Genomic DNA, 66,898 nt, shown 5'->3' with positions numbered 1-66,898 from the left:
AGCTTGACTAACTCAAGCAGGAAATAAGATGCATAGTTTTAACAGTGAGGGTAAGTAACGCTTAGAACAGTTTACAAAGCACTGCGGTGGATTCTCTATCCCCTGAAATCTTTAAATCAAGACTGAATTTGTCCATAGAAGATAAGCTTTAGTTCAATCACAAGTTATTGGCCTTGATGCCAGAATCGCTGGGTGATATTCAATGGCCTGTGTTATGCAGAGGTCAGACTAGATGAGCACAGTGGTCCCTTCAGGCCTTATAGTCTGTGTATACACACATACACACACACAAATAAAAATAACAAAGCCATCCAGATGCATACTTGATTTTTTCAGAGAGCTTGGTGTTCTCATTGTGACTGTTGCCATTCACCTCCACTTCTTCCCTCTGCCCTTTTGTCTGTTTGTGACTCACGGGTTGTGACATGTCAGTTTTAGATAGTCCTTGCCTGGAAGAAGTGACTACAGCCCGAATCTCTTTTCTGACCAATCTCTGCTCAGGAGCAAGGGAGGCAAAGATACCATTTTTATGCTTTTCCTATTCTGGGGCCATTTGGGAGAAGTTTCAGCCCCTGCTACAAATTAGATAGTTGCAGGGGTGACTATCAGACCCCAGTGTGCTATTGTCAGTGGATTTGAGATGGGGACTTCGGAGCTTCATTCTTTGGCTGCCATGAGCTGAGGGCATGGCAGAGGCACTGTGCTCAACACCTAAGAGAGAGGGAATGCTCGGCATTGTATTTAGTGTCCCTCTGGCTAATTTAGGAATAGCCTTGACTATCTGTAGACTGGCAGGCATTCAGGACTGGCTCAGGCAATGTAGCTAGATCGGCAGACACAGGAATCCCCAAGTCAGGGGATCACCAGTGCTAATGTGACATTTACTGCTCATGCTCCAGTGTTGCCTGGGGACACAGAGCTCTGTGGTGCAATTGGCCAGCCGAGTTCTGTAGAATCTGAGTGCTTCTTGAGAGCAAAAACAACAGTGAAACCTCTCTTTCTTCCCTGCAACTAGGCAATGTTATTTTTTTTATAAATACAAAAGTATGAGATTGGGGGTATGTCTACATAGCAAAAAAGTAAAAATAAAAAAGGCAGCAGAGGGTCTCAGAGCCCGGGTCAGCTGACTCAGGCTCGGAGGGCTCATGCTACGGGTGATAACGGTACAGACATCACTCATGCTGGAGTCCGAGCTCTGAAACTCCACAACGGGGGAGGGTTTCAGAGCCCTGGCTCCAGCCCCCGCAGGAGCATCGATACTGCTATTTTTAGCCACCTAGTCAGTGTCCACAAGTCTGAGTCAGTTGGCCCAGACTCAGACTCCCTGCACAAGGCTTTTCTTGCTATGTAGATGTACCCTGAGGGGGCGAATGCAGGAAGGCTGGGTCAAAAGGTGGGCCCAGTTCCGGATGCAGGGCTGCTAGTGGTCATTCTTATTTCAGCTGTCAGTGAGTTCCGTAGCCTGGGTCCCATTTGAGGAAGAGGAAGGTTCTATCTTCTGGAGACACAACTTTCACTCTATTGGCTACATCTTCAAATTGGACCCACAGTTTCAGCAAGCACATTGCGATGCCAAATTCCACTCGGCCCATTGTGATGGGGAAAGAACTGACTGCTTTGGAGGGATCCACTGGGACAGACTAATATTATTAATCCTTTGCTGTCACAAGCACTAAATACAATGCCTGCAAGCCCTGCTTTAAAACCTACTAAAACACAATACACCTTAAGATGTTTACTGTGTGAGTGTTTCAGTCACCTGGTACAAATGTATCATGTTATTTTTAATCTGCACGTGCCCACACACACACATACTCACTCACTGTTTTAGGTGCTGATACTAGGTCCTGATCCTACCTCAGGATCTGTTAGTGCAACCTCCTATGCTATTGACTCTGCATGGGCCCTGGAGTCCAAGCTAGCAGATGTCAATGCAAGATCAGGGCCCTAACTGGCTGCCAAAATATGAAATTTTTTAACTGGTACTACTTCTTAGCTTAGCAGGGGGTCCTGGTTGACAATTAGGGCTCCTAGGCCCTATGGCAACACAAAGAATAAATGATAAATCAAGACTATCCTATCCTTAGAATCTCTATACCTCTGCATCCGATGAAGTGAGCTGTAGCTCACGAAAGCTTATGCTCAAATAAATTGGTTAGTCTCTAAGGTGCCACAAGTCCTCCTTTTCTTTATATCTCTCATGTTCAAAGTCAGTTTGAACCATGAGTAAACTAGACCATTGAAAACTTTTTTGAACCAAGAAGCTATTTCCCCTGCCATTTTGGATGCCAGGAACTGGACCAAAGTAGCAAACAGATGGAGTGCCTCCGTGTTTTATACCACAGGTCTGACCCTGTAGCCCTTGCTCACATGAGCATGCCCAGGTGTGCTACAAAGCGTTCAGCCTCCTTCCACAGCGGATACTGTTCTACATCAGCACTTCACATACAGGCACCTCTCTGGGTGCCCAGCTAGTCATCCTATCAAATGGACACCGCCGTTAGTGCTGTACCTCCACAGCCCTACAGTTGTCAAATAAATCACCAAACCAGGCCTTCCACTCACTCATCCCCGAGGCGCCATTCCATTGGTTGTTTTGTTTCCTACTGATTGTGAAATGGAAAGAGTGCTGAAGTGGAAACTTTCCAGCCTTTGACAAAGTTTAGCAGAGAACCAGTAGCTTGCTTACAGTAATGGAGCTTCATGGCAACGGAGAAACGGTTGATGCATTTGTCAGATGATGGTACAGTGCTTCTGTGCCCTGAGCAATTGCAGGCAATCTCTTTGCTTTGGCTAACATATGCAACATCTTATGACCTTACTTTCTAGCAGGCTTTGAACACCATGTTATTGACCACTATTGTTTTTGTCCTTTCATTTGCCTTAGTTCTAAGGGATATGCATAATTTGTCTTTTGGGCTGTGCTGCCTTGGTTCCTTTATGGCTACTCAGTTTCTCTCCTGCTGCCATTGTTCTTCTAGGGAGTCACAACATTGTAGTCTGTATTCTCAGATTACATATATTTTGACAGTCCAAGTAGTCTTCTTAAATGGGTTGGCCAGGTGCCTGCTGCAACATAGCTTGTGTTGGCGGCCACAAATGCTTACAGACTCAGGGCCTTCCCTTTGCCACTATGCAGCTAATCTTAATTTGGTACACAAGTGTCAACTGGTGTCGTCAAGGAATGACGGGATGAGGGGATATTGGTACAGCTGGAGGAAGTATTTATAGTTGCTTTTTTAAAACAGTATAGATCCCATCTCTGTGAGTGTGTGTAACACAATCAGGGACCCTAGCTTTTCACGATTCCATGGCTGCAGGATTTCCTGTGGAATTCTCTGCTGACCATAAAAGAAGCTAAAAATAAATGCATTAAAAATGATACCCACACGCAATCATACATACCAGTCTGCCTCAGCCCTGGCCAATGAATTATTTAATGGCTAGAGGATTGTGAAAGGTGTGGGCTCCTGGAAAATGGCAACTAATAATTTTGGGGGGCATAAATCTCCAGCTAGCTTCACGTCTGAACGTTTGTAGTCTTGCTGCAGAGATCATCTTGAGCTTCAGGAGCCCTGAGCAAAATACACATTAGTAGTTATGAAGATCCTGTGAATGAGAGTCTGGGCCTTAGCACCAGGATTCGGGTTCTGCCTTCCAGCCAGGAATCAGCCCAACAAGATGCAAAAAAGCTACAGGAAGCCTTTAAAGAGAGGGGCTACCCCTGGCATTTGCTGCTAAAGTTACAGGGGAGATTTTCAAAGGCAGAAATGGAAATGAGCAAGAAAGCCAGGGGCCTAGCTGCTTTTTGTGCCTTTAAAAATCTCACCCTAGAGACAATCCACCCAACCACAACAGAGTAGATCTGATTCAGAGCTCATTTACACTGGTGTGACTTCACTGACCAGAATGGAGCTACTTCTGGTTTACACCAGAGTCACTGAAAGCAGAATAAGGCTCAAAGCCTCCAAATCTGAAAGTAAACATGTCAGGCCCAATTCACCATTGCCCTGCATTTTGTCATTTACACCTGTGCAAAGTGGGTGTAAAAATCTACAATTCCTGATCCATTTCACACCCGTGGCACTGGTGGAAGTGACAACACAGATACCAGGCAATGGAGAATCAGCCCCAAACTGTGTAATGCTTTCTTGCTATGGGCTCCTAAAGTACATGAAGGCACAATCTGCACAAGCCAGGGGATGGACTTGGTGATCTAAGTGGACTTCTGTCTCTCTACCTTCTGGGAGTCTCTAGCATGTTCTGGCCTGTCTTGCAAGAGTGAATAGTGGAAGGAGGGAACAGTGCCAGGAGTCTTTCCACCTTTGTGCTGCTGTAACAGGGGCCATCAGAATCCCATTCCTTGCATTCCCTGAGACCGAAGCAGATGGGTTATAGCACCACCGCTGGCATGAGACACTCAGGAGGGGTGGCACCACCCCTCCAGTGCTCCAGCAAAGGGCCTAAGGTGAATGCAAGCTGTACCTATTTAAAGGCATAGCAGTTACTGCTATGCATGTTCTCCATTAAAGGATTCAGGCATGAGGTTTCCAGCCACTGCAAAATCAGTGGTACTTCGCCATACATACACACACTCTTTAATGCAGCCGTGGCTTCTAAAGTGACCCAGACCTGCATTAGCTGAGTAGTACCAGCTGTTAACAGGACATTATTAAATAGGACCACACCAGGACAATGTTAGAATTGTAATAATTTCTCTGGGAAGGAAGAGAGGGAGAGATTTGTGGCAGCTGGAGCTGTAAACCCCTCTAATTATCCCAGGATGTTGCAGTGAAGTCATTACTTGTAGCAAACATCCTATTGACAGGAGAGTGAAGAAAGGTGGCTCTTGTTCTGAGGACTAATTCTATATTTTTCAAAGCTTCTCTGATTGCCTTGGGCCAGAGGACCTGTTATTATTTCACACAATGCTCCTTTTCGGTATGGAAGCTTCATCGCGGAAGATCATTTCCTAGACGATTTGCATAAAACAGGTCATTGGCTATCATATGTGATTCATTGTTTCAAAACTAGTCTTTGGATTTCTGTAGCGCCCAGAGACTCCAACTGAGATCAGCACCCCATCGTGCCAGGTGCTGTACAAACACGTAGTAAGTGATAGTCCTTGACCCAAACTGCTTACAGTCTAATAGACAAGATAGGCAAAGCATGGGAGAAAAGAATTTGATAAATGGGGAACTGAGGCAAAGACATTCAGGCCTGGTTTACACTTAAAAGTCTTACCAGTATAACTATTTGGTTAGGGTGTGATTATTTACCAAAATAGTTACCCTGGTACGATCCATAGTGTGGACCCAGTTATAGTAGCATCTCAGTCGTATTCCCTTTCCCACATAGAAATAAACTCCACTGGTAGAAGCACTTTTATGTGCAGACAAGCCCTAGATGACTTGCTCGAGGTCACAGAGGGAGTCAGGGGCAGAGTTGGAAAGCGAACCCCACTCCCCCGAGTTCCAGCTCATGGCCTGGAGCCAGCAACCCAGCCTTCCTTTCTTTCCAAAAGCAGTTTTCAAGAAGTTCAAGCTACAGCTCACACTGGTCTGCTCTGGAGTCATTACTTGTTATTTGTATAACACTAGAGCCTAGAGGGACTCCCTGAGATCACAGGCTCATTGCACTAGATGCTCCCCATACTCATAGGAAGAGACAGTCCCAGAAGAGCTTACAATCTAAATAGACAAGACCAGAAAAAGGGGAAAGAAAAGGAGTATTATCCCCATGTCACACATGAGCAGGGATCCTAGTTTTCCATGATAACCCCCCCCCCCAAATTCTCCAATAAAATCCCCCCAAACCTGTGTTTTTCCGTGATTAAAATGAAACACTGAACTTTAGTTTCTCTAGCCACAGTATATATAGGTGTCAGTTGAACACAATGTTTTACTGGTACACAAGTAGAACCCCGTTTATCTGAGCCTCCATTACTCAGCTCTCCGTATTAACCGAACCACCAGCTGCCCAGGGCTGACAGCAACTGGAGTGGGGCTGACTGCCCAAGCCCCTGTCGCGCAGGGCTGACAGCTTGAGCCCCTCACCCCCAGCTAAAAATTTGCCAGTTCTCCTGATTATCCAAATGTTTGATTATCCGATCTGGCTGCAGTCCTAATTAGATCAGATAAACGGGGTTCCACTGTAAATTTAAAGCACATCAAAAAAATCAACCACAAGAGGGGGAGGTTGCATGCATTGAATAAGTGACACTGGTAATTTCAGCAAAATTTAGTTAATAGTTAATATGCATTTTTATTTTTTCACAAAATGTAAAAACTAAAAAGTCTCTGTAAAAATGCAAATTCCACATTTTTCCATGGCAAAAGGATTTCTAGGATCGCTACACATAAGGATCTAAGGCACAGAGAGACTAAGGTGGGATTTGCAAAAATGGTCAGTATTGGCCTATCCGCTCTCACTGAAATCTTGCATCTGCAGCATTCTTTATTGAAAAGAGCTGATGGAAAGCCATGTGCCTCACAGCTAGGCTTGGAAGGATTCGATTTTTGTCAGTAAATGTCGATAAACATCAATTTCACTGTACACACACAAACCGATGAAAAAAATATTTCCATTGATGATGATAGAAATTAACAGATAGGCAAAGTAAGAAAAATGCTGCTTGAGAACATGCTAGAGTTTGATTTAAAGCTATTTACTTTGTGTATTTTGACGTGATGTTGACAACTGGAGTTTTAACGGTTATAAAGCTTTCACTCTTTGAATCTCAACATCCTTGGTCATTAAATAATTATCTGACTCTCCATAATTTTCCACAACTACAAACATTTAAATTGATAAAAATAAAAAATAAAATTAAACCCCCATGATTTTGTGCCACTGTGAAAATTAAAATCAATACAAATAAGAAATGCTTCAAAATAAATATTGATACTATCAAAATTATAAAAAAAATAAAAATCCAGTTCTGTCAAGCCTACTCATAGCTGTACTGCCTTCTCGCATACAGGCTGGTTCAAGTTCTCCAAGCTCCTGTGTCACTGTAATGCAGCATTTCTAATTGCATCAGTCACCTTACATAAGGACAAGCAGTGAGCATCAAATGCTCCGGAGACACTTCTAAGCATCGTGAACAATGGGGGCGGAGGGGGGTGGGTGGGGAGGAGGATACGTCAGTGTGTGGGCTGCACATGGAACAAAAAGGGTTATCTTAAATTCACACTGAAAATAATCTTACCAGTGTTTTGACCCAGAGGCAGTCATTTGCAGAACGAGCTAGAAATAGCATGGCAGCACCCTCTTTTTAGAGTGAATGTAAAGCAGTGCTGCCAGGTGAAACGTGACCCTTCTTTGCTTTTGATGGATAAAGAAGGCCTGAAAAGGTTTTGTCCAAAAAACTATTTTATCTGCTTGTTTTTTATATTCAGAAATTCAGGACTTGTCTATCCTCGTGTTTCTGGGCGACACTATGGACAGCTGGAGAAATAGCAGGATTATGTCATCCGTTACAGCTAGAACACTTGTTCAGACCCTCATCATCTTCCATCCTGTCTACTGCAACCTTCTCATCTCTGGCTTTGACACATCCCATTTTGCTCCCCTCATACCCATTTAAAATATGGCTGCAAAGACAATTTTCCTGGCTCAGCACTTTGACCACATGACCCTCTTCTTTGCATCCCTCCGCTACATCATACTATTTGTCTTCACATTTAAGACCACCTTTCAAAACCTATCCCCACCCTATCTGTCATCTCTTGTATGCTATTGAGATCTTGACTCCCACCTCCACTTTACCAGCCGGATCTGTCTTGATCACCCATTTGTCAAATTTTCCAGCAAGCACCTCCACACTCTCTTCTATGCTGCCCTCTATACCTAGTAGGAGCATCCTGTGAAATTCTACAAAGCCACATCATTGTCCTCCTTCAACTCTCTCCTTAAAACCTTTCCTCTGCATGGTGCAGATAAAACACTCTACTATGGCTAGGCAGCTGATAAGCAGTGGTCACAGCCTTCTCTTGATGATCACAAGCTCATTGTTAACATGTGCTCCCCTGGTCTGCCTGTTGCATCCACCTCACATCTCCGTCGCTTAGATTTTAAGGTCATTGCTGCAGGTGTCAGATCAGGAAAAATAGGTGGTGATACTCGCTAAAGCCCTAGCCACTGATGAAGTCCTGTCCACCACCGAGGGGCCACCCTTTGCAGAAAACAGACAATGTGATTCTTTCACCCAACACCAATTAACTGTGCTGCTCCCCACAACACAGACCACTGAATTCTGCCCTCCAACTACAAAACATAAGCTAGACAGAATTTAATTCTGCCTCCCGCAGTCGATACATAACACCCATCCACACACCATACATGTACCTCCCAACGACACAGATCTCCACACAGTGCAAATCCTCACCACAGTTGATACAGACCCTGGCATGCACAGGAGCACACACACAATTGACATAGACCCTTCAACAGTATGCATCCGATGAAGTGAGCTGTAGCTCACGAAAGCTCATGCTCAAATAAATTGGTTAGTCTCTAAGGTGCCACAAGTCCTCCTTTTCTTTTTGCGGATACAGACTAACACGGCTGTTACTCTGAAACCTTCAACATCTGAGACTCAACACACATTATAGACCCCTGAACAGTGCCCCTCAAAATTGATACAGAACCTTCCCCACCACAGCCTCCCACAATTGACAGTCAACATGGCAGAGTCCCCCAATTGATACAGAACCCCCCCACAACCCAAAATTTATAAACTCCCTTCATCATCCCTCCTCAACCAGCCCTCCACCCCCACTTGATATTCCTCCTATAGGCCTTGGGAGATCTTCATTCCCCTCCCAGGCCTGTGGGAGATACCACCACTGGTGGACCTTTAACTCCCAGACTAGGTGGGGCGTGAAGGGGATAGGAGCTGCTGCTTTTCATCCTGCTCCGAGGTTGCAAGCTCCTGCCTTGTGCTTTGAGAGGGCGGGAGACGGAGCACTAGCTGCTCCACGTTCTGGGAAATACGCTGTCCATCAGCAGACAGAGCAGTTCTGATTTGGCCAAGGGAGCTGATGGTGGTGGGACAAGATGGTGACAAGTTCACAGAAGTCCTAGTATGACAAATGGACACATACTGGCCATTTCCAAGGCCTGGTTGTGTGTTAGTATGGCACCAAGGACAATTGCTGCTCAGGCCTCTGGGCACGACCACCACATAAATAAAAATAATACTAATGGGAGTGAAATCTGATCAACTGAGTGGGGAAGTAACCTTTATTCAGGGAGCCTTAACTCATTGGGCTGGAGCCTCAGCAAGTGTAGTAAATCAGGGAAACTCCGTTGACTTCAGCTGATCCCACTGGAGTTATTTTGATTTACACCAGCTGAGGAGTTGGCTCATCTGCTTTTGTTAGCACCTATTTAACTCAAATGTCAGACACACCATTGGATGAAAAACTCTTCTGGCAAAGATTCACGCCTCCACTTCTTCAGTGAAGGGCTGAGAGCTCACCTGACTCCTCCTTCTAGCTCCTCCAAGGAAAAACGCCACAAAATGTGGTGAAAAGATGGCCGATAATGGACAGACTCAGGCCAACCATTGCACGAGGAGCTTCGCACACCTGTTGCACAGGGCAGGAGAGAATCCTGGTGGGAAGCAGAGCCCTGGCTCCCTCCTGGCATCCCTGCTGAGATCCATGGTGCCTAGGGCAGGGAAGAGCAGGGTGAATAATGTTCCCCTTCTCCCACACACTGACCAGCAAAGCTGCACCCCCTTTCAATAGTAGTATAGTGAGCATAGTGGTGTGGGTTTCCTGGGAGCGCCCAGAAGGATGTGTGGCTGAGCCACAGACTTTTACTGGGGGATGCTGGCTTGCTGCTCCAGAATGCCTGACAGCACCTTTGCCAAGTGCTGGACAATCCAAAGAGAGCTATCCTCTCTGATTCTGTGGGGATAGATTAGTATATCCATGCAGAGACTTGTCCTAGATACAGAATCAGCCCAACCATCCCTTTTTCAGGGGGGACAGCCCCTGTTTTTGTAAACAACATATATTGGCCTTTTTCCCAAAGCCCTCTGTGACCAGTACATTTAAATGTAGTTAAAAGCTGCAGCCTATTTGTCTGCTGAGCCATCCTTATCTCTCATAGGCTAGCATGTCCCTCCCAGATAACAACCACCCAGGCAGAGACACAGATAAAGCCAGCAGAGATGCCTTCATGGGGAATTCCAGTTGAATTTTCCATTGGTTTGTATTGATTGCAGTTAGCAACTGGATTTTAGTACAGAACGAGGAGTATTGTTTTTCAGATGGCTTTTTACCTTGTTCAAAGCAGAATATCAAGCCTTGTGTTCCCTGTTTTTGCTGGAGGTCCCCTCGGAGGATTGAGGGGAAGTCTATCCTGCAAAAATCCCCTGTTGTAGTGATTCTCAGACCATGGGTCAACTGCCTTGAGCTTATGCTGTGGGGCCACAAGTAGCAAGGAAGATGTTCCTGCTCAGGCTCGAGTCCAGGCTTTGAGACCCACTCCTCTCACTGGATTTTAGATCCCGGGCTCCAGCCTGAGTGGGAACAGCTACACTGCTATTTTTAGCCCCATAGCGTAAGTCCTGCAATCCTGAGTCAGTTGACCTGGGCTCTGAGATTCACTGCTGTAGGGTTTGGGTTTTGGTTTTTTTTTGCAGTGTAGACATACCCTGCGAAGTGGATTGGGAGCTCTCAAGGCTTGCTTTGAGGGGCATAATGTTAAACCTTTAAGAGAGGGATATTCTAGTCTGACCTTTTCTATCCTAGGCTTTTTGGCTCAAGATTTCTCACTCGATCTAGCATTGTTTACCTCTGCTGGTGGTAGCAAGGATGGGCATGCTCATCTAGACAGGGCTCCAGCAATCTGCTGGCATTGTAAAGCATTGTGCCATGTAGACTCTCCCTGAGCACGGAGACGCAATGGTGCATAAAATGTAATGACTGGCAGATGGCCTGTCGGCATTAGTACTCTCATTGTTTATATCATCACTGGAGCTGAATTGAGGGTATAGCAAAGTGATGACTCACTGGCATGGCACCTCCTGCTGGTCATCTTGGGAATTAGCTGCTGTCCAGCCTGAAGTGCCCTCTGCAGGCCAGTGTCTCACCTGCCTTAGGCCCCGTGTCCCTCCCAGACCCCAGTGCCCCATACCTTGGGGTGCTGCCCCACCACAGTACCCCCACATGCTCGGTCTACCCTACCAGAGGAACCCTCTACCCCGACCTTGCCTCAGTGGCTACTGCCAGTCATCATCAAGCCCCCCTCACTGGGGCAAACTGCAGTCTGTAAAGGCCACTCATCATTGGCAAGGGCATCAGACCAGCTGCCTCTGCCTAACCCCAGGCTGCACCTCTGCAACCCCAGTACCTGCTTTGGCCCTGAGCAAGGCCTGGGGATTTGCCAGGCTGGAGGTCCCCAGCCCCTCTTGCCTTTTCCCAGCCTTGCTCTACCTCAGGTACTCTGAGCTCCCAAGCAGCCAGGTCCCTGGCACTCCAAAGCCCTTTTATAGGGCCAGCTGTGGCCTGATTGAGGCGTGGCCCCAGCGGTGGCTGCTTCCCCAATCAGCCTAGCCTTTTTCTAGGAGCGGGGTAACTGCCCCGCTACAGGGGGTAGCAAAAGATTGGAAATATGGGGTAAAAAAAGCTTAGTGTAGATACTCCATTTCTCACATTTGAGTTAACCAGATGTTAAACAGACCCTCCCCTTCCCTCCCCTCCCCCCAAGTGTTAATAAAGTCTGAATAAAATCCAGTCAGGCAGGTGACACTTCACTGGTGGCTGTGAGATCACAAGCCCACTAGTTCTCTAGTCATATATAGAGTCTGCCCAGAAAATCAGGGCCACATCTGAATTTGTAATGTAAACAACAGGCAGAAAATTGAGGAAAACTTTAACAAAAAAAAACCAAAAAAACACCCAGCAACCCTTTCAGGCCTCCTTTATCCATTGTAAAGAAGTGAGAGAGGGCACAAGGCCCACATTTTCCTCCCTCCAGAAGTCACTCTTGAACATGTAACCCTTCTGCCCGTCAGAGTTGGCAGCAACAAGGGCCGGGTTCAATATCTAGGGGATCCATTCCAATAACACAATGCAAACCGGCTCGAGCTCCCACCCAGTGACCTGGGACAAATATATACCACCCCCGCTGGGTGCCTCCAAGAGGCAATACTTCCCCTCTCGCAAGCACATAGTCTGAGTGTAGCAAAAGCCTTTTAATAACAGAGAGAAACAATGTGGCATTATGTTTGGGAAACACCACCAACAGGATTCATAACAAAACCCATGAGCAAAAACCCACCCCAAGCAAATTGGGGCATGCCCTTTTCCCTTTGGTTCTTGTGTCCAGCAACCCCAAATCACCCAAAGTCCCATGCCCCAAAAGTCTCTGTCCCTGGTCAGGGCAGCCCCAGAGTTCGAAAGTTTATCTGCGGAGCTTTACCTCCCAACCTGGGTGGAAATGGGACAGGGGTAAGAGGCACCTTACATGACCTGAAGCTGACCGCCCCACGAACTCCTTCGCTCAGCTGCGCTCCACTCCGCCAGCAGCCCCACGAACTCCTTCGCTCAGCTCCACGGCCCACAAGCAGCTCCTGCCATCCACAAACTGCTCCACCAGCCGGCCCGCCAACTGCTCCACAATATATCTTCCAGCTCCTCCACTACTTAACACAACACTCAGTGATTTCAGCTCTTAGGTGAATTCAGCTTGTAGTAGGGGAGCCCCAGTGCTGGTGCACTGTCAGCCCAAAATGAGCTCAGCAGCCTATAACTAGACTTCTAATGAAATCAAAATTAACTCTGATATTCCACAGTGGAGAGAGGAGGAAGTGCAACTAGCATGTAAAGCCCTCACCAAGGGGGCCCATGCCACCAAGTATTAGTACTTGTCCCCAGCCTCTCTCCATTCACAGTTTTGGAACCCATGACCCTTGCCTAGCGAGTGCTACTTAGTTGATGGTGAATCCCTCCATCATAACAAAAGGCCACGTACAGTTCCAAGCACAGTTCCCATAATCAGGGTAATAACAATTTATTCTTCCTGCCCCAATAACAGAGACACTGGGGATCCCACAGCAGCCAAAGTGACCATTTGGGCAGCTATGATCTCATTCTAGGCGTGGTGGGTGTGCCTATGCAAATGAGATCGGCCCCTGAAGTTCTTTTCCACAACTTGCCACACCTCACCACCAGATGTCAGGGTGGAGCTCATCCTGACACTGCTTACAAACACACAAGAGGTTTATGAAAACGTCTCCTCTTTGTAACAAGAAAACAATCAATACCCCACCCCTTGCTAGGAGTGTGAAGAATCAAACTAACTAAAGCACCAACGCCATGACTTTCTGTGAGCTTCACGGAAAGTTCCAAAGCAATAATTCATACTTGGTTCTCACAGGGGCACCACATAAAGGTGTACAGCAGCCACTCAGCTCAAACACAAACAACAATTTCTGCCATGTTTGGTAAAATATGTAGGTAGAGAGCCACATTTAATCTGTTAAAGTAACACTGGTTAATTACTGCCTAGCTTGTAGTTCATTTTGTATTGCTGTTCTTTATATTACCATAAGGATATCCAGTGTGGGTGTAATATATACACAGTATGATGAAGAAGCTGGTGTATATGGGAACCGCTGCCTTCTCCTGAACTGAATAAGAACTGCTTAGCTTTGCATCATAAGCCTTCTTTTGCCAGAAAGAGTGCTCGGAGTAAATTCAAGCAAGTTTCTGGAACTGGAGGATGTCAGTTTAATCCCTCATCTTGCCGTTGAGTTACCATGTTGTGCAGCATTTTGATAACCAGGAAGTTCCTACATGCCATTAATTTATTACACACCTGGCTACAGTGAGATGTGAAGTCCTGTGAACCCCTGAAGTTTCAGGATGAGATTTGTTAAACCAAGGGTATCAAATGATGTAGCATGTGCATGAGCGAGATACATTGTCCTTTATTGACTGGAATTCAGAACTGGTCAGCTGTGTGTCAGGCTTTTTACTGCTAACAGCTAATGGTGATTCTTCTTTAGCTGCCGGGGTAGGAGCTGATGTTTTGAAGCAGGATGTTCTACATTCTATTGCTGTTGTCATCACCTCTAAATTCTGAGCAATAGCCGTGGTGTGCAGCATTCACCGCCATGAAGCTGTTTCTGGAATTCCATTGCAGGGAGTATTTAACATAGTACTTTGTAAAATACTTGGAGGTGCCTTATGAAAGACATCAACTAAAATCAAATGCTCTTCCAGCCAATTCCATTAATAAACCATCAGTTGTATTTGGGATTAAAATATTTGATAAAAATCAGCACATCTGAGCTTCTTACCTGAGGTCAGCCTTTTGCCAAGAGTGATATTGACAATGCTGTTTGTGTGCCCAACTTTGTCATCAATTCTCTATCTTCATTTCAGGCTGGCTTAGCAGAGACTTGCTATTGAATATTCAAAAAAAGACAGCTACTTTTTCCGGAACTGGTGTTCTTCAAGATGTGTTGCTCCACAATAGGTGTACGTGCTCGCCACATGCACCGATGCCGGGATGTTTTCCTCTAGCAGTACCAGTAGCGGGAACACCCCAGCGACCCCTGGAGTGGCGCCTCCATGGCACGGTATAAGGGGAGCTGCGCGCTCCCCCCACCCCCAGTTCCTTCTTGCCAGACTACTCTGACAGAGGGGAAGGAGGGTGGGATGTGGAATAGACATAAGCAACACATCTCGAAAAACACCAGTTACGGAAAAGGTAACTGTCTTTTCTTCTTCGAGTGATTGCTCACGTGTATTCCACAATAGGTGATTCCAAGCTATATCTGTTGGAGGTGGGAGGAGTTCACAGATCCCTGGGATGCAGTACAGCTCTGCCAAACCTGGCATCATCCCTGGTTTGGGAGACAATTGCATAGTGCGAGGTAAATGTGTGAACCGAAGATCAAGTGGCAGCCCTACAAATATCCTGGATAGGGACATGGGCCACAAAGGCAGCCGACGAGGCCTGGGCCCGAGTCAAGTGTGCCTTTACAGTTGGTGGCGGGGGAACACCCACCAGATTATAACAGGTGCGAATGCACAAGGTGATCCAGTGGGAGAAGCACTGGGTGGAAATCGACCTACCTCGCATGCGTTCAGCTGAGGCAACAAACAGTTGAGAGGACTTCCTGAATGGCTTAGTCCATTCCAGGTAGAAGGCCAGTGCCTTACGCACGTCGAGCGTGTGGAGGTGGCGTTCCTCACTGGATGCGTGTGGCTTGGGGCAGAGGACAGGCTGGAAAATGCCATCCGAGCTCCGAGACCCGCCTGGCCGACGTGATAGCAACCAGGAAGGCCACCTTCCATGAGAGGTGAGACCAGGAGCACATGGCCAGAGGTTCAAACGGGGGCCCTGTGAGACGGGATAACACCAAGTTCAGGTCCCACGGCGGGACGGGGGCCTAGCATATGGGAAAAGACAGTCCAATCCCTTAAGGAATGGTCCAGTAATAGCTTGGGAGAACACCATGTGTCCCTACACTGGGGGATGGAAGGCCGATATGGCCACCAGGTGCACCCTGACCGACAAGGGCGCCAGGCCCTGGGCTCTAAGGTGAAGGAGGTAGTCCAGGATAAGCTGGATCGGGGTGGCCACCAGGGAAACACCCTGCTTGGCAGCCCATCTGGAGAACCGGGACCACTTTGCCAAGTAGGAACGGCGTGTGGAGGGCCGCCCACTTTCCAGAAGGACATGCTGGACCCCCTCCGAACACGTCCGTTCCTCCCCGCCTAGCCATTGAGCAGCCACAATGTGAGGTGGAGACCTGCTAGGTTGGGATGGAGCAGGCGGCCCTGGTCCTGGGAGAGCAGGTCCGGGCAGAGTGGCAACAGCTGTGGAAGAGCCACTGCCAGGTCCATGAGGGTCCCGTACCAATGCTGCCGGGGCAATCAGGAGAACCTGTGCCTTGTCCATTTTTACTTTCTCCAGGACCCTGCTGATGAGAGGGAACGGGGGGGAAGGCATAGAGAAACTGGTCCGACCAGGACAGGAGGAAGGCATTGGAGATAGCGCCCTTTCCCAGACCTGCCCTGGAGCAGAACCGGGGGCAGCGCCGGTTCTGTGTCATCGCGAACAGGTCCACCTGGGGAGTTCCCCACACTTGGAAGAGCTGGTGAACCACTTCCAGGTGGAGAGACCACTCGTGCTGGGAGGAGAAGTCCCTGCTCAAGCGATCTGACCACGTGTTGCGGATACCCAGCAGGTGGAAGGCCCTCGGAGAGATGTCGTGGGCGATGCAGAAGTCCCACAGTCTGAGGGCTTCATGGCAGAGGGCAGATGATCGGGTCCCGCCTTCCCTGTTGATATAGAACATCAAGGCCGTATTGTCCGTGAGGACCCTGACCACCTTGCCCTGTAAGTGCAAGTGGAAGGCCACGCACGCCAGACGCACCACCCTGAGTTCCTTGACACTTATGTGTAGGAATAGCTCTGGGGCCAACCACAGCCCTTGGGTCTGAATAGGCCCCACATGGGCCCCCCAATCCAGGTCCAACGCATTGGACACCAGCTCCAACGACGGGGCCCTGTCTCGAAAAGGGACCCCTTGGAGCATGTTGCTCGGGGTGGACCACCACTGAAGGGAGGCAATCACTGGGTCGGGCACAGTGAGGACCCTGTCCATCCTATCCCGGGCCTGGGAGAACTCCAAGGCCAGCCAAAGCTCATTCAGAGCCTGGTGTGGCGGACCACATACGTGCATGCCGACATGTGACCCAGGAGCTGGAGGCACGCTCTGGCTGTTGTCACAGGGAACTTTGTGACCGTGTCGCTGAGCCCTTTTAGGGTCTCGAATCTGTCAGGTGGGAGGAAAGCCATGACTGATGAGGCGTCCAGGAGTGCCCCGATAAACTCTATGCGCTGGACCGGGACTAACGTGGATTTGGTGCTGTTTACTGACAGGCCCAACACAGCACACATGGACAGTAGAAGCATCACGTGATCCCGCACCTGCGATCGGGAGCTGCCATTGACCAGCCAATCGTCCAAGTAGGGAAAGATCTGGACCCCCCAGTGCCTGAGGTAGGCCGCTACCCCGACATACATTTTGTGAACACCCTTGGGGCAGTGGATAGGCCAAACAGGAGGACCATAAATTGGTAGTGATTCTGTCCTACCAGGAAACGGAGGAAGCATTTGTGCCCCTCGAATATGTGGATGTGGAAATACGTGTCCTGCAGATCCAGGGCGGCGTACCAATCCCCTAGATCCAGGGAGGGGATGATGGAGGCCAGGGAGACCATGCAGAACTTGAGTTTGACCATAAACCGGTTCAGATCCTGCAGGTCCAGGATGGGCCTGAGTCCCCCTTTGGCCTTCATAGACAGTCTGCGTGTGGATCACTCCTTGGCATAGAACGCCCACAAGTGTTGCACGCCTTCAAACCTGGGGCGTGGGGCATGCCCTGGCCTGGGTACTCTAACTAAATGAACTAACTGTAACAGCTAACTAACTACAGGTACTAGCCCTGAACGAACAAAAAATTCTGGGGACGAGCTACAGCAAAGCTGGAGCAGAGCAGTTCCGAATGCACCTTCACGGGCGGCAAGAAGGAACTGAGGGTGGGGGGAGCGCGGAGCTCCCTTTATACCGCGCCATGGAGGCGCCACTCCAGGGGTCGCTGGGGTGCTCCCCCTACAGGTACTGCTAGGGGAAAATCTTCCGGCACCTGTGCACTTGGTGAGCACGCACACCTATTGTGGAATACGCATGAGCAATCACTCGAAGAAGGTGTAGTTTCTCAGTTACTTCTCTAACCGTTAAAGCACTATGAAAGCAGCAGAATGGAATCTGGTTTAGAAGTTCTGACACTGGGTTCAAAAAAGAATTAGGGTAATCAAAGGTTATTAGCCAAGATGGTCAGGGACGCCACCTCATGCTCTGCGTGTGTCTAAACTGCCAGAACCTGGGGTTGGACAACAGGGGATGGATCACTTGATAATTGCCCTGTCCTGTTCATTCCCTTTGAACTATCTGACACTGGACACTATCAGAAGACAGGATACTGGGCTAGATGGACCATTGGTCTGACCCAGTATGGCCGTTCTTATGACACCAGACTTTCATATCTTTATGGGCTGAATACTGCTCCCTTTACTCACAAGATTAGCTTAATTGGGAGTAATGGGACTAATAGCATGAATAAGACAAGCAGGATTTCACCCTGTTTCATTCTCCAACACCAGCCGCAGGCTCAGAAACAGCTAATTTCACTCCTGGGCCCTGATCCTTCAAGAGCCTCCTGAGTGGGTACAAGCGCCTCTAACTCCCATCAGCCTCAAAGGGAGTGGAGAGCACCCAGCACCCCTCAGGACAGGACCACTGTGCATAGTGTACAATATGTCCAGACTAAAGCAGTGGTTTCTGTAGGGTTTGTATGTTGCTTCCCTTCAAGGACAAAAATAACTCCCCCCCTGAAATCACTGGGCCAAAATTCAACCCTTCTTGGAACTCCACTGGAGATACATCAGGGATGGATCTGGTCCATTGTCAGCCAAGAGTCTTTCTATGCTTGTGGGGAGCTCTCTTTCCTTGGGCTGTCACCTTAAATATTCATAGTTCATCAGCCTGTCTACGCAGGTATACTGCACTCAGCATCGTGCTCGCTCAGTTAAGAGCTGAATGCATTTACAGTGAAATAATGATCCCCACACTCAGAAATCAACATAAGGGCAGGACAGTTAATTATTTTTCTACAGACAAGCAGGCTGAGAGACTGACTATATTTTGGAAGCAAACATTTGCTTTCTCTTAGGCTCCCCCTCCAGCCTCATGTATCCCTCACGTTAATTAATATGTAGTGCAGTAGTTCTTCTGGGAGTTTAATTATAGCTAGGAGAAATATTCTGAATGTAAGTGAAGTCTAAACCTTTGCCATCAGACTGCAGAGCTGTTCTTAACAAGTTGCCTGTGCGTGGGCCGGGGAGCCTTGTGTGAGTGTCTTGAACACTGTGCCATTTTCCCTGCTGTGCATTTCTCTTTTTGTTACACTGCAGCTTTTCTGGCAGGGGCTGCTACTTTGTGTTTTCTCTTTAGGATTGTGCATTCAATTTCTTTTGATCACTCAAACAGTAAAGGGGCATTTAGTAACTTAACATTATCTGCTGTTACCTCTGTTCTGTAGATAAACGGGATGGCTTCTTTTCTAAAGAGACTAACCAATTTATTTGAGCATAAGCTTTCATGAGATACAGCTCTAGCTCACAAAAGCTTATGCTCAAATAAATTGGTTAGTCTCTAAGGTGCCACAAGTACTCCTTTTCTTTTTGCGAATACAGACTAACACGGCTGTTACTCTGAAACCTTTCTAAAGAGAGAGAGTTTTGCATTGCACAGTACTAGAGACAGGCAAGGTGTTTGAGCAGCACATTCCGTTCCTGTGATTTTAATTGCTCTATTTTCATTCTTCTCCTATTCTTTGGGGTCCCCCCCACACCCTCTCCCACGCCATTTCATTGTATTATTTGTCAGTCATTAGCTTTACTCTCTTTAAAAAGAAAAAAAAAACCAAAACAAAGAAAGCTTGATGTGCACTTAAATAGGCTCGGCATTTAAAGCCATGGATCCAATTCTGGAAAACAACAAAATCCACCTAAGAGCACCAGTTGGTTGAAAGGGAGGTAAATCAACTAAAGTTTTTGCATAAGCGTGTGTTTCATTTCCACGGTGCTCACACAGTGTTGTGGAATTCTGAAGCTACAGTCAGGAAATGTACATGACAAGGCATAAAACCGCGGGATCCAGTCCCTCAGACCTACCGCCTATGGCTACCCTCCAGAGCTCGCAGCTGCACTGCTATAGCGCTACTAGTGCGGATGCTCTAAGGCAGTGGGAGAGAGCTCGCCTGTCGACGTACACCCCTCAGCGCCATAACTTATACCCACTTAAGCTGTAGTGTGTACATTACCTTAGGCAAGAAATTTTATTCATATGAGTCACACAATTGAAATTAACAGGATGATTTGTACATGAGTAACTTTACTCAGACATGTTTTCAGGATGGGATCTTCAAAATGACAGTGAATTTATTTTGTGCACAGATTTTGTAATTGCTCTTGTGAGTGTGGCTCCCACATACAGTTAATATACTTTGATATAGTGCCCAGAAGTGTCCCACAAAGTAAAGACAGTTCCTGCCCCAAAGAACATACTCATGGATTTTAAGGCCAGAAGGGACCATTATGATCATACACTCTGACCTCCTGCATAACACAGGCCAGAGAATTTCACTCAGTAACTTCTGCATTGAGTCTAACAGCCTGTGACTGGATGTCGTTCTAAAACACATGCTCTTGTTCAATCTTGATTTAAAGACTTCCCATGATGGAGAATTCACCACGTCCCTTGGTAAGTTGTTCCAGTGGTCAGTTACCCTCACTGTTAAGAAACCAGGCTTTATTTGCAGCCTGAATTTGTCCAGGTTCAACTTCCAGCCATTGCTATGCTTTGTCAGCTAGAATGAAGACCCCTCTACTCTTAGCCCTGGTTTACACTACGAGTTGAGGTCGAATTTAGAAGCGTTAAATCAATTTAACCCTGCACCCGTCCACATGACGAAGCCCTTTTTTTCGACTTAAAGGGCTCTTAAAATTGATTTCCTTACTCCACCCCCCAACAAGGGGATTAGCACTGAAATCGGCCTTGCCGGGTCGAATTTGGGGTACTGTGGATGCAATTAGACGGTATTGGCCTCCGGGAGCTATCCCAGAGTGCTCCATTGTGACTGCTCTGGACAGGACTCTCAACTCAGATGCACTGGCCAGGTAGACAGGAAAAGGCCTGCAAACTTTTGAATTTCAATTTCCTGTTTGGCCAGCATGGCAAGCTGCAGGTGACCATGCAGAGCTCATCAGCACAGGTGACCATGATGGAGTCCCAGAATCGCAAAAGAGCTCCAGCATGGACTGAACGGGAGGTACGGGATCTGATTGCTGTTTGGGCAGAGGAATCCGTGCTATCAGAACTCTGTTCCAGTTTTCGAAATGCCAAAACATTTGTCAAAATCTCCCAGGGCATGAAGGACAGAGGCCATAACAGGGACCCGAAGCAGTGCCGCGTGAAACTGAAGGAGCTGAGGCAAGCCTACAAGAAAACTAGAGAGGCGAATGGCCGCTCCGGGTCCGATCCCCAAACATGCCACTTCTATGATGAGCTGCATGCCATTTTAGGGGGTTCAGCCACCACTACCCCAGCCATGTTGTTTGACTCCTTCAATAGAGATGGAGGCAACAAGGAAGCAGGTTTTGGTGATGATGATGATGAGGTTGTAGATAGCTCACTGCAAGCAAGCGGAGAAACCATTTTTCCCGACAGCCAGGAACTGTTTCTCACCCTGGACCTGGAGCCAATACCCCCCGAACCCACCCAAGGCTGCCTCCCGGACCCGCCAGGCGGAGAAGGGACCTCTGGTGAGTGTACCTTTTAAAATACTATACATGGTTTAAAAGCAAGCATGTTTAATGATTAATTTGCCCTGGCATTTGCAGCTCTCCTGGATGTACTCCCAAAGCCTTTGCAAAAGGTTTCTGGGGAGGGCAGCCTTATTGCGTCCTTCATGGTAGGACACTTTACCACTCCAGGCCAGTAGCACATACTCGGGAATCATTGTAGAACAAAGCATTGCAATGTATGTTTGCTGGCGTTCAAACAACATCCGTTCTTTATCTCTCTGTTTTATCCTCAGGAGAGTGATATCATTCATGGTCACCTGGTTGAAATGGGTGCTTTTCTTAAGGGGACACTCAGAGGTGCCTGTTCCTACTGGGCTGTTTGCCTATGGCTGAACAGAAATGTTCCCTGCTGTTAGCCGGGGGTTGGGTGGCGGGGTGGAGGGGCTAGCCACGTGCTGGGGGGAGGCAAAATGTGACCTTGTAATGAAAGCACATGTGCTATGTATGTAATATTAACAGCAAGGTTTACTATGAAAGAGTGTACCATTGTTCTATAAAATGTGTCTTTTTAAATACCACTGTCCCTTTTTTTTTCTCCACCAGCTGCATGCGTTTCAAGGATCACAGGATCTTCTCCTTCCCAGAGGCTAGTGAAGATTAGAAGGTGAAAAAAACGCACTCGTGATGAAATGTTCTCCGAGCTCATACTGTCCTCCCACACCGACAGAGCACAGACGCATGTGTGGAGGCTGACAATGTCAGAGTGCAGGAAAGCACAAAATGACCGGGAGGAGAGGTGGTGGGCTGAAGAGAGGGCTGAAGCTGAAAGGTGGCGGCAGCGTGATGAGAGGAGGCAGGATTCAATGCTGAGGCTGCTGGAGGATCAAACCAATATGCTCCAGTGTATGGTTGAGCTGCAGCAAAGGCAGCTGCAGCACAGACAGCCACTACAGCCCCTGTGTAACCAACCGCCCTCCTCCCCAAGTTCCATAGCCTCCACACCCAGACGCCCAACAACGCGGTGGGGAGGCTTCTGGCCACCCAGCCACTCCACCCCAGAGGACTGCCCTAGCAACAGAAGGCTGTCATTCAATAAGTTTTAAAGTTTAAAACTTTTAAAGTACTGTGTGGCCTTGTCCTTCCCTCCTCCACCACCCCTCCTGGGCTACCTTGGTAGTTATCCCCCTATTTGTGTGACGAATGAATAAAGAATGCATGAATGTGAAGCAACAATGACTTTATTGCCTCTGCAAGCGGTGATCGAAGGGAGGAGGGGAGGGTGGTTAGCTTACAGGGAAGTAGAGTGAACCAAGGGGCGGGGGGTTTCATCAAGGAGAAACAAACAGAACTTTCACACCGTAGCCTGTCCAGTCATGAAACTGGTTTTCAAAGCTTCTCTGATGCGCACCGCATCCTCCTGTGCTCTTCTAACCGCCCTAGTGTCTGGCTGTGTGTAACCAGCAGCCAGACAATTTGCCTCAACCTCCCACCCCGCCATAAACGTCTCCCCCTTACTCTCACAGATATTGTGGAGCGCACAGCAAGCAGTAATAACAGTGGGAATATTGGTTTCGCTGAGGTCTAACCAAGTCAGTAAACTGCGCCAGTGCGCTTTTAAATGTCCAAATGCACATTCTACCACCATTCTGCACTTGCTCAACCTGTAGTTGAACAGCTCCTGACTACTGTCCAGGCTGCCTGTGTACGGCTTCATGAGCCATGGCAGTAAGGGGTAGGCTGGGTCCCCAAGGATAACTACTGGCATTTCAACATCCCCAAAGGTTATTTTCTGGTCTGGGAATAAAGTCCCTTCCTGCAGCTTCTGAAACAGGGTTTAGCAGGCCGTTGATTTCACAGAGGGAGGAGAATGAATACAAAACAAATCTGGTCTATTTCTTGTTTTGAGCCACTTCATCTATCTTTATACATCTTGCTGGCAGCAGACTGTGCAGTATGACTGCTAGCCATCGTCAACACCTGGGTGCTCGGCAGAAGACTGTGTAGTATGACTACTGGCCGTCATCTTCTGCTGGCTGCAGATTAAAAGACAGTGCGGGACTGAATCGCCATGAAACGAAACAGGGGAAATGACCTGGCTGAGTCACTCCCATGTTTGCCCAGCACCCGGTTAAAAGAGCACCCAGGACTACATCGATGACGGCTACCAGTCATACTGCCCTGTCTGCTGCCAAAAGGCAATAAACTGCTGCTGTGTAGCAATGCAGTACCATGTCTGCCAGCACCCAGGAGACACACGGTGACAGTGAGCTAAGCGGGCTCCTTGCTTGTCGTGGTATGGCGTCTGCCCAGGTAACTCAAGAAAAAAGGTGCAAAACGATTGTCTGCCCTTGCTTTCACGGAGGGAGGGAGGGAACAGGGGCCTGACGATATGTAGCCAGAACCACCCGTGACAATGTTTTAGCCCCATCAGGCACTGGGATTTCTACCCAGAATTCAAATGGGCGGCGGAGACTGCAGGAACTGTGGGATAGCCACCCACAGTGCAACGCTCCGGAAGTCGACGGTTGCCTCGACGCACTCCGCCGACTACATGCACTTAGAGCATTTGTGTGGGGACACACACAATCAACTGTATAGAAACGCTTTCTACAAAACCGACTTCTATAAATTTGACCTAATTTCGTAGTGTAGACATACCCTTAGAGACCCCATAGGTACCGACAGACCATTATCAAGTCACCCCTTAACTTTCTGTGACACAACAAGGAAGGGTCATAAAAAGGGAGGAAGGATAAAGACAGAAAGATCTCAAGGATACTTTGTGAGCCATGTGCCCTCTTGAGGGTTCAATTAATTTTTTGTCTTTTTGATATTGCATTCTTTGCCTATGGCCTGGCAATTTTGGGGAGGTAATTGAATGAGGCTAGAAGACCTCAGTCCTTTGTCTGCAGGTCAAGATGAAGTGAGCTGTAGCTCACGAAAGCTTATGCTCTAATAAATTTGTTAGTCTCTAAAGTGTCACAAGTACTCCTTTTCTTTTTACGGATACAGACTAACACGGCTGCTACTCTGAAAATGATCTTCCTGTTAACTGTCTAAGCAAAATTTTAGCTAAATGTTCATACCGAGTCTTAATTTTCATGCAGAATGGCTCCTAATTAACAAAAAATGCATCTGGTTTTCTGTTGTGGGATTTTTTTAACATAACCTCTCATCATAGACACTATGAATGTTTAACAATTCCTCAGTTACTGGAACTGGTTGCTTTTTGCATATAGGAACTTCCCAGAGTGCCTAATCAGGTCCATTCCTCTTTCATATGCTAGAAGGGGAGGGGTATACAATTCCCTATTTTAAATGCTGAATGCAAGTTTCTTGAGTTCTACAGTTCCATTCTCTTAACTTATGGGACACAGTCACATCATAGTCCTCTGATGTGTATGTTGAATCTTGACCTGCAGACAAAGGACTGTTAGTCTCTAAGGTGTCACAAGTATGCTGCAGCTTACGAAAGCTTATGCTCTAATAAATGTATTAGTCGCTAAGGTGTCACAAGTACTCCTTTTCTTTTTTAGGAAGATTATTGTCAGCATTATGTCTACAGATATGCCCCCTTGTGGTTGTTCAGCAGTTGAGCACTATATGAATTCAATCTGACAGGATTTGTTCTTTTCTATGCTGTTATTTGCTCTCTATAGTATATTTCAGTGGGTGGGTCGGGGGGGAAGAGTTCAGGACCTCTGCCTTGCAGTGGGGTACGGAGTTCAGCCCAGTGGGGTGCACCTGCTGGGGCTTAGAAGCCCTGTGCCCTGGCAGGTGTGCCTTGGCTCTTGAACTTCTGAAGATTGTCGCATGTGGCTCAGAAGCTCAGTAAATTTGGCCACCCCTAGTATATTTGCATGAATTTATCCCCATTTTATAGATGGAAAACCAAGGTGCAGATGAGTGAAATGACTTCCCACAGGCACAAAGACAGACTCGGAAAACAAGAACTAGAAGTCACAGCTCCTAAACCTCAGTCATATGCATCTTTGCGTTCTGGTTTCTGAGCCTTTACCGTTACAGTAGTGTCGCGCTCTCAAGTTTTTCTCTGCACTCAGGAGGACTAGAGATTAGCTTTTTGTTTAAAATGAAAGCTGAGATTCTCACATAATCACCTGACTCCAGGAGCTAGGACTAAGAAAAAACCCACCAAATATCACAAGACTCATGATTTTAAAAACAAAAACCAAACCAACCATGAGAATTAGCACCATTGTTTTCCTAATGAGGCACCACAGCTCCCGATTACAAGTCAACAAGACTTCTCAAAACCAGCAGCTCCCAGTCACTTTGACACCAAAGCCTCCCTCATGATGAGTGAATACCTCCTCTTTTGAGTCCCCCCTCGCCCCTCCACAAAGAACTCTCCCCTCCACTACTAAGAGTAAAACTAAGAGTACATAACACATGTAACCCACTCTTCCATGCGTTGCATGTCTCCCTCTGTGTCCCATCCACTGTGGAGGAGAGTCTGCTACAGCTTCCACTTACATGAAATAGTTTCTCAGCTCAAGCTGTAGAGACTCATGCTTTCAAGTCTGGAGGGCCGAGGGTCAATCCCCAGTGATTATCTACATGACAGTATGACACACGTATACAAGTTGTGCATAGAAAAGGAATTGCACGGGCAAACAATTTTCAACTGAAAAGTGTCTGCATAACTGTAAATATTAGTCCATAACTTTAGTCATTGTTTTGACAACTTTTTCAGACTAGCCACAAATTGACACCAAATTGCCTTAACTTGCCTTTGGGATTCAGGGTCCTTCCAGCTGGGAGGAGTTGTGAGAACCTAAGTTTTAGGTAACAGGGCACTTTAATCATGCCTCACTACCTTTATGAAGGTCTGTCTCCTTACCTCTTCGTTGTAGCAGCTCCATGTAGCAGCAGAGAGCACTATCACCAGAGATTCCCATTAAGAGCATGGTAGCTCAGCTTTCCTCTTGCTTGGAGAGGTGGACCGTTCTTCCTCTCTTATTAATGCCCTGCCCTGGCCAGAAGATGTTGCTTTTGAGGAACACAAAGCTCAGCTTGTGTTTAAGAACTAAGAAAACAAGCCAAACATAGGTGCCCACATAGGTGCTAACAGGTCTTCTGGCACTCTTAGTATTTACGTACTAATGTGCTTTTTTTTTTTTTTAATACCACTGCCACCATTAAGCCCAGGATGCCCAAAGTTTGCCCATCTCAGAGCAACACTGACAGCTTGCCAAAAGCCTGAACACCGCACCTAATTGCTCTCATCTTTGATGCGGGTAGCGGGGATTACAGGTATCAGCATGCTATATTCCAGTCTTAAGCTGAGATGCTATAACACTGGGCTCAAGTTACAATACTGCCGGCTGGGACATGGCCACAATCCCCTCCCCTAACCGGCCCTCCATACAATTTCCAAAACCCAATGCAGGCCTCAAGCCAAAAAGTTTGCCTGCCCCTGTCCTAGGCCCTTCCCAAGCCCTGGGCTGTTCCTGGCTAAGACAAGGGCAGCTCCTTGTGTAGTAGGTACTGCTGCCAGCCTGTAGTCACCTGACCCTAGTCCAGTGAGCTTTCCTGACCACATGATCCCTCAGATCAGGCGCTTCACCTGAAGGCTCCTCAGCCCCAATTCAGGAGAAAACCAGATGCAGGTTGAATTGGGCCCAAACTCCCTTCCAGGGCCAGCTCAGCCAGTGACACCCTGTTCTCACTCCAACCCCTATCCACACTCCACCCTCTGACCACCACCCCGAACTCCCCTGCCCTCTATCCAACCCCCCTTACCACGCTGCCTGGAGCACCAGCACCAGCCACGCCGCCGCCACCACCTCGCAGCACAGAGCACTGGGTCAGGCTGGGCGCTGCAGCTGCGCTCTCCCAGGAGCTCACAGCCCTGCCACCCAGAGCATTGCGCCAGCGGCGAGGTGAGGCTGCGGGGGAGGAGGGACAATGGGGGAGGGGCCAGGGACTAGCCTCCCCGGCCAGGAGCTCAGGGGCCGGGCAGGAGGGTCCCGCGGGCCGGATGTGGCCAGCAGGCCATAGTTTGCCCACCTCTGGTCTATCTTTTCTCTAGCTAATTACATTGCTTGGTCTCTGTTGTCAGTTATTTCTGTGACCAACCGGTCAGATTCTGATCTCACTTATGCAGGTGTAAAGCAGGAGTAATCCTGCCAGTCAGTGGACTTACCTTAGCATAAGCAAGATCAGCATCCAGCTCAGTGATTCAGTGAGCTCCCTCCCCATGTTTATTTTAGTTACTGTAGAGAATATACATCAATTAGCTTTGCTTGTTTCTGTCAGTGTTTTAATGTTATTCTTTCCCTTTTCTGGATGCTTGGTTCCAGTTAATATCATCCCTGTTAGGTGTATGCTCCCCGAAACAACACAGCAGCTGGAAACCTCCAGCACTTACAACTAAATGGACTATAAAGGAGCTCTTGATAGTGGACACCTGTTAGGGTCCAGTCTGCTTCTTTTTAAACAAAGGTTTCCTCTTTACTTTGGACTACTCCAGATTTACTTGCCAGTTAAGAGGGAATTTCAGTGCTGTCTTGAGCCCGGCACAGTCAGGGCCTGATTCTTATCTCAAGGATCTCACTTTTACACCACTGACTCAATATTGCTAACTTTCATGATTTTATCACAAGTCTCGTGATATTTGGTGTTTTTCTTAAAGCCTCATCTTCTGGGTTCAAGTGATTACACAAGAATTTCAGCTTTCATTTAAAAAAAAAAGTGTCTAGCCCTCTGGGTTGCATAGAAAAGCTGGAAAATGCAAACCCTAAAGGATCAAAGATGGAAAAGCAAATAAGAGTCTAAAATGTATGTCTTTAAAATCTCATGATTTTTAATCAAGTCTCTTGATTTTCCATGACTTTGACTCAAGATTTTTGACTGTTTGGGGTTGATAACAGTGCTGACTCCAAATTAGGTACTCCTGATTTATACTGGTGTAAGAGAGACCAGAGGCTGCTTCACAACATAGATATTGGAGACACTGCAAACTTCCACCCACGGATCTGTATTGCCCTTCCATTTTGACCCACAACACTGCCTGCTATTCCACTCCTAGGTTTCTCTTGATGGTTTAGACTATCAATTGTGTATAATTGTACCAAACTGTGGGGTGGTTTTATATTGTACACAAATGGCTGAGATCGCCACACTGATTTTCAGGAGTGACCAAGAATTTGAATGTTTACACATGCTAAGGCTGGAGACAAAAGACTTCGTAAAATTATATTCCTCACCATCACAGATTTGAGCTACAAGCCCAAGTCTCTATTTAATTTTTTTTAAATAAATTAGCTATCCAAGTAACAATTGAAAAACCTGCAACTTTGTTCATAAGTATGTCTCTTACACATCATAGACATATAATTCCCCCTGAAATAAAATGCATGCAGTACTATCATGTAGTACAATACCTGCTTTCTCCTGAGTTTCTTTTGGAGGCCAGATTCTGATCTCAGAATCCAGAGTAGCTCAACTGGTTTCAGGGGAGTTAGTCTGGATTTCCACTAGTAAATCAAAATATGGCCAAATATGTGCAACACCATCTTAAATCTCACATGGGGGGTTCCCTTTGATTTACATTTTAATTATTCATTATTCCTACTGCAGCAGTGCCAAGAAGCCTGAGTCATAGCCCAGGACCCCATTGTGCATTACCTTCTCCTCTCTCCTGCAGGAAAAATATTGTGTATAAAATACAACAGAAAATTCTCTCCCTTCGCACCAATCTAGTTTCTACCTTCTCTGCTTCCACAGTATACCTATCACTGGGGTCATGAGGTGGTGTTAGAAACATGAAAGAATCATTTTTGCAGTACATGATGGGCTGTCTAGTAAGGTTCATAAGAATGGTCTCCAGGCTTCACAGAAACTCGCAACAGAGCTTGTTGCCATGGTTAAGTTATTTAACAGCATCAATATCTGAAGATGAGACACCAAACAGACCCTAACTTTGAAGCACTTGTAGGCAGAGGAATCCTTGCCAACCTTCACAGAAGAGAGTTGCTTATTTATTGTTTTTTTCTGGGTCACAAACATCAATGTGCCTCTGTGATTCATGGCCAGAAAGGGTTAAACATCCTGCAAAATAAATGACTCAAATTCAACCTTTAAAGACATGTGGGGAGATGTTTGTGTTTTTGTGTATTTATATATATATAAATAGGGTCAACAATGTAATCAACTGTCCCTGTCTATGCTGTATTCTGTTAATTCAAAGATCAAAAGAACATCCTAGCATTTAAATGAAGTGTAAACACGGGATATATCTGTATTCATCTCTCTTTGAAATTTATAGCAAATGATCAGTGAATGGTGGAGGAACAGGGGATTGTCTTGTGTTAATTCATACAGCTAAAATACCGGTGATGGACCCCCTTGCAACTCGCCCTAATTACCTATTGTTCCCCGAGGGACTCCAACTTCTTAAAGAAGACCTGAAATTGTATAAAAGATCCTTGGATCCTGATTCTTTTTATCTCAGTTCTGCTTAAGCTTCATCAGGCGCAGTTTGAGTCGCAAGATGAGATCCCAGTCAAGCTGGTACACCCTGGATCTGATATTGGACATTTGACTATAACCTATGAACTAAATTCTAAAAGAACTCTTTGCAACTACAAAGTTCACCATCTCTGCTATGAATCTGAACCTCAAGAAGTGAACTCATGTCTGTATGTATATTGATCTTTTAACCGTACTCTCTCTCTTTAGTTTAGTTAGTAAGAGTTGGCTGTATGTATGTATTTGGGTAAGATCTGGAATATTCAATAACCTGGGAGACAATGTATATGATTCTTTGGGATTGGTAGAACCTTTTCTTTTATATGATGAAAAGATTTTCAAAATCTTCATCATGTTTGACTTGGATACCTGGATGGAGGCCGGAGGCTGGGTTACTTTAAGGGAATTGTGTTGTTGGTTTCCGGACAACCAGTGAGGTAATAAAGAAGCTGTTTTATGCTGGTTTGGTAAATCTAAGTATGGAAAATATCCACCAGCTTTGGAGATTATCTGCCCCATTCTTTGCAGTTTACCCTAATTGAGTGGCCCCCAGTGGGACCCCAGTCACAGCCTCTCACAAACATCAATAAAATAATTCTTGCACCACCCCAGGATGGAGGAGTTGTTATCCTTATTTTACAGATAGGAATGCTGAGGAACAAAGAAGTTAACTGAGATATTTTCAAAATTGGCTAATGATTTTGTGAGCCTCAGTTTTTGGGTTCCCAACCTGGGACACTGAAGGCCTGATTTTCAGAGACTCTAAGGATCTGCAACTCACCCTGACTTCAAAGGGAGCTTCAGCTGATCTCTTGGGCTGATCCTCATCTGCTGTAACTCAGAGCAGCTCCACAAAAGCCTTGGAGCTACAACTGATTTACACCAGCTGGGATACTGGCCCCTTGTGTGAGCATGATTCTCCTCTCTCAGACTGGCTATTCCTGTTTTATGGTAGTGTGAACTAGAGGAGAATCAGGCCCACTGAGTGCAAACATATTCATGGCCAGCTCTTTAGCACCAAAACAATTTCTCATCTAGCTCTGGATGGGAGTAGAGAAGCTGATGCCTCCCAGCTCCCACTTGCATGGGCTGCAAGGGGCACTGTATATAGAGAAAACAATGACAGCACAATCAGACTGTACTCCTGAAAACACTTGAACTTTAAGCATGCAGGTAATCCTATTGACTTGAGTAAGACTAACCACAGACTGACAAACGTGTGAGCAAACGTTTGCTGGATCAAGGCCTTAAGGGGCATTGTTTTCACACAGCCTCTCCTTTGATTGTTTTTCCTTCTGGAGTTTCTGCTCATTATCTTCATAGTCTAGCCTTGTCACTTGGTACAACTGTACCCAGTTCTTTCTGAGTAATTAGTTTGAGAACAAAACACCTGCTGCAATTTTGGCGTCTAAGTGGCAAATGGAATACTTTTATTCTATCTGTCCTTTGAAATCAAGTTACTTTGGGGGCACATTACTGTGTGACAGCCATAAAGAGAGAGTGCAGCTTTGGTATGGAATCACTTTACTGATTGATTCTCATTCATGACTCCTTCTCAACATCAAGGGTAAAAACTTGCTTTGTACTGGAGTATTCCAGGGGTATTTTATCTACTCAGCTGTAAGAGGAGAATAATAACAAACCAAATGTCAACCAAATGATAACAAAGTACTTCACAAACTCCCCCTGGAGAATTTCCTCACAAAGGGCAGCCAACTCTGCAATGTGCAGGGCCCAGGACACCGTGGCCCATTACATCCAATGGTGGGAGCATCTGCACTTTGGACATTACTTTCTTATGAAAAGACCTGGGATCTTAAAGGGGAGGAATGATAGTCTTGCTCTTAAGGCACAGTGCTAGGAGACAGGAATTCCATCCCTGGTTCCGCCATACGCTTCTTGTGTGACTTAGGGCAGTGGTTCTCAAAGCCGGTCCACCGCTTGTTCAGGGAAAGCCCCTGGTGGGCTGGACTAGTTTGTTTATCTGCTGCGTCCGCAGGTTAGGCGTCCCGCAGCCCCCATTGGCCTGGAGCGGTGAATCGTGGCCAGTGAGAGGCACGATCAGCTGAACCTGCAGACATGGCAGGTAAACAAACAGGTCCGGCCTGCCAGGGGCTTTCCTTGAACAAGCAGCGGATTGGCTTTGAGAACCACTGACTCAGGGCAAGGTGGCTAACTAATTTGGGCTTCAGTTCCCCATCTGTAAAACAGAGATAACAATACCTACCTACCTCCCAAGGGCTATGTTTGGAAAGCACATGGAGATCCTTGGATGGAAGGAACTGTAGAGGTGAGTATTATTAATTACTATTACTATTATACAGTGCAAATGAAGAAGACAGGCTCTACATTTGTCAGGTCTCTTGTGAAAGACGCCCTGCAGTAAACTGCATGACAGTCTGTTCAGAAGAGGATGGGCTGAGATGACCTCTAGAGACGTCTCAGGTTTTGGCTATATGTTGGCACATGAAATCAGCACTAATACAGAGACTAAGTTACAAAGAACTTGATACTTATGCTTTAAATACCTAATATAATAATTTCACTGTCACCTTGTCCTTGTCCCTGCTTACATATGTCCACCTGTTGTCTCATCCTAGATGTAGATTAAGAGCTTTGGGGCAAGGCCTGTCTCTTCATGTGATGTGTGTGTACCATACCTAGCAAAATGGAGTCCTGATCCCTTTTTGGGGCCTCTGGGCACTCAGTAATAACAACACTACTTTGTTGTCCTTATTAATATTAAACAACAGAAATGATTTCAAGCCCCAGCACAAACTTGTCAGTCTTTTTCAGCTGTTCACGCTGCTATCACACAGTACCAGGCAAACCTGTCTCCTGAGAAACTCCCTGTCTTGTTGGATGACAAGGGGGCCACTGATGGAAGTTGTCAAGGTGAATTAAAGTTCCAGACTGCAGGAAGATGTTCAAGATTTATAAAGCCAAGATTAATGGATGTGGGAGCTGCAGAAAGACCTGTCCACCAGCAAAATGAAAGCATTCATCCTGGGTATTAAATCAGAGGGACTATGCTGGCTCAGAAATGAAGGAAATCATTGCACAGCCAGTATTTCCTTTCCAGTTGTCAGAAGTTTCTTTGAAGCTTTGGGCCCATACAGCATCTAAATGCTGAGTTGTCTTTTGAAGATTTATTCATTAGTTTATTATGCAGTAGTGATAAATTTCAAAGACTTGAGGAATCTTTTAAATCTCAGATTTCCACCTTCCCTAAAGATACAAGAACAAAGTGACAGGTTTCAGAGTAACAGCCGTGTTAGTCTGTATTCGCAAAAGGAAAAGGAGTACTTGTGGCACCTTAGAGACTAACCAATTTATTTGAGCATGAGCTTTCGTGAGCTACAGCTCACTTCATCGGATGCATACCGTGGAAACTGCAGCAGACTTTATATATACACAGAGAATATGAAACAATACCTCCTCCCACCCCACTGTCCTGCTGGTAATAGCTTATCTAAAGTGATCATCAGGTTGGGCCATTTCCAGCACAAATCCAGGTTTTCTCACCTTCTACCCCCCCACACAAATTCACTCTCCTGCTGGTGATAGCCCATCCAAAGTGACAACTCTTTACACAATGTGCATGATAATCAAGTTGGGCCATTTCCTGCACAAATCCAGGTTCTCTCACCCCCTCACCCCCCTCCCAAAAACCACACACACAAACTCACTATCCTGCTGGTAATAGCTCATCCAAAGTGACCATTCTCCCTACAATGTGCATGATAATTAAGGTGGGCCATTTCCAGCACAAATCCAGGTTTTCTCACATCCCCCCCACCCCCATACACACACAACAAAGAACAAAGTGGCAGCTCAAATCAATAGGGAGGTGGCATTGGCCCCCAGATCATTCTATGAGATAGACTCGGGGATGGAAACACCAGTGCCTACATGAAAAGATGCATCCGTGTCACTTATTGGGGGCCAGGAAATAAGAGGACAGGATAACTTGACTGTAAATCAGTTGTACCCCATTTTTGTAAAGATTTAATGAGTCTAATCCAGTTAAGAGTGATTCGGAAGATGACAAGGACTTCAGTATTCAAAGAAAACAAAAATACGACAGCTGAATATTTATCACATCACAGGGCTCTGACAAACAACAGGTAAACTTGCTTCAAACAGAAACCTCCTCATGAAGTCCTAGTGCCAGATCCTCAATATAGCTTCACTGCTTTCTGTGAAACCACGTCAAATTATGGCTATTGAGAATCTGGACCCTCCAAGAGCAACAGATTCCTCGGGGACCCACAAGCAGAGGGGATCCTCTGCATAGGGCTCTCACCCTTCTTGTGCAGATAGACGTAGCACCTACGTTTTCAGCCCCGCACCCTGGTGAAGGACCCAGCGTGAGTCTGAGGCTCAGTTCATCATTCTATCCACAGCAGAAAATCCACTAAGAAAGTAATACAGACTGAGGGTGCTCTAGCTTTTGTATAGACTCCTCCTGCAATGTTGGGGTAGAGGTGCAGTGGCAGGGAAGCCCTGGTTTCATTGCTCCATTGAGGCCATACTGCCAGTGAGCTGGAAGAACTGTGTAGAAGGCACAATGGCTCCTGCACCGCCAGCAGGTCTCCGAGATCCACAAGGGTTTGGACCCTGAACATTGCCTGTTTTGGTGGACAATGAAGCTGAACCCGCCATCCTGGTGAGACGATCGGTGGGAAACTGCAAGGTTCTTATCTTCCCCACCAATGTCCCATCCAGAGAGTTTGTCACAGGAAGAAGTGACCCCATCACTCCCAACGTGTACAACTCCTATGTAAAACAATTACGGACTGCACGAGGGATCTCCTGTGGCTTGACACTTTTGTGGCTAGGGATTAATTATCACTGATTTCTTTGTTTTATTATGTATTATGTTTGGTCCCAGTCTTGCTCTCTGACATGAAATGTATATGGTATAGTGGTATGCTGGATGTTGGGCGGGACGCTCTGGCTTATTCTAGTGCTCAGGCAGCGCAAAATGGGCAGAGACTGCCCTCCTTTCCCCAGTGGACATTGCCAGCTCCTATCCCCAGCTGGCTCTGGCTATCTCCAGTTGGCATATGGTCCCTTTGGGAATCATGGCCAGCCAGCATAGATTACAGCAGTCTACACAGTGGCAGAGACAGAGACCTGCAGAAGTAATCAGCTCCACAACAGCTCCTCTGCCACTGCAACAAGAGGCCTGTATTGTCTATGAATTTTGATTTTCCAAACTGCATTCCAGCCAGGCAGAGAGAATCCCTATTGTGAAATGCTCATTAATGTGATAACAGATAGTGCTCTGAGAGAGAGAGAGCACGTGCTCACGCATAGAAGAAGTGGCACTCTTTGAAAGGATCAATGGAAGTTAAGCTACCTTTTCTAGGCTATTTAGTGAGATTGCCTGCACAAGATTTGTATATCTTACTTAAAAGACTCAATCCTTAATGGACAAAAGGTCTATAAAAAATGAGGAAATACTGAGACAAATGAGCAGAAGGGCTGAACAGTGGTTTGCTTGGCGAATAATAAATCTGAACCTAATCAGATATGTTGTAATTTAGCAATATAGTTGTCTTGTGTATTGCTGTCATTCCAGTACAATGATCTGTGGTTAAAGATGAAATAATCCCACCTTCTTTCCTTCCTGTATTCATCATTTCAGTTTTACTTTCTATCTACTTTTCTCTTCGCTTTCCCTCCTAAACCAGTATAGAGTGACTGCCTCGTATCTTTGCAGGGCAGAAGACTGGAGGGGAAGGAGATGATTGTGCTGCAGGGAGATGGTCAGCCACGTAACAGGCTGAGTGGGCAGAGAGAATAAACAAGAGGTGGATTTTCAAGCTCTTCTAGTCAAGTACCTTCTCCAGCAAGCAAAGGGCCACAAGAGGTTGGGAGGGATATGTCCTGCTTCTGAAGCACAGAGGGCAATGAGTTCAGCTGTTTTCCACTACCATCCACTACCATTTTAAGCGCATAAACTTAGGATCTCTTGCATAATATAAACTTGAACATAGTAGGTTGACTGCCAGCACCTTTGTAGTTGCAACTGCAGAATTGACTGTGGAGTTGTACTCAATCTCTTTTTTTTTCTTTAACAAAGGAAGTTTTTACCCCTTATGGCAGGGGTGGGGAACCTTTTTTCTATCACGGGTCATTGACCCACATTAAAAATCAATCGCGGGCCACACACAAGTAAAAAGCAACTTAATTTAAGCTTTTTTTGAGAGAGAAATATAAAACGTTCAACTCACCCGCTTTTTTAGTGTGATGGTGGAGGTTGCAAATTAAGTCAGATAGCAGTTTTTCACACAACTCTTGCAACCCAACCACCACCATAGGCATGCACACGTGCGCGGCTTGGGGATGCTACTGGCTGCTCCGCACTAGAGCGCTGGAAGCACGCACGGGCTGAGGAACACGCTGCCGGGCTCCAGGGCCAGCCGTTGTGAGGTCATAACACACGAGAGTGGCTGGAGGCTCTGCCTTGCCCCAGTGTTGCAGTTACAGCCACTGCCTGCCGCTCACCTCCCTCCTCATCTCCTCCGCTGTCTCCACCCACCATAGGCTACTGTCATAGGTCTGTGTTTTTAGAAATACTTACTGTGGGCCGGATGAAATTAAGCAACAGGCCGGATCTGGCCTGGGGGCCGTAGGTTCCCCACCCCTGCCTTATGGTTATAAAGACAACCTTGCAAACCAATGTAAACTTGTTCATCTGAGTCCATGAACAACCTGAAACAATGGTTCCGACAGGTCTGAGCTGCCCCAGTCATTGCATGCAATGCTCTGTGATTGTGCAGCTATTTGACATTTTTCTGAAATACCAACATTTATCCTATTTGCTACTGCATATCTTTGAATATGATCCATAGTTGTGTGCTCATTGGAATGAAGGATATTTCATGGAATTCCAACAAATTACCATAGCCATTACCATTACATAGTTTCTGTGCTAGGATGAATGAAACCACTTAAATGCTTAACAGACGATAGTAGGGATTGATACCTCAGAGGGAAGATGCTTGTGTGTATGCATGTACATCTGAAATTGGGAGAGTGGTATTCTGGGGCATGAGCCTTGGTGGGGAGACAGGGTGTCTCAAATTTGGAATTACTCCAGGTGGAGATGACCAAGGAGTCTCAAATGCAGGGGGAGATAGTTTTTCATACTGAACTAGATCTTATCTCAAAATCAGGGAAGATCTAGAATTGAGGGCATCCCTACAAATCTGAGCCACACATTATATTAATTTAAACCCATGGAACAATAATTTGAGAAGTCAGCTTGACCTAGAGATAAAGAGAAAGCTGCTCTGCGTTCAAGGTCAAGAATCAACACAGACCATGCCAAGCACACACACAAACCGCTTTCAGCCTCAGCTGGCTGTGAAAAATATAGACAGAGGCAAAACAAAGGCAAAACAAGTTGCAGGACTGAGATTACATTTGCAAAGGTTGGCCACCCAGTGAGACCCAACAGTCTGCCTTTGCGACCCTGGAGCTGGTGTGGTTTGGGGATGCTGAAGAAGCCACTGGCAGCCAGCCTGGACTGGAATACCAAGCAAAGGTCTCTGAAAGGGACACCCCAAGAGACCCCAGGGCGTAAAAAATCCCTCCCAAGAGCGGAAGCAAGTTGGAGATTTTTGCAGTGTATCTCTGGACAACCTGTCCATAGGATAACCTCCCGTCCACCTCTCTCTCTGTCTCTCCTACCCCCGGGCCTGGCCAGCCCGGGTAGCATGTTTGTGAGTACGAAAGTGGGTCACGGTTTGAGCACTAATGCTTCTTCCTTCCTTTGAGTGACGTGAAAGCAGTTCCCGCACTCACCACTGTTTTTTATTATTTTATTAATGAAGCTTTAAAATTTAGTGATATGGTGTGTTCTCTTCATCTCCACCCCTATGATCCTGCGGTCTTAGCCTGATCAACTGAGGCACAAGTAGATTGGTAACGGAAATCTGTCACAGTTTTGGTGGAGAATTGTGCGTGGGGGGGGGGGAGGAGTGCCACAGCGTGCACACCAGCTCTCTGTTTTGCCCTTGACATTTCACGTTAGTTCGCCTAGCACGGGTGGTATTTTATGTTGAGGGTTGCATAATTAAAGGTGAGCCCCACTCTCAGTCGTAGTATGCTTGAGAACCAGAGAGAGGTTCAGCATTCCTCTCTCCACCCTGGTCTACGGGGAAAGGGTGCAGGTGGGTCTACTCCCGGTCGTAGCAGGACTGGGCAATAAGAGGAGCTGGGGAAAAGGGAAGAGATGTGTACCTGACAGCTAGGAAAAATTGAACAGTTAAAACACCAATTGGCTGTGCATTCTGTCCAGGTGGCAAGCCTTACGGGGGAGGACTCGGGTAGCCCTTGTGAGTGAGAATGTTTAAGGAGAGAGACCAGGAGGGGTGCGGGCTGGTTGAGGAGCCCACCCACCTTGCTAAATTGGTAGTGGAACAAAGCCTGTGCCCAGGGAAAGGGATGGTGCAGCAAGGAAAAAAGGATCGGGCCCAGACAAGCAGACAGGCAGGCAGAGGAAAAAAAAAAATGGAAAACTGGTTGGAAGCCCTGAGGGGCATGGTGGAAGGACTAAGGGAAAGCAGTAAATATAGGCATGGGAAATTTAAACCCCTACAACAATAATTTGAATGGTAAAAATCTGAGTTGATAGAGTATCGTTTTGGGAGAATAAGCAAGTGATTAAAGGAACGAGAGTGAAAAGTTAACTCTGTAGTTGTTGGAGGGAATTATCAGTTGGATTTTGTAAAAACGCTAAAAAGAAAATAATTCTTGGTTTCTTTGCAGCCATTCTGAAGGAAAAATGGGCCATTTTCCCAAAGAAATGTCTGTAAATAAATCCATGCAAAGAGACTATTTGATTGAAATCATTTGGCTATGAATATTTTAGTCAGATTAGCTAAAAGAACATAAGGGGTGTCTGTTGGAATTTAACCGCCCAAAATGTATACAGGGGATGTTAAGGACAAGAACATGTACAGTGTATATTGTAGAAGGGGTGAAAGGAATGTAAATATACAATGCTACTTAATTAAAATCCTATTAGGCTCCAAGTGGCTACAATAGGTGGTGTTTCCTTTTCAGATCGCTGTGTGTTTTGAAAGCAGGAGTTATAAGTAAAAGGCAATCAGAACTCTGGTAAAAGTTAACTGTGTCCCTTTTAAGTAAAAGTTTTAATCTGTGACTGGCTCTGGATCCAAAAGCAATCCAGAAAACATCTGTGTTTATGCAAAGTACTTAACTGATAAAGATAAGAGCCACTGAAACCTGGCCTGCCTATGAAACAAACACAGAAAATATGGGGGTAATTCCTGTGTTTTGCCTGCAATCTGCAAGGGTATTTGTATAAGAAAGTAATATTTTAAGCAATGACTGATTGCCCCAGAAGGGGTAGAAATATGTTCTTTCGTTTTTCAGCCCTCTTGAGATCCTGACAGGGCATCCAATGTAGCTTCTGGCAGTTTTTCAGAAAATCAGAGAAAGCTGATGCCAGCTAAAGAGCAATCCAACATACCATGCGTTTACTGGCACAATAGACGTGTTTTGTGTTCTATGTCCTTGTGGTGTTTTGTCTTGTGGAAAGGTATCTGGCCAATTTAAGTTTGTCTCCGCACACATCTTAGCCAGTTTATTTTTCAGGATCCCATTCTGACGTTCCACTATCCCAGCAGACTGCGTGTGGTGGGGACAATGGGGTTGTGTTGGATTTGCAAGGCTGCACATAATTCTTTTATATGTCCAGTAAAATGAGTACCCCGATCACTGTTGATACCAACAGGTATGTCAAACGTTGGTATAAAATCCTTAAGCAAAATTTTCACAACAGTCTTGGCATCTGCCCTTCTGCAAGGGAAGGCCTCAACCTAGTTTGAAAATACATCAACAAAACAACACATACTCATAATTACAACATTTAGACATTTGAATAAAATCAATCTGAATATTTACAAAAGGTCCCCAGGGAGGGGGATGCACTGACTGTCTAACTTTAACAGCCTTACCAACATTGTGCTGCTGGCAGCTCGTACATTGTTGGCAATAGTGCTGGGCCACAGAGGAAAAATCCGGTGCAAACTATTCTCGTTTAACTACAGCAATCATCCCCCCTTTGCTCGCGTACCTTCACTGACCCTCGCCCAGATGGACATTCATTTAATGGATGACACAATGCTTAATTATTGTTAGGCTCTAATGAAATGCGTTAGGTCTCTTTATACACAGGTGAAAGAAGCACTACCCAAGGATCTTGAGTAACCCTGCCACTAATTGGAAGCAAGAGACTGGGTCTACATAAAGGTTCATCAGCTAAAGACGGCCCTGACCCTGCACTTGAAAGGCCCTTACCAAAAAATCTGTTAACTACCAACACCGCTGTGAAGTGACAAGGACTGATTGCCTGGACCCATGCTTCTCACTGCAAAAAGGCCCCTCCACCTCGAGATGACTCTCCGACTGATGATCGGTCTCTCTCTCCTTCTGGTGCTGCTGTTCCTTCTGGACAGCAGGAGAAAAGGGCAAGGTGAAGTGCTAGTAACCTCTCCCATGTCCACTGACAGAACTATCATGCATTAGGATTTCACTAGAACCAAATCATTACAGGGTGATGTGCTAGTAACCTCTCCCCTGCATAATGCTAAACCACAACTGTTCCAAGAGAGAAGAAGGAACACTCGCTCTGCTGAAACCACCGAGGTCCAGGAATTCCTGATGACAAAGGACATTAACAATTGGCCCTGGTGGAGGAAATGGAGTATTGTGTATTGGCAGGGAGGGAACTGCGAGGACCATTCTTGGGAATTTGGAGTTGAGTGGTGGTTTGGATTTTTTTCCCAGGGTCTGGGCTTTGTGCTTACGGACAAGTACCATCAGAACGTACTGCCCTCCCTAAATGGCTTCCTGATGACAAATACCAAAGATGCCTTGCTGCCATGAACATTATCCCCACCATCCCCTCCACCTTTGCCACCACCCCTGTAATTTACCCAAATACAGACAATACTGTATATTCTAATGAAACCCAATGGCCAAGACTTTCAAATCTTAGTAATTTACTGAAATTTTGTTCAGAAAATGTATTTTTTAAAGTTCAGAATAAGTCATATGAGCGAATAATTGAGTGGAAAACAAATGGGTTGGTGATGATAGAAATATATATCACTACAAATGAGCCCCAAGAATTGGAAATTGAGATTAATGGATTCTATAGTGAGGTAAATATGACGGCCGTTCCTGGAGTCTGCAGTATGTTAGATGAAAGAGGCCCTTATTGTTATTTGGTCACCCAATTAGTGAATAATCAAACGTACACCCAAAGAGTCTGTTCTGCCACTGGAAATTTTATCTACATTGAAATAATCCCAGTAACTAATAATTTAACCTGCACCATATTGCAGTATACCCCTTCCTATGCTATTAATGCGAATGCCTCTTGGAAATAAATGAAAGTGTTAAGCCAACAGATATGGTATGGTACTTCATCAAAGAGAGATGTGTTAGGCTATTGATGGACTGTGATTAATACTACACTAGGGACTATAAAATTCATGCTGCCTGTATCCAGTTTTCAGGTCACCTTTACATATCCTAATTGCTCAAAAGGGGCTGCCATTAAGATAGCACAGCAAAAGGCCTGGGTTTCCTCTAGAACGAAGAAGGACTTGACTGGACACCTATGGGATGGTGCTAATAGTGCAGCTGCAATTTGGAATATTTATAAGGCCAACAACATGAAGAAAAATTAGGACAATTGGAAAAAGCCACAGGTCTTATTATTGGAGCAGTTAACTGAGGTACAGGCTGGAGTTGATGAATTACATGTTATCTCCGTCCTTAGTTCAGTGACCCAGAAACTTCTGACGATGTTATTAAATATCACTGAGGCTGCAAAGGCATTACAGTGGGATCCGGCTTGTTCAGAAATTCAGGATTTCCTGAATGACCAGCTCATGTCCATTCAGAGTGATCTTGTGCATCAGGCTTGGCCCACTTCCCTTACAAATACTTCAGGAGTATCATCTGATCTGTGGCTATGGAGACATACTTAGAGATTTTCTGGGTGGAAGTGCAGATGTTCGCAGTGCTCCTTCCAAGCACGTGGACCAGTTGGAGGGATGTGGGCTCCCACATACTGAATCCTGCCAGGTCTATGGGGAGGATGGATGTGGGATTGGATAATTCACCGAGACATTTGGGAAATTAAACTACCTGGTATGCCTGATTTATAGTCAGTGCTCCTGGAATAACACCTGACATTTGGATAGGGAGTCAATAGACACTCTGGCCTTCAGAACCTGCACAGCTTCAGTGTGTACGAAAACTGAAGCCAGGGGAAGCTGTCACTGTTCATTATGTTTGTAGGGAGGGTATGGGACAAGGAACTTCCCTGACAGGACAGCTGCTTTTCCAAGCTAATGACAGCTGTATGTTAAGGCCACCACTTTGCAAGACATACATTTTAATCTCACCACTGCTGCAGGCAAACATTATTTATGGGCCTGTGGATAGAATCCTACAATCAGCCCTTAGGTTTCAGATATCTTTTAATTGGACTGCCTTAGTACCTGACTGGTTCCAAAATTTGCTTTCACTCCTACCCGAGGACTGAGAAATCTCTGAATTACAAGGTCAAATTCATATGCTTCAAAATATATATCAAATTGAAAAGTATGCCTTTCATACAGCCTATAGAGTGTCTATGTATTGTGTTTTGTGACTAAGGCTATACAACCCCATCATATTACAAAGGGAATGTTAATGCTTTCATGGTTGTTCAGTTTAGGATTAGGTTGTTGTAAAGGATGTAATAACACCACCTTTTATGTTCATACTAACCATGCATTGTCATTGCATCCAACCAAAACCCATGAGGCTGAACCATTTGATCTAGAATCAGCAATATAAGGTTTGATGAAAATGGAGGTTTAAGACTGATAGTTGTGCTGGAAGCACAGAAGGGGGGAGTGTGGAAGTGGAAAAAGGGAACCTGAATGCAGACATTTTAGGAATAGAGCAAGAGTCAGGCTAACTAACTCTAATAACGCCAGACTTTGAAGCACGGCCTGGGCGAGTGGGAAAATTGTAAGAGATGCTGTTTTGAGCTTGTGTCAGATAAGAATGGAATGCAGACTAGGAGGAACTGCTTAGAAAAGACAGAGATCAGGAAGGAATATGTATTAAAATAAAGACAGGGCTGTTGATTATTGTATGCAACAAAAGGTATAAATGCTTGCCCTGTTTATCTGGCAGCGACCTGCCTAGGAAAGGGGAATCCCTGTTTGTGCACTCTCCCCTTTGCAACTGCTTGAGAATAAACAGTCTCTGACTTGGTACAAACAACCTAAGAGTGAAGACTGTTTTTCTTCCACAAGGGCATCCCTACAAATCTCAGCCACACATTATATTAAAACCAAAACTAGAGAGATTTAAAAATCCAGACTTTTCTCCATTCCAAGGCCAGTAGAATTTTTAATAGCCTGTCTACATAACAGGTGCTAAGAACCCCAATATTGGTGAGACATAACCCAGAAGCCATGCTACTTATCTGACCTTTTGCATACGCCACTAGTGACTAAAACAGGAACTTGGACAAGGCCACCTCTACTGAAGAATCAGATATAGAATTCCTCCAAAGGGGTCAGGGCTTTTCAATTTCTCATCAATAGCTTTAGACTTACTCCTTTAAGTTTGTTCTAGGCAAAGCTAAAAGACACACAAAGAGCTGAGCAACACCTATGTGTAGATGTAATTACACAAAAGCTTAACTTAGCCTTTGATAATAGGAAAAAAAACCCTCTACTTGAGGTGGGGGGGGGGGGAAATGGTTCTTGTCTTAGCCTTTCACTTGCAGACCCCTACAAAATTTCAAATGGAGGTGTGGACTCCTTTGGAAATTCAGTATGTCACCTAGTCTAGAAGTTAGACTGAAAACTGAGTATAGAGTTCAACTATTAAATGTTTAATATGTTCAGCTCAGCATTTGACAGCATGAGAAGGGTATAAACTTGTAGGCTTCTATAAAGACGAACACTGAATTGTGAACTGTAGGTGGCGATAGTCACATACTTTTGACTCATCAGAAAAAACAAAGCCTTCTCTAGCATCTGAAACTTTATTTCCATAAGTCACCTTTCACAGATCCCTTATGTCAGTCTACAGACCACATGTTGAAAAACCACTGTTTTCCTAGCTTAAGAAAACTGCTTTTGTTGAAGTTTTGGCCTTTTGTCTGAGATCAACCTTGAAGTTTACTACAGCAAAGGCTGGGTATGTTTAGAGAAATAATTAAGTTACTTTAGTCTTTACACTGCATGAAGCAAAAATTAGTCTCCAAAGTTGTTTTTGCTGGGACCATTCCTTTCCTCACCCCAATTTTAAGTTAATCTTCAACCACTTTTCCCTCAGTTGATTTTTAACTTGTACGAAAAAAAAGTATGTATTGCTCTTGGCAAAAAGGACATTTGAATTACAGCTAGAGGAGGAATTTAGATATTTCTTCTACTTCAATAAGATTTTGATTTGGCTATTTTGTCACAGTGGTAGTAAGAATGACACCTCACTTAAAATAAGTGTGATATTTACAATCAACTCTGGACACTAGAATGGAATAAAGATGACTTTTGAAGCAAGTCTTGATCTTCCCTCTTGCAATTTTTGAGCTGTTTATCAAAGGCAGTCTGAAATAGTCAGCACCAAATATGGTCGGCCAAAAATATGGATGCTAGATGAAGAGGTATATATATTTTTTAATCACACAAATTTTAGCCCTATGACCATATGAATGCTAGACTAGCTTTGTCTGCCAGTTGAAACCCAGTCACTAGTGTCTCTTGCTGCTCTTTGAGCTTGCTAGAGACTCTCAAGTTTAGAAAAATTGCATACTGGTTTCTCTACCAGGGATCTATTTTCCTCAGAGCAGCTTTCTGTTCCCTCCTAGACAGGAGCAGAATACCATTGCCAGCAAACAGACACCTGTTAAGCTGGTCTCACTCCAAGGTGAACATAACTCTTTAGGCTGACCAAAACCAAATCCTTTATTCCCATAGCTGTATAAATGTGTTCCAAGTATTTGTGTCCAACACAACTTTAAAAAGAAACATGCCATTGACAAACTAGATCGGTTCACTCATGTGTAGACTCCTTGGTGTTCAGCTTATAGTTACACAAGACCAGTCACAGTAAAAGACATTTGAGTATTAATTAGCATAATATTAAGCCATTTCAGCTTGTGCATGTACATGTTGCACTTCTGGAAGAAAAATGCAGAGCAGTTTTCAGTATTACACTGGAAGCTAGGTCACATCACTTAAATGGCATCGATATCTATGTCATCATCTTTCTTGTTTACAGGCTTCACAGTTTCAACTTTAGGTACACTGGCAGTCTTGGAATACACCACCTAGTGAGACAAGATATTTAGTGTTTAAGGACATCCATTGACAATCTTCCATAATGATGCTGACACCCTCTATCTACTTAATGAAGTAAGTTTAGCTAAGGTATAAGATATGTACACAGCCTGTATGGAGGTAATTCATTTTAGGGAGACTTGTCTCCTTGTGGCATAACAGCATATCTGAAACCATAGTCAGAGCACTGTGTCAGGAATCCTCTTCTAAAAGCTATTCCAAATTGTTTGGTTCTACTAGTCACCACACTCCCATTACTCAAAAGGTAGTTAAGTTTGTCTTACTGACGTAGGGAGACATGCTAAATGTGACATGCAAAGAACCGTCATGTTATTTTACCAGCTCACAAGACATTTTACCTTGGTTCTGTAATGGTGCACCATATATTAACAGAGGTTTGCATCCTCAGCAGAGGCTAGACAATTTGCTCTTTAAATTCAGCCTTCATTGCTTGTACTAGAAGTCCTTATTTTAAAAGGCTGACACTATGAGCATCCTGTGTTGCTCACAAGGTAACCATCTAGACCTTGGAAGCTTAGTCTTTTCCATTTTACTCATTGTCCTAGCTGGTGAAGTTTTTATCCTGTCTTTATTAGGGGAAGACAGGAGCCTAGGGAGGAATCCAAGGGTGTACAGAGGGAAAGGATGATTATGTGGACTGGGGAACTCCCCCACAAATAGTAGTGGGGTTTTAGCCATATGCCTCAGAGGAAAAAGCTAGTCTTAGGCCACACCTAGGCATGCAGGCCCAAGAAGAATGAACGGGGGGGAGGGGAGGAGGAGGGAGAAGAACAATGGATGGACACACAAACCAATCTTCTTACCTCAATATTTTCATCTTCATCCTCTTCTTCGTTACCAGAGGACTCTTCCTCAGCTTCCTTCAGCCATTTGATAAAGGGTTCTGCTTTGATGCGGATTTCTTTAGCAAGCTCTTTTGAGACATACTTCTTAGAGGCCTACAAGAAAGGAAGAGTATTTTAAAAACCTCTAGTGCAGAAGCTGCTATGAGGACTGAAAAAAAAAGTTACATATTAGCCAGAGGAGTGATACTGGTTCTATAAGGACTTCTCAGAAACTCAAAGCCAAGCCCAGCCACCCTGAACAAAAACAAACAACAAAAAAAAAAAAACACACCACACCCCACAAAAAAACCACCACCTTAATCAGTCTACACTTTCAGGAGACATGCACTGTACAACACTATATGAAGAGACCACATCGCACCATACTTCCCCCCCTGCAAACCTCAGAAACTGTGACATAGTACCGTGTCCACCTAATAGTGGAACTATCCAAGTACCTTTTCTGCCCAGCTAAGGATGACCTCTTCTTCCAGAAGATCAGCATCATACATTTCCTTCAAGATATGTGGAATTTTAGAAATAAGCTGAGATTGATGCATGGCTACCACACACTCCAAGCCATGAAGAAGGTATCTCTGAGCTTTCTTGTTGTTGTGGCAGAACTGTAATAAAGCCATACAATTGTCAATATTAGTTTCTTTGTGGGCAGGTAAGACGCTAATCTTCTAAGTTCAAGCCTTCTGTACAATATACTTCAGCCAAGGTGCTGTAACCTGAGCCCGGCTGCCCAGGGCTTGGAGGTCATCCCTGAACCCCACTAAGTCTATCAGCCTTGGCAACCACATTAAAAACAGGGTCACGACCCGTTTGGGGTCTTAATGCAGTTTGAGAACCACTGGTTTGCAGAGTTTAGGGACAAGAGAAGGAGTTTTCTGTTGTAGACTTTTGTTCTACCAGTTTTCAGAACTTCATTTAAGTAGTTGTTGCTCCTAAAAGCCACTAAAGTGTCAGACTTTATATATGGAGGCCAGTAAAACTGTTGGAGATTAAAAAGCTTACACGTAGGAAATGGCGTCTATATCTCTTTATCTGTTCTCGAATCTTCTCATCAAAGAGGACTTCAGTCAAAACTAGAGGGCCCATAGCCTTTACATCCAGTCTCTCCGCTTCTGCTACAATATCTTTGTCAGAAGTCTCAATGACACCTTCTTCCTTCTTTTTCTGCAGATGAGAAATTAGTCACAACTCCGATGCTAACAAGCCTGTACTTCTAGTCACTCTCTCTTCCCCCGCCCACCAGGTTACAGTTAGAAAACTACACCACCTTAGAACAAGTTTCAGAGTAGCAGCCGTGTTAGTCTGTATCCGTAAAAAGAAAAAAAGAGTACTTGTGGAACCTTAGTCTAACAAATTTGAGCATGCATCCGATAAGCTTTCATGAGCTACAGCTCACTTCATCGGATGCATGCTCAAATAAATTTGTTAGACTAAGGTGCCACAAGTACTCCTTTTTTCACCTTAGAACGGTTTACTATAATGACATCAAGTATTGTTTTGAGCTAATGTTTCTTTAGAAGAGGAACTGCAGTTTTACCTTAACAAAGTCAAATAATATGTTGACTCGCTCTTCTACTGTTCTTTCTAGGTCATCACTAAGTGTGAGGTTCTTTGCATGATCACTGATTTCATCCATTCTGCGCCTCTGGGCTTCTTCAGTTGTGTCTTCACCCCAGTCATCGTCATCATCCTCCTGAAGAAGATCATTCACACAGAGTTAATGAGCTCTTAAGGGCAAGTGATGCTCTGCTTATGGGCATATTAAATACTAATGCCATTCCAAGGTATTCTACTGTGAATCTGTACTTTTGATGTGTGTGTGGGGGGGAGGGGATGGGGAGTACTCAAATTCATAGGGATGCCTCATGAATAACTTACAGTGAGGGGCAACCCTATGGTCCTATAGCAGTTACCTACAGAAAAAGCTAATACAGAGCTTAGTATTTTAGCCATATTTCCAGCTTGCCCTCCCCACAGAAAGTAGGTCTAGTGGTGGACTAATTCCATTAACCACTTCATGGATTAAACTGCAGAGCTGGGGGATGGGATACGAGACTCCCTCCCACCCCCCTAACAGTTTGAGATCCAAACAAACAGGAAGGAAGAAGTGCTTCAGTATCATGGGATGGTAAGGACCTACCATCACTAAAGCCAGCATAAATGGCTTGGGCTACCTATACAGCTCATTTTCAGTGCAGCTCTGAAAGGGAGCCACCACCATTTCAGAAAGCAGTTATAAGTGGAAGTGTTACCTGACACTAATTTTGAAGTCTAATTTATAAGCCAACCTCACTGTTCTTTACAAGTCTCTGGAAAGTCTACTTACCACTGCACGTGGAGCATCAAGTTCGTCTGGTGGTGGCGGCAATGGTGTCTCATTGCTAGACACAGAACCATTCTCTTTATCCTTGCCTTTTCTGTTCTTCTTTTCCTTTTCTTTCTTTCCTGTACTAGCGTCACTGTTCTCTGGAAGTAAATAGACTCGATACTTTAATTCGTTTCCAAGTGGGAACAAGACTTCCACTTAGTGAGACAATTTGTCAGCACTATTTCAAATGTATCAGATTCCTACAGAACCTAGTTTGAAGAAGTTTTAGTTTAATTCAGTATTCCAAGGCTCCTTTTCATAGTGCCACCTCTCCCTCAATGTGAAGGTTGTGCCACCACTGCAGACCCCACATAGCATGGGATGAAGTTAGTCTTAAGACAACATCCCTTGTGTCCAACAAGGCTGGAAGCCAACAGCCACAATTTGACAGATATTGGAGACCTAGTTTTAAGGTTTACACATTAAGTACTATTCCTCCTCCCCCCTTCCCTGTTTTAAATATCAGAGCCATGATTTGGTGAAGTGTGCGTATCACATCTACAAGGTCTCCAGTGAATGGGCCTGGTGAGAGTTTAAAGCCAGAAGGGATCACTATGCTCCTCTTGTCCAACATCCTCCATAGCATAGGCCAACAGTTCTCAACCTTTCCAGGTTACTGTACCCTTTTCAGGAGGCTGATTTGTCTTATGTACCCCAGGTTTCATCCCACTTAAAGTACTTTACAAGAAAGTGTCACAGCACATTACTGAAAATTACAGTTTCCAGGTTGAGAAACACTGATAGTAACTATACTAGTCATTGTATGTATGAAATTTTAGAGCGCCATATAATGGCTTTTTGCAAGTGCTTTCTTCCAATGGAGCCTGTTATAAAATTAGGCAACTATCTAGATGAGCTGATGTACCTTCTGGAAGGTATCCCCCAGAGATTCATATGCCTGGTTGAGAATCACTGGTATGGGCCACAGAATTTCACCTAGTAATTCCTGAACTAGAGTCAGTACCTCACAGTTGACTAAATCCAAGCTTGATTTAAATACTTGAAATAGAGGACTTGAGGTCATTGGTAAGCTAATTCAGTAGTTTGTCACTCTGTTGAGGGCAGCTTTTCAGTTTGAGTTTTTCTAGCTTTGTTTCCAGCCATTAGTCTAGTTATGCTTTTGTCTGCTTAGCAAAAGCTCTATCAGATGTCTCCGTAACTGGCTGGCCATGGCCAGCCAGTTACAGCCTCAAAATTACTATAGTAAGTCACTTTTGAAGTTGCAGAAGCAGTTAACTCAAACTTATATTTTGAGATATGAATGTACATATTAAGTCATAAAACTTGAGTCAAGCCACTTTCACAGATTAGAAAAAGACTGAAGACCCCTGTACCCATCACTAATCTTATTAGCAGAAACAGTGATGTCTTCTTGGTCCTTTGCATCCTCAGGCTCAGAGTGCTGAAATCCCTCTAAGTGAGAGCTGCAGCTTGGGAGACTGAGCCATACTTTGTTTTTAGTGCTCTCTGTAAGACTTCCAGAGCAGAGGGGGAAAAAAGCTTAATTTTGGAAAGTGTGACATGGAGCCATTCTGCCATCATGTAAGGGTTTTGGTACTAAGCACTATAGCCCTGTGTAGGGCATTTAAAAGCAGCAGTTAGCATGCAGAGCTAAAACTACTCATTTTGACTTTGCTTCCCATAAATCAACCTGGTGCCTGCAAGATTAACCTACAATTGTTCTCCAGGAGATGTAGCTCAGTGTGCTGTTTATAAGCATTGGGAGGGACTGGGAAGCAGTCTGGCCCACAAAGTTGGCTAGTGTGTGGTAACACAAATATTACTTTCCTGATCTGCAAGTTCAAATAGGTTGTTTGAGTCTATATAACACATGACCTCATTTAGTAGAGACCACTGGAATAGGTTAGACTTTTTTTATTATAGCAAGCTTAAATTGAGACAGGCAACCGGATATCTGCCACAGAGTGTTGCTTGCATAGAGTAACCAGTTAAGTCCTTCTCAGTGAAGGACAAAAAATAAACTTGTCTGTAACTTCACCCAACCTCATATCCCACTGCCTAACCCCTCCAACATAGAGGTAGAAGTTAGAGTCTATTTCAGCTACAAGGATGTTTTAGCATGTGGATTGCTTCCTTTATGAGAGTCAAAAATATGCAACACTTACCGGGTGGGTTTTTGAGAATGAATGTGCAGAGTTTATGGTTTGTGTCAAGCATGCCTCGATAGCCACAGGCTTTGCAAGAGTTACCTATAGTTTGTTTCTTGGGATTGACATGCTGCCAGAGGGAAAGTCAAAATTAAAACCTTATTTCAATTCCGATATTACTACTTTATGCCACAACTTAAACATCCAAAGAGGCCAATAGAGATTTCAGATAAACTTTTCATGTCAGGCTGTTTATCATAATTTGTATAAGGAAGTTATGCTAACTTTTACATAACTGATTCTTTAAATTTCTCAATCCTGAAATTTTAGGGTTTGAGACTGGAAACATTTCCAGACCAACAACACTTCAGAAGTTGAATTATATTACAATGAACTTTCACCTACACACTAGCATCAGCATGAAATTGACTTGAAGTAGTCAATCTTGCATGCACATTATCTAAGAATAAGACAGTCGTGTGTGTTTTTAATACCAGAAAAGCCTGTTTGGTTATAGGAAAAAAGTTAAGCATGCTCACCAGATCAGTTTCAGGATTCTCACACTCAGGACAGAGAACAAATTTTTTAATGAATCCATCCAACATGTCTTGCAGCTTATTCGCCTCATGAGATCCATTGACAATGTAACGGTCATTCTTAACATCAAACTGGGTCTGTGCCCCCAGCTCACAACCAAAAAATTTGGTGGGATCTTTCAAAAGACAGAAATTGGCACATTTAAAAGCCTGCCAGTAAGATCCTGACAGCCAGGCCTGACCTGTATACTAGTGCTCATCTCTCAAATATAATTCACTATCACTAACAATGCTTGGCAGTACTCTTAATAGGTCATGTCTCTTATGGTTCTTAGCTGTACTGGGTCATGTCTTTCTAAGAGAAAAGTTCAACCCAAGTAGTGTTTTACCCTAGAAATAATATATTTCCCTTTATTAAACTTTAAGGCCCATGGAGCCTGTGTCAGTGCTGCACTAGTAAAATATGCATATGAAACCTCTAAAAAAGTGCCGCCCCCTGCTTTCACCATATGATGTTATCCAAGCAATCGTTGGGGACCAAAAGAGCCATGAGGGAATTTCATGTTACTTTAAGAGTTACTTACACGTTGGAGGCCGATTAAGCGCCTTTGCAACGTCAACCATGTTGACTATAACTGTCTTTATTCCATTTCCTTTGCCCTCAACCTAAGAGGAAAAAAATCAAATTCACACAATTAGGTATACACGTGAAGGTCAATGCCACACCACTGTCTAAGTCATTTAAGAAATGCTTACAAAGTTAAACACTGCTTAAAGCAGTATCATTACTTATGGAAGAGGGGTAGTGTGGTACAGTGGATAAAGCAGCAGACCAGAACACAAGACACTGGGATTCTATTCCAGACTCTGTCACTGGCCTGCTGAGTGACCTTGGGCAAGTCACTTAATTTTGCCTTGGTTTCCTATTTGTAAAGTAGAGATAATGATACCGACTCTCTCAAAATGATCTACAAGAGACATACTGATGAAAAGCTCTATATAAATAGTGCTTATATTCTGATTACCAGAGTTTAGGAAGAGTTACCTTTGCAATCAGACGGGGCATTTTGTAGCGATAGAACTGATCCGAAACACTGCGGTTGACATTGACAGACATTTTGTCTTATTAGTAGCTTTATCAATAAGATGAAGAGATCTTTGATTGCAGCTTTTTGGTATCTTCTGTCTGGAGAAGACGGGATGACATAAACGACTGCAAGAGTTCTCGGTCTCTGACATGAAAAAGTTTTCGCCACTGAGGCTGTAAGGTTCTTGTTTGTATGCTATGTTCCCCCAATACAGGTACCAATGGCTGCGCAACAGCTCTGCAAGTGTTTAAAAAAAGAAGTTCAGTCTAAAACTTTTCATGAAGTATATTCATGCTGAAGGACACTGTTTAATAGTTATTGGGATCTGAAATTTTAGTTATGTTCTCTAAGTCTTATTTCTGCTGGACATAAAAGCATTTCCTATGCATGAAGTCAGTTATTTGACTACTTAGTCTCAGTTTGTATCATTACAGCAGCAGCTCCTCAGCTGTAGGCTGTCAACTTCTGCTGTCCTGTAGAATGCTGATTTGTGTTATGGTACAAGTTTCCCCCATTTTCGCCTACTAGAGCGCACAGACACAGCTAAAGAATGAGTTTTCCATGTAAAAGGTTAATGTTATATTATGAGGTGGATGGGAATGAGCAGCAGATCCCCTTTGGCTTTTGCTAGGCTCAAAGTCAGTCTGATACCCTGGGCTTTGTAACCACAGGTGCACTTTATTCTCAGGCTTGTTCCCACCACATACAAATTACCATTCACCCTCTGCAGGCAGGTGGGAGGGGAGAGCTACCTCCCGGCTTCTATTCCCTGCCATTTTCCTTTCCTCCTGCTTTCCCCTGAGGTTTTTATGGAGCCCCAGGCTAATTAGGTAGCAGCCGTCTGTCTCCCCAATTAGGGCCAGGTTACCTCCAGCCCACTCCAATTTGTTCCCCTAATGAGCGGGCATGACAAAGGGCTGGATCTGCAATCCTTTGCACAGTACCCTGTCACGGGTCACAGAACAGCCTTGCTATTGAAAGAGTCACATGGGGTGAAAGTTTGACTGCTCTGGAAGAAGGAGGCAAGGAAAACACAGCCCTTAAATCCTTGGTTATGGTGTAACTGAATAGACTCATTTTAAAGTGAAGTGTGTGGCTTATTTGTATTTAGTCACCCAGAATGCTGTGAAATACCTACCTTCAACATGAATAAGTAGTGTTTAGCAAACTATACTGTCACTTATATATAACTATAAAGTGTTGTTGTTTGCCAACAGCTTGCTTTTCTCCTGGACTTAAGCGGCTAAACTTGTTAAATTAACCAGTGCTTCCTTCCACTCATAAGATCTCATAAGTGTAGCAGCCCCATCTTGTTTCTATAGAAACTTCCTTCTACACCTTTGATTCAGCATAGTAGTACCAAAACATCCACCTCCCCACCCCCAAATATTTAAGATGTTTTGCATTTCTAGGCTTCCTACTTCTGTGGTACATAGATGTTCATTAACTTACCCAATGCTTCCCTGATTTCTCAGAAGCACCCTACTATTGCATCACTTCTGCTATACATTTACAATTCAGTTTCTAAGCCGTACTGTGATTAAATATTGACTGACCATTTAGATAGATACCACATTTGAGATAAGTTTATTCTTGCCAGCTCTTTAGAATGGCTGTACATGCTACCACACTGCTAGTTCAAGTGGAGGTGTTTAAGTAACTTGTTTTGATAGAAATGTACAAAATACTTCAATCTATAACAGCAACAAAACAGCACAAGAATGTATTTTTCAATACTGAAAAACAGTTTCCCCAACATTTAGTTAGTAGCAGTAACTGGAAGTAATTTACAGTTGCTGACCAAAAAAAAGCAGCTAAGTGTGAACCCTGAGGTGTAGCAGGGGACATATCAAAGGTATTAGCTCAGGGGTTCTCAAACTGGGGGTCAGAACCCCTCAGAGGATCACAAGATTGTTACATGGGGGGGGGGATCATGAGCTGTCAGCCTCCACCCCAAACCCCGCTTTGCCTCCAGTATTTATAATGCTTCTAAATGTATTTAATTTATTGGAGGGGGGTGTCACATTCAGAGGCTTGCTGTGTGAAAGGGGTCACCAGGACAAAAGTTTGAGAACCCCTGTATTAGCTTGTTTTGATATAAATAATGCTCCCTTCGTTTCTCTACCTTTGTTTTCCTCAGAGAGTTAGGGAGATGTGGGCAGTTAGGTGTTCACTTTCCAATATAACAAGCAGCTCTTCTCCCCTGGGATGCCTGTAAAATCCCTGGAGTGAAAACCAACTAATATCTTTACAAGTCCTTTGTATTGTAAATTGCAAGGATCAGCTTACACTACTTGATCTACAGGACCTGATCGATAGACTTAGTTTTGCCCCAGAACAGCTAGAAAGAGCCCTTTATCAAGGGGGAAAAAAAATAATAAAAAAAACAGACACCACACAACAGACGTGGCAGTGCTTTCCACAGCAAATCTAAAACCAGCCATCATGTGGCCTACACACGGGGCTGCAGAGGAACCAGGTACCTCAGGGGAAGGAAGACAGACGTGTGGCCTCATCCACATCGCTGCTTTTGTCTGCTGGCGACCGAAGCCCCCACCCACCTCCCGACACCGCCCCCGAGCCCGTCGCGCTGAGCGAGCAGCCAGCCTCCCTCCCGCCGAACCGCCCCACTCCGCTCTGGGATGACTCATAAATGCAGCGATTAAGCACTGAGTCAGCCTTTCACAGAACGGGTGGGAGGAAGGGGGGGACGACACCCCCTCCAATTGCGCATGCGGGGGCCTCCGCGGTTTCTCAGGCAGCCCCCCCGCCCCCCACAACTCGCCCCTCCCGATGTAACCCCTGGAATCCAGCCCCCTCCCCCCCTGCGCTGCGGATTTCTAACTGCGCCACACAGCTTCCCCTCCACCCCCCATCACGAGGCGCAGCCCCAACCGTCGCCATTTTGCCTCGTCGCACGGGGACCACCCGACCGGGATAGCCAGCGCCGCCTGTCCCCCCCGCACGGGAGTACCTCAGCCACTCCCGTCGAGGCTGCACGGACCCCAATCAGCCGCCCCCACCTCGGGTCCCCCGGCCTGTAGATCCTCCCCCACGTCCCCAGACGCGCTCTCCTCACATCGCGCCTCGCCACCCCCTTGGCGGCCACTCACCGTTTTCGTCCAATAAAGACATAAACCCAACGCTGCTCGCCCCGGGCTGCGACGAAGCCGAGTGTGTAAGGAGAACGGGGCCGAGAGGCGCTTATATCCGGGCGGAGGGAAGGCGGGCGCCGCAGCCGCCGGGTCCGAGCGTCCTGGGGCGGGCGGAATCAGCAGCAGCGGCGGCGCCAGTCAATCTGTGGGGGAGATACAATCAGGGCACCGTTAACGGCGGCACCTGGGAAGGGAAAGGGGCGGGCACAACTGAAGCCGAAGGGGGCGGTTGCCGGTTGCCCCTGCGATGGGCGCCGCGTACTCACCTCTAGAATGTTCTCGCTCCAACTGAGCGACGCCACGGCTGGGATCAATCAGCCAGCGGCGGGCCGCACCTCCCTCGCCCCACCATTAGCTCGCCGCCCGCCATCCGCCTATGTTATTGGCTGCCGCTCCAGTCAATCAATCCGCCCTTTCCCCCCTCCCCCCAGCACTCTAAAGGACATCGCGTCTATAGTGGCCAAAGCTCGCGAGAAGTAGAGCAAGGGGGTAGGGACGGGAGAGAAAAGAATGAGTCATTGAAACAGCCGGGCCGGCTTGTGCGTCGAGTGGGGGAGGAGCAGGGTGGCTGGCCTCTTTGGCCCCTGGTGTGGCCGAGGGCACAGAAATGGTGCTGGTCACCGCCATATACGTATTAGAGGGCTGTCCGCTTCCTTGCTTCTGTAGGCTGAGCTACTGCACCCGCCAGGGGCTCCTTTCATCCTCCTAAGCCCTGTGTGCTCGCCTCTAATACCCGTCCCTGCAATCACTGCCCCAGCCCTTATGCCAGGGGCTCTGTGCCCCGCCCATTCCTTTGCCTGCCCCCCGTGGCAAGAGCTCCTTGTGCCCCTTCTCCCATGCCTCCTATTCTCCTTTCCCTATGATGACAGAGACTCTGTGTCTCCCCCCCATCCCCCTCTCTGCCAAATGCCAGGGCACTATGGCCCCCCTTCCCTCTAATGCCAAGGGCTCTCCTCTCCTTCCCCATACCAACCTTATTCTCTCCCTGTGCCAGGGATTCCCATGTGCCCCCTGTTCCTCTGCCCTCCTTTTCCCCCTACCCCTTTCTGTTTGGGAGATAAATCAGACTGTTAACATTTTAAACTATTGCGATGATGAACATAGTTGCTGTTGTTATGCTGGAAGGTGTTGATGGCTGCTGTCAACCAGTTCTTTGATCTCTAGAAAGTTACAAAGGAGAATACAACGAGGAGTCCATGTGGCACCTTAGAGACTAACAAATTTTATTTGGGCATAAGCTTCCTTGGGCTAGCACCCAATTCATCAGATGCATCAGATGAAGTGGGTTCTAGCCCATGAAAGCTTATGCCCAAATAAATTTAGTCCATAAGGTGCCACAAGGACTCCTCATTGTTTTTGCTGATACAGACTAACATGGCAACCACTCTGAAACCTGTCACAAATGTGAATGAAACTGCTGGGTTTGCTAATCATACAGAAGGAGCTCTGCATGTCCCCCTTTCCAGTTTTCCTCAAAATCAATGGGATTTTGGCCATTGATGTCTATAACATTCCCTGACATTTTGGAATTGTTTGAATGCAGTGTCCAAAAGTTATTGCATTCCATACCGACAGAGAAATGTTATCATGTTCAATGTCAGGCCTCATTTTACTCAGCCAATAAGGAATCCATCTAGAGTGGGGTTTAAAATGCTAACCCCAAAAACAGGCATACAGCCTCCTACATTTGCTGCTCCCCAAGAAGGAGACATGAACACCCAGTTCTCCCTGTCACACAGATAGTTATTGTCCTTTTTGCTGCTAATTCATTCTGATAGGAATGTGGCACTGAGCAGGGCCTGACCCCACAAAAGGGCATGAATTTCCAATTCTCCCTGCCACATATACAGTCTCCATTACCACTAACTTTCTTCCTTACTGGACAAACTATTAGAGCTGTCTTCAGGGTACGGGGTCTTGATTTTGATAAAAGCAAAGCCCAGGAAAAGATACAACCCCTATTTCTTGCAGACAGTTACTATTCCTGTCACCAGTACTGCTAGCTCCCTTCCTGAGTGGACAGAGGCATTGAGTGGGTCCAGCTTTAGGAGTTGGGGGCTCATTTTAAAAAATACTAGTCTTGTAAAGGGCATGAAATTCTACCCATTTTCCCATCCTCCACTCCCTCTAACCAAGTATCTCAATTGCTACCTGCTACTACTAATGCCATGTTCTCTTCCACTTCTCCTAAATGGCACCAAGCAGGGCCAGCATTAGGATTTTTGAAGGCTCCTAATAAAATAGGAATTTAATATTTTTGTTATTGTATAATACAAATAATGTTAAAGCAGAAAGGCATTAAATGGGCATTTCTGAGATATTATCATGGCAATTAAATATACAAATCACTTTTCTGTCTTACTGTTCTCTGCTTCCTTATAAATGCACTCAGACAACAGCAGAAGAAACCTCAGTCCTTGTCATTTGGCATGTTTTAATGATAATATTGTACAGTATTTTGAGGGCTGTCTAGAGGAGCAGAGGAGAATAGGCTGGAGTGGACCACTTCAAAAATAAAATGATTAATAACAATAGCTAATAAAATACTTACAAAATTAGGTTTCCAAGCCATCTTTAAATTAGGCCATCACTGGTACCAAGTTGTCACAGACAGAGGACTCTTGTTAGACCTTTTGTGACTCTGGAATGCTCTTTTTGGTCTGGCAGAAAAAAGAACAACAGTCAAATGCAAAGGTGGCTTATAAATATGATTTTCCTAGAAGACACAAAGGAAAAGTCAGGCCATTATTAAGGACATGATCAGAGACACATTACAATGAAAAACAGGTTATTTCAGCAGCAGCAGAGCTGGAGTACAGTTACCAGAGAATGAGTGTGTGTTTTTCTCAGTGCTTAGTGCTGCGTTCTAACAAGATCCTCCTACATCATGGCTGCTGCCCTAGTTATACAAGTTCTCAGTCTACTGAATAGCAAGTGTTCAGGGCAGGACACTGGCCTATAAACTGTGTATTCAGGGCTATGTTGAGCTCTGACTGAATTAGGGAGAGGTACAATAAATCCTGAGGGAAATTTTAAATGTCTCTTTGAAATGTGCACAATAAAATCATTCCCCACAAGAGGGAGAGGTTTTAAAAACTGCCTTAAAATGTAAACCCCAAACAAGGAAACGTATCTCCAAAATATGTCAGACTTGGCAATTATCAGGAGGAAAAAAATAATCAGAATGTGGGATGCAAGAAAAGTACAACAGGAAACTTCTCTGCTGTGACACTATGCGTGGACTTTCTCAGTGCCTCCTTTCTGTGACTTTCCTTTCATGGTACAACACATCTGAGGTTAATAAATTACAGTACTAAAAATGTGCTGCTGCCAACACCACTTCATGGTATGGCAGAGGAGCAACAGAGACCTTGAATTTGCAGCATTTTGACATAATGAATGACCCTAGTGAGGTCTGATTTCACGGTCTTGAGATGCAGATTAGATCTATATTTTATAGTATAAAAAGTGACATAATTAATTTAATAGGTCTGTTTTAAAATGTTATTCCTAATGCATACTGCAGGAATTAATCCAATATGGGTGATGTCAGAGGACATTATTGTTAGCAATCTTTATACAAAATATACAAAAATTGTGGATTCTTTGCTATTTGGGGGAGCCTAGTTTTTCATTTCATTTGATCAAAACAATCTTTTTAAATTTGATTTTAGATGTCAAGTACTTTTACTGACTGAAAGTCATTTTAATTTTGTACACTTAGAAACTACGGGCTCTGAAAAGACAGAAATCACCTTTCCCCTTCTTTAAAGTCATGCCTTAATGAGTCACAGAGTTCATAGTTCAAATTGCTCGTGTGATCTTCAAAGTACAGGCCACTTGTGAGCTTTGCATTTCACTGCTATAAACTAAACAATTTATAACTATACTCCACGTTTATTGTTGAGACATTATTAACCCAGCTGCCTGGGTTTCTTTTTTATTTAATGGTGATTTAATTACTGACAGTAAGAAATTGTCAGCAATGAATCATTTCCCTAGAGTAAGCGTTCCCTTATAGCAGAACTGCTTTATGATGGTTCAGTTCAGCTTTGAATAATTCAAATTTGTTTTATTGTCTGATCAGGTTTTGTCAAAGAATCCATCTCCTCCCCCTCCCAAAAAGTGAATACCTGCTACATATGATACAGCTAATTTTTAAAAAACAAGAATTTAATTGATATTTATATTAAGATCCAAACCCACAAAAGCATGGAAATTCTAATAATCTGAAATGGCTATAAAGTGGGATATCCATTGTTAGGCCATGTCTATACTGCAACTTTTAAGCAAGTTTGTAATCAGTTAGTAACATAGTTGGCTCTAACAATGCCACATGATTAGTATTCAGTTATAACCAATCATGGCTGTGAAAAGCATTTTGACCATGCCAGAGTGTTAAGCTTCACACTTTTCAGAGTAGCAGCCGTGTTAGTCTGTATCCGCAAAAAGAAAAGGAGTACTTGTGGCACCTTAAAGACTAACAAATTTATTCACACTGTCTTCCTGTGACTGGTTTGGTGACGGTTTTTTGCACTGTGGGCAGGATTCCTAACTATGCTGGTATAACTGGTTTGGTCAGTCTGCCTTCTTCCCAGCTCTCTGTGCTGTAGGGCATCCCAGAGTGCATTGCCTTATGTGTGGTTTTGCCTGCATATCCTCTGGACACTCTGTTCCTCTCAGACACATCCTCTGAAAGCTGTTCAGATTTTCCCAGAATGCACTGATGCAAACATGTTGAGGAGTGTGGCAGTAGATGTGCAAATATGGATGATTCATGCTTGTGTTGTGAGAAAATCTACTGTGTGGACACAGCTGAGCTTTGTCTGTAGTAATCAGGTCAGCTGGGAGGGTCACTATTCTCCTTCACACCTTGGCAATAGGATAGCTTAGGGTATGTCTACACTACGGAATAAGGTCGAATTTATAGAAGTCGTTTTTTTAGAAATCGGTTTTATATATTCGAGTGTGTGTCCCCCCACAGAAAATGCTCTAAGTGCATTAAGTGCATTAACTCGGCGGAGCGCTTCCACAGTACCGAGGCTAGAGTCGACTTCCGGAGCGTTGCACTGTGGGTAGCTATCCCACAGTTCCCGCAGTCTCCGCTGCCCATTGGAATTCTGGGTTGAGATCCCAATGCCTGATGGGGCTAAAACATTGTCGCAGATGGTTCTGGGTACATATCGTCAGGCCCCCATTCCCTCCCTCCCTCCCTCCGTGAAAGCAAGGGCAGACAATCGTTTCGCGCCTTTTTTCCTGAGTTACCTGTGCAGACGCCATACCACTGCAAGCATGGAGCCCGCTCAGGTAACCGTCACCCTATGTCTCGTGGATGCTGGCAGACGCGGTACGGCATTGCTACACAGTAGCAGCAACCCCTTGCCTTGTGGCAGCAGACGGTACAGTACGACTGGTAGCCGTCCTCGTCGTGTCCGAGGTGCTCCTGGCCACGTCGGCTGGGAGCGCCTGGGCAGACATGGGTGCAGGGACTAAATTTGGAGTGACTTGACCAGGTCATTCTCTTTAGTCCTGCAGTCAGTCCTATTGAACCGTCTTATGGTGAGCGGGCAGGCGATACGGACTGCTAGCAGTCGTACTGTACCATCTTCTGCCAGGCAGGCAAGAGATGAGGATTGCTAGCAGTTGTATTGTACCATCTTCTGCCAGGCAGGCAAGAGATGGGGATGGCTAGCAGTCGTACTGTACCATCTTCTGCCGAGCAGCCATGAGATGTGGATGGCATGCAGTCCTTCTGCACCATCTGCTGCCAGCCAAAGATGTAAAAGATAGATGGAGTGGGTCAAAACAAGAAATAGACCAGATTTGTTTTGTACTCATTTGCCTCCTCCCCTGTCTAGGGGACTCATTCCTCTAGGTCACACTGCAGTCACTCACAGAGAAGGTGCAGCGAGGTAAATCTAGCCATGTATCAGTCAGAGGCCAGGCTAACCTCCTTGTTCCAATAAGAACGATAACTTAGGTGCACCATTTCTTATTGGAACCCTCCGTGAAGTCCTGCCTGAAATACTCCTTGATGTAAAGACACCCCCTTTGTTGATTTTAGCTCCCTGAAGCCAACCCTGTAAGCCGTGTCGTCAGTCGCCCCTCCCTCCGTCAGAGCAACGGCAGACAATCGTTCCGCGCCTTTTTTCTGTGCGGACGCCATACCAAGGCAAGCATGGAGGCCGCTCAGCTCACTTTGGCAATTAGGAGCACATTAAACACCACACGCATTATCGAGCAGTATATGCAGCACCAGAACCTGGCAAAGCGATACCGGGCGAGGAGGCGACGTCAGCGCGGTCACGTGAGTGATCAGGACATGGACACAGATTTCTCTGAAAGGATGGGCCCTGCCAATGCATGCATCATGGTGCTAATGGGGCAGGTTCATGCTGTGGAACGCCGATTCTGGGCTCGGGAAACAAGCACAGACTGGTGGGACCGCATAGTGTTGCAGGTCTGGGACGATTCCCAGTGGCTGCGAAACTTTCGCATGCGTAAGGGCACTTTCATGGAACTTTGTGACTTGCTTTCCCCTGCCCTGAGGCGCATGAATACCAAGATGAGAGCAGCCCTCACAGTTGAGAAGCGAGTGGCGATAGCCCTGTGGAAGCTTGCAACGCCAGACAGCTACCGGTCAGTTGGGAATCAATTTGGAGTGGGCAAATCTACTGTGGGGGCTGCTGTGATGCAAGTAGCCCACGCAATCAAAGATCTGCTGATATCAAGGGTAGTGACCCTGGGAAATGTGCAGGTCATAGTGGATGGCTTTGCTGCAATGGGATTCCCTAACTGTGGTGGGGCTATAGACGGAACCCATATCCCTATCTTGGCACTGGAGCACCAAGCCGCCGAGTACATAAACCGCAAGGGGTACTTTTCGATAGTGCTGCAAGCTCTGGTGGATCACAAGGGACGTTTCACCAACATCAACGTGGGATGGCCGGGAAAGGTGCATGATGCTCGCATCTTCAGGAACTCTGGTCTGTTTCAAAAGCTGCAGGAAGGGACTTTATTCCCAGACCAGAAAATAACTGTTGGGGATGTTGAAATGCCTATATGTATCCTTGGGGACCCAGCCTACCCCTTAATGCCATGGCTCACGAAGCCGTACACAGGCAGCCTGGACAGTAGTCAGGAGCTGTTCAACTACAGGCTGAGCAAGTGCAGAATGGTGGTAGAATGTGCATTTGGACGTTTAAAGGCGCGCTGGCGCAGTTTACTGACTCGCTTAGACCTCAGCGAAACCAATATTCCCACTGTTATTACTGCTTGCTGTGTGCTCCACAATATCTGTGAGAGTAAGGGGGAGACGTTTATGGCGGGGTGGGAGGTTGAGGCAAATCGCCTGGCTGCTGGTTACGCGCAGCCAGACACCAGGGCGGTTAGAAGAGCACAGGAGGGCGCGGTACGCATCAGAGAAGCTTTGAAAACCAGTTTCATGACTGGCCAGGCTACGGTGTGAAAGTTCTGTTTGTTTCTCCTTGATGAAACCCCCCGCCCCTTGGTTCACTCTACTTCCCTGTAAGCTAACCACCCGCCCCTCCTCCCTTCAATCACCGCTTGCAGAGGCAATAAAGTCATTGTTGCTTCACATTCATGCATTCTTTATTCATTCATCACACAAATAGGGGGATGACTACCAAGGTAGCCCAGGAGGGGTGGTGGAGGAGGGAAGGAAAATGCCACACAGCACTATAAGCACAGCACTTTAAAAGTTTACAACTTTAAAATTTATTGAATGACAGCCTTCTTTTTTTTGGGCAATCCTCTGTGGTGGAGTGGCTGGTTGGCCGGAGGCCCCCCCACCGCGTTCTTGGGCATCTGGGTGTGGAGGCTATGGAACTTGGGGAGGAGGGCGGTTGGTTACAGAGGGGCAGCAGTGGCAGTCTGTGCTCCAGCTGCCTTTGCTGCAGCTCAACCATACACTGGAGCATACTGGTTTGGTCCTGCAGCAGCCTCAGCATTGAATCCTGCCTCCTCTCATCACGCTGCCGCCACATTTGAGCTTCAGCCCTGTCTTCAGCCCGCCACTTACTCTCTTCAGCCCGCCACCTCTCCTCCCGGTCATTTTGTGCTTTCCTGCACTCTGACATTATTTGCCTCCACGCATTCGTCTGTGCTCTGTCAGTGTGGGAGGACAGCATGAGCTCGGAGAACATTTCATCGCGAGTGCGTTTTTTTTTCTTTCTAAGCTTCACTAGCCTCTGGGAAGGAGAAGATCCTGTGATCATTGAAACACATGCAGCTGGTGGAGAAAAAAAAAGGGACAGCGGTATTTAAAAAGACACATTCTATAAAACAGTGGCTACACTCTTTCAGGGTAAACCTTGCTGTTAACATTACATACATAGCACATGTGCTTTTGTTACAAGGTCGCATTTTGCCTCCTCCCACCGCGTGACTACCCCCTCAACCTTCCCCCCTCCCTGTGGCTAACAGCGGGGAACATTTCTGTTTAGCCACAGGCAAACAGCCCAGCAGGAATGGACTCCTCTGAGTGTCCCCTGAAGAAAAGCACTCTATTTCAACCAGGTGACCATGAATTATATCTCACTCTCCTGAGGATAACACAGAGAGATAAAGAACGGATGTTGTTTGAATGCCAGCAAACATACACTGCAATGCTTTGTTCTACAATGATTCCCGAGTACGTGTTACTGGCCTGGAGTGGTAAAGTGTCCTACCATGAAGGACGCAATAAGGCTGCCCTCCCCAGAAACCTTTTGCAAAGGCTTTAGGACTACATCTAGGAGAACCGCAAATGCCAGGGCAAAGTAATTCTTTCACATGCTTGCTTTTAAACCATGTATAGTATTTTAAAAGGTACACTCACCAGAGGTCCCTTCTCCGCCTGCTGGGTCCAGGAGGCAGCCTTGGGTGGGTTCGGGGGGTACTGGCTCCAGGTCTAGGGTGAGAAACAGTTCCTGGCTGTCGGGAAAACCGGTTTCTCCGCTTGCTTTCTGTGAGCTATCTACAACCTCCTCCTCATCATCATCTTCTTCGTCCCCAAAACCTGCTTCCGTATTGCCTCCATCTCCATTGAAGGAGTCAAACAACACGGCTGGGGTAGTGGTGGCTGAACCCCCTAAAATGGCATGCAGCTCATCATAGAAGCGGCATGTTTGGGGCTCTGACCCAGAGCGGCTGTTCGCCTCTCTGGTTTTCTGGTAGGCTTGCCTCAGCTCCTTCAGTTTCACGCGGCACTGCTTCGGGTCCCTGTTATGGCCTCTGTCCTTCATGCCCTGGGAGATTTTCACAAAGGTTTTGGCATTTCGAAAACTGGAATGGAGTTCTGATAGCACGGATTCCTCTCCCCAAACAGCGATCAGATCCCGTACCTCCCGTTCGGTCCATGCTGGAGCTCTTTTGCGATTCTGGGACTCCATCATGGTCACCTCTGCTGATGAGCTCTGCATGGTCACCTGCAGCTTGCCACGCTGGCCAAACAGGAAATGAGATTCAAAAGTTCGCGGTTCTTTTCCTATCTACCTGGCCAGTGCATCTGAGTTGAGAGTGCTGTCCAGAGCGGTCACAATGGAGCACTCTGGGATAGCTCCCGGAGGCCAATACCACCGAATTGTGTCCACAGTACCCCAAATTCGAGCTGGCAACGTCGATTTAAGCGCTAATCCACTTGTCAGGGGTGGAGTAAGGAAATCGATTTTAAGAGCCCTTTAAGTCGAAATAAAGGGCTTCATTGTGTGGACGGGTGCAGGTTTACAGCGATTTAACGCTGCTAAATTCGACCTAAAGTCCTAGTGTAGACCAGGGCTTAATTATGTAGGTGTCAGGTCTGAATATGTAAACTCTTGGGAAGCACAAGTCCAGCTTCCAGCTGGGTTAACACAGTCTTGAAAATCATGCAGTTTACTTTGCAGGGGTCTTTTGGATGTCTGTTCTGCATTGACATTAAAGATCCTGCAGCACTCAGAACAGGGGTCTACTCTGTTATACTTGACCAGAATCTCCACAGCCCCCACTATTGTGCAGCTTGCTGTTCATCTTGTTGAGTGGATTTGGTTTGTAAAATGCCTTGGTATTTATGCTTTATAAATGTAAGCTAGTTTTGTTATTTAATTAAAAAATAAACAAAATTAAAAAGGAACAGGAGAACAAGAGTGTAGTAGAAGGTATGTGTATAGTCAGTAAATGCATAATTTTCTAGTTATTACTACTTATTATGGTAGTGCTTAGAGGGCATGCCACATCAAACATTGTGCTAACTGTTCAGACACATATTTGGGACAGGGACTGTCTCTTATTATATTACAATCTAAATAGACAAGACATTAAGAGGTTGAGAGAGAAAACAAAGGCAGAACAAGGTGAAGCAACTTCCTTTTTCAGAAGGTTAGAGTATACCCATTTTTTGCCAACTGCCAGGGCTGGCTCCAGACACCAGCAAACCAAGCAGGTGCCTGGGGCGGCAAATGTACAGGGGCGGCAGGATGTCGGGCAATCCGCCCTCGGTGGTGGCGGGAATTCGGCGGCTGCTCCGTCAGAGCACGATTCATGCTCGGTGGCAATTCGGCGGTGGGGAGGGAACTCTGCTTCGGTCGCTGGTGGCAATTCGGCGGCCACACCATCACTCCGCCTCCGTGTTCGGCGGCAAGGTTTTTTGTTTTTTTTGCTGCTTGGGGTGGCAAAAACGCTGGAGCCAGCCCTGCCAAATGCAAACAGTGAGGAAAATGTGTAAATATTATATGCCAATCTCTCAGATCAGTATACAGCAAGAAAGATCAATACAACTCATGGTGATTTCTTAAATAGAGGTGTGATGCTCTTCTGGGCTGTGGCCTGACAAAACACTAAAAAGAGTCTAATGAGTTTGGTAAACCCATGTCTAAAATAGGCATTTCACTTCCAAGGGGGCAAGGATAAAGACTACTTTTAAAGCCACTCAGCTTCACTCAAGTGTTTGTTTCTAGAGTGCCATTCCAAAATAATGTTTACAGTTTTGTTGTAGCTGTGTCAGCCACAGAGACAAGGTAAATGAGGTAATATCTTTTAGTGGACCAACTTCTGCTGGTGAAAGAGACAAGCTTTCGAGCTTATACAGAGGTCTTCTCCGTGTCATTCCAAAATAATGTTAGCATTTGAATAGTTCCAACTAGGCTTTGAAGTTAACTTCTCATTAAGGACAGAGTTCACTCCATGGCCATTGCTGTTATCTAGCTAGTCACAGTTTTCTGCAGTGCTGAGATAAAGGTGGTGGAAGATGTAAAAAACCATGTGTTTGTGTCATAAAGGCAGTGGTGGATTAATACATGGGCCCATGGGGCCCCGGACAATTTGGGGGACATAGCAGGAGCACTGGAACCTGGGTAGAAGTGTGGGGGGGGGCATATGCCAGAACTGTGGCCCTGCCCCCTGCTCCTCCTCTTCCCACTTAGGCCCCCCAGCCAGGCCAGAGGTCAGAGCCGGCCCATGGTAAGAGCCTCCCAGGGAGCCTGGGTTGCTGTGAGGAGCCCTGGAC

At 45.6% G+C, this 66,898-nt stretch overlaps 1 protein-coding gene, 1 long non-coding RNA gene and 1 other non-coding gene across 5 annotated transcripts; 1 reads left to right on the top strand and 2 right to left on the bottom strand.

Moving 5' to 3' along the window:
- Nucleotides 1–37,243: 37,243 nt before the first annotated feature.
- Nucleotides 37,244–43,229, top strand: LOC142072590 (uncharacterized). Its single transcript, XR_012669085.1, has 2 exons — nucleotides 37,244–37,633; nucleotides 39,534–43,229. It is a non-coding gene; the product is annotated as an uncharacterized LOC142072590 (long non-coding RNA).
- A 753-nt stretch (nucleotides 43,230–43,982) lies between these two features.
- Nucleotides 43,983–58,089, bottom strand: EIF5 (eukaryotic translation initiation factor 5). 3 transcript variants are annotated; one of them, XM_048855055.2, is made up of 12 exons: nucleotides 57,968–58,089; nucleotides 55,375–55,559; nucleotides 52,219–52,498; nucleotides 51,758–51,839; nucleotides 51,177–51,349; nucleotides 50,656–50,767; nucleotides 48,488–48,627; nucleotides 47,699–47,854; nucleotides 47,164–47,325; nucleotides 46,602–46,766; nucleotides 46,123–46,257; nucleotides 43,983–45,288 (listed from the first exon to the last, which is right to left on the bottom strand). In XM_048855055.2, the coding sequence occupies exons 3-12, from the start codon at nucleotides 52,288–52,290 to the stop codon at nucleotides 45,196–45,198; spliced, it is 1,290 nt and encodes a 429-aa protein (XP_048711012.1). In that variant the 5' UTR covers nucleotides 52,291–52,498; nucleotides 55,375–55,559; nucleotides 57,968–58,089; the 3' UTR covers nucleotides 43,983–45,195. The 3 variants fall into 3 exon arrangements, with proteins under 3 accessions (XP_048711012.1, XP_048711011.1, XP_074985991.1); XM_048855054.2 differs by lacking the exon at nucleotides 57,968–58,089 and adding an exon at nucleotides 55,683–55,829; XM_075129890.1 differs by lacking the exons at nucleotides 55,375–55,559; nucleotides 57,968–58,089 and adding an exon at nucleotides 54,387–54,484.
- LOC125639259 (small nucleolar RNA SNORA28) lies at nucleotides 50,339–50,463 on the bottom strand. The gene has a single exon (XR_007357440.1). It is a non-coding gene; the product is annotated as a small nucleolar RNA SNORA28 (small nucleolar RNA).
- Nucleotides 58,090–66,898: the final 8,809 nt, after the last annotated feature.

This window comes from Caretta caretta, chromosome 6 (genome assembly GCF_965140235.1).
Source record: "Caretta caretta isolate rCarCar2 chromosome 6, rCarCar1.hap1, whole genome shotgun sequence".
NCBI lineage: Eukaryota > Metazoa > Chordata > Testudines > Cheloniidae > Caretta > Caretta caretta.
Note: the sequence above shows the minus strand (reverse complement) of the source record. Positions and strands in the feature narration are given on the sequence as shown.

Bases quoted from the DNA above. Each gene is read 5' to 3' on its own strand.
- EIF5 (XM_048855055.2), bottom strand. From the start codon at position 52,290: ATGTCTGTCAATGTCAACCGCAGTGTTTCGGATCAGTTCTATCGCTAC. The intron at 51,840-52,218 runs GTAACTCTTCCT...TTTTCCTCTTAG, and splicing joins TGCCCCGTCTGATTGCAAAG to GTTGAGGGCAAAGGAAATGG. The intron at 46,258-46,601 runs GTACTTGGATAG...CCTTTCTTGTAG, and splicing joins TCCTTAGCTGGGCAGAAAAG to GCCTCTAAGAAGTATGTCTC.